A 69098-nucleotide genomic window follows, 5' to 3' on the forward strand; every position below is an offset into this window, starting at 1 on the left:
GAAGAAACCACTGTGGCCGACCATTGAGCTTCCCCGCAGTGGGAGTGGCCCACAGGACCTGAGGAGGGCCTGCCCACTTAGGATGTAAACCAGACAAAGGGTCCTGAAAGAGGATCCCCAGGCAAAACGAGGGGAGAAGCAAAGGGGCCTTGAGGCTGAAGGAGACTTGGAATTTCCAGAGTAAGTCCCTCCCTAGAAGGGATATGGGACAACGTGGGTAGGATTGGAGAGGAACACGGTAAAGGAAAGCTACCTGTTCTACATGGGATGGGACTGGTCTGTTCGTTGCAGAGCAAATAGGAAAGCCCTCTACACCTACCACCGAGATCTGGGAGAGAAAAGATGGGCTAGGACATTCAGGTAACACAGAATAACCGGCTCCCATATCCAAAAGAAAAGATACAAGTAAGTTAGCCTGCAACCTGACGAGATACCCTGGGCTCCTCCATTGTGATGTTTGTGGGATCCAGCTGCCCTGGGCACCATCAGTCTTCCCACACTAAGCGGAGATCTCGGATAAGTTGGGCTCCTCCTGGGGGGGGGGGTGGAGGGGCAGCTGGCCCACCCTGTAGAGACGAGGAGGGACAGTCGACTCCCCAGTGACCCCGTTGTTTACACTTCTGCAGGGTTCAAGTGGTGGTTGCGGGGCAAGCTCTTGCCCCAATCCCTTCCTTGCCACACGTAAAGCATGGTGGGGGGGGGGGGGGCGGCGTTGAGTATCTCTTCTTTTAGGAGCCCGGAGGGAAACCGCCAGGAGCTGGTACGTTTCCCTATCACGGGCAGCCTTATTGGCTTTTTTCTGTTCTTCCCGCTTGTTGAGCACCTTGAAGGCCCTGTTCTCCAGATCTCGATGTGGGGTTTAAGGAACACCCTCAGCCCTTTTCACCTTCTTTTAGTATCTTTATTATCGAGAGATGACTGGGAGATAAAATGGGCATCAAGGACCGCTGTTCCTCCCTTGAGTCTGGGGCCAGCTTAGGATACGACTGTAGTGCCACTGGGAGGCAGTGGAGAAACTCGGTGGGTTCAGCTTGGGGAGGAGGAGCAGAGTCCTCAATGGGGCGTATAGGGGCTCAGGCACACTTGAGGTTCGGGAAGAGGCTGCAGGCTCTGGGGTGATTTGGCAGGGTCGGGCTGCCCCCAGGTCTGGGGGAAAGGGGAAGTTGGGCAGGATTGGCAGAGAGAAGGACAAGCACGGAGAGCAAAGAAAGCCTGCACAGAAAGGACCTCCGGCCACTTCCCATTGTGCCCGCAGAAACTGTCCAACGCCTTGCGCGGCTGGGGGCTTGCTCTCTCCCTCTTTCAATAAACCCTCTGCTCCCGAACGGCATGGGAGTTTCCTTTCAGCAACCCTTCCAGAAACCAACGAATTCTCTAGAAAACGCTGCTTTTGCTTCGTGACGTATGGATTTCTGGCCTTACAGGTTGCAAACAATGCCATTTCCCGCCAGGAAATGGGTATTAGCAAATATGGGACTCTGAGAGAAAATAGCGCCGATAAGAATTTCATATTGCTTGGCACACACAAATGCCAGTGCTGAGGGTGCTCTCGACAGTCTCCAGAGAGAAGCTCCCCGTGGCCCTAGCTCTGCCTGGCTGTAGTTCTGAAAGCACCAGCGTGCCAATCCACAGCTGGCTTTTCCAATAGAAGTAAATGCTGGTCAAACAAAATGACATAGCTTAATGATGCTGGATAAGCGAATTGTTAAGCAACTTACACACTTCAAAGTAAGATTTTCCCCCAAGAAAGGAAAGGCAATATGTCTCTTGGCTTCGATTTTGACTATGTACCACCTCAGGGTACGGGGGTGGGGGGAGTGAGGGCTGGTGGAGGTAGGGGGAAGGACCCTGGGGAGCCCCCCCCCCACATAAACAGGCTAGCCTGATGAGTTCCAGACTCTGAAATAATGAGTTAATGAGTTTGGACATTCCCCCATGAATTTGTAGTCCTGAATTTGGTACCTTGTTTTTGCCAGGTTGTTGAGTGAAGATGTGTGGTCACTGTGGCGAAGTTGCTAGAACATAACTGAATTTATGTGATCCAGGCAGCCTTGCTTATTTTTTCCCCTCTTAGTATCTGCTTTTGCATTTGGTAAGCCATTCTTTCTGAAGTCTCACTCTTTTTCACTTTCTACAATTTGTATTCATCTTTTTCTTCTTTTTTTCTTCCTCCTCCTCTTCTTCCTCCTCCTCCTCCTTCTCCTCCTTCTCCTCTTTCTCTTTCTCCTCCTCCCCCCTCCTCCTTTTTTCCAATCTTGAGGCTTGAACTCAGGGCCTGAGCACTGTTCCTGAGCATCTCTTGCTCAAGGCTAGCACTCTGCCACCTGAGCCACAGCACCACTCTGGGCTTTTTCTGTTTATGTGGTGCTGAGGAATCAAACCCCGGGCTTCATGCATGCTAGGCAAGCACTCTACCACTAAGTCACATTCCCAGCCCAGCAATTTGTATTCTTTTTTTTTTGGCCAGTCCTGGGCCTTGGACTCACGGCCTGAGCACTGTCCCTGGCTTCTTCCCGCTCAAGGCTAGCACTCCGCCACCTGAGCCACAGTGCCCCTTCTGGCCGTTTTCCATATATGTGGTGCTGGGGAATCGAATCGAGAGCTTCATGTGTAGGAGGCAAGCACTCTTGCCACTAGGCCATATTCCCAGCCCCTGTATTCTTTACTATTGTGTGTTTGCCTGTACCAGGGCTTGAAATCAGGGCCTCGAGCTCTGGGCTTAGGCTTTTTCTGCTCAAGGCTGGTGCTCTACCAATTGAGCCACACTCCCATTTGCAGTTTTCTGCTGGTTAAGTGTAGGTAAGACTTTTACAGACTGCCAGAGGTTGGTCTCAAATCACAATCGTCGGATCTCAGCCTCTTGAATAGCTAGCATTACAGGTGTGAGCCACCAGTGCCTGGCCCACAATTGTTTTCTTGTCTAAATGTTTCTGCCTCCCCTTGAAATTTTTCCTAAGTACTTATTACCCATCAGAAACTGGCATGGACAGAAGCCAAAATCAAACCCACTTCCTAGCTTACTGACTCCCTAGTCTGGCTAATGAGGCAGATGTTAATAAACCTCCACATCCTTCCGTACTTGAGCTGGGCTAGAATGGCCCTCTCCAGGGGCTGCTTTTCCTTGCGACGAGGCACTTGCAAGATTCAATCAGAAGTGCCATGGGCCAGCTGTGTCAAGCTGTCTCTGAGGGAAGACGGTAGGAGATTGAGGAAAACACACACACACACACACACACACACACACACACACACACACACACACGGTAGATAAAGCTAGAACCAAGTGGGCTGTCAGCACCCAGAAATCTAAAGGGCTGAAGCAGCCCAAGTTCTGGTTCAGCGTATTTATTTATTTACACAAATATTTTTTTTTTAAATAAGGGAAGGGAAAGGACAGATCAAGATATTCAAAACAAGTTGCATTCAGCAGCAAAGGTTAGCTTTGGCAATACAGGAAACAGAAGGCCTGTGGTTAGAGACAGCTGAGCTCAAGGCCTAGCTTAAAGGTGGAGATGAGAAAAACATCCTCTTTCTGTGCCTGGTGGCCCATCAGCTATTGCCACTTGAAGCCACGGGCAGGGGTGACAGGCTCAGGACTATTGCCCCCAAGAGTGCGTGTCTCTGGAACCCAACACAGAGGGATGGGGATAAACTGGTCAAAGAAGGGCTAAGCTGGGTGGCATCACGGGGCGGCTTGCCTTGATACATGTTCTGAGCAGGTATGCTGGCTAGTGTCTGCTCCAAGCTGCCTTTTGGTGGTTTGTGCACCAAACAACCTAGGAAGATAGAAACAGTACTTACCTTATGAGCAAAAGACAGGTTGCGTGCTGCCCAGAGTAATAAAGACAAGGTCTCCCTCCAGGGTAGACAAAACCTTTGTTGCAAAAGGGCTGAGTTCCTTAACCTAGGGCAGCTCCGCCATCTCTCCTGTAAGGACGGGGCTCCTAGGAGACCTGCTCCAAATATAAAGTTCATGCTCCTTCATGTGCACAAAAGTCCTTATCGGACCGCATTCATGGAATTGTGGCTGCTCTCCTCTCAACAACTTGCTCGGAGCATAAATCTCAGACCCTTCTTAGTTGTTGAGAGTCAGGTAGCTGGCACACAGGGATTGGAAAGAAGACTGGCTAGAGCGGAGTAGAGGGAGGGAAGGGAAGTGATTCAAGATGAGGTGAAAGGTAGTCACCCATGGGTCGTCTGTTTGAGACAGAACCCAGAGGCGAACAATCTTGGCAATACGTTGTGACAATGCCACTATCCTATAGAATGTGTCGAGTTAATACACTGAGCTTAAGGGCTCACAGGACAAGAAGCCATGGCTCCCCAAGCCTATGAGATAAGTTTAACGAAGATGGAGATGAAAAGAGGAAGTGTTTCCTTCATATCCTCCATCCTGTTGGGAGAGTTTTTGCCTGCAGATGCTACTACACTGTATCTATCAGAGCTAGAAGTCCTCCTTGCAGTCATGCAATTAACAGGGGGAAAATTCTCATTGGCTGTTATTGCTGTCCATCATCTCAGGTACAAAAGAAGCCAATGACCTTAAAGAAAGAAGTGGGGACCTTTGGTTTGCACAAGATCTGACGCTGAAGGAATTGCTTGTAGTCTGTGCATCTTACAGTGAAGGGAGGGTCTGTTAGGGCTTTAGAGGAAAAGAAAGGGAGAGAGGCAGAGAGAAGTGGACCAGGAAGGACTCTCCAAAGAATCATCGGGTCACTTCCCAACGCTGTTGTAAAAACAAAGGGACTTGGTTGAGAAGCCCTTTTGGCTCATTCTGGTTCTTGGAGCTCTAAACATTTCGCTCACTGTCAATTAATTTACAGTATGCAAAGAATGGGGGGCTGGGAATATGGCCTAGTGGCAAGAGAGCTTGCCTCATATACATGAAGCCCCGGGTTCAATTCCCCAGTACCACATATATGGAAAATGGCCAGAAGTGGCACTGTGGCTCAAGTGGCAGAGTGCTAGCCTTGAGCAAAAAGAAGCCAGGGACAGTGCTCAGGCCCTGAGTCCAAGGCCCAGGACTGGAAAAAAAAAAAAAAGAATGGGGTTGTCCTGCATCTTTGGCCAAAACAATTTAAAAGGAGGAGGCAAAGGGGGAGGGGGAGGGGAAAGAAGAGGACAAGAAAAAGGAGGAAGAGAAGGACTCAGAAACAGGAGCCAAACCACGCAGAGCTTCCTTAAGACATGCTTTGTGTGGTTGGTTGTGGTTGTGGTTGTGCTTGTGGTACAGGGGATAGACAGACACCAGGGCCCCCAACAAGATGAAGGGCTCTTGCTCTTGCCATGGCCTGGGGAAGGGCTGCTTCCCATTCCTCCCTGATGGGGGCGCTCTGTACCCTGCTCCTGGTCCTAGTTTACTCCTGGGTTTAGTCTGTGGTACTTGACCGTGGTCCAGGCTTGGACCGATCCTCTCAGTCCTCTTAGCAGGCATTTTAGAAAAGAGGAGCAAGTACCAGGCCTCAAACATTCTCAGAAATTTCTCTCCCTGGCTTCTTTCCCACTTGGTAATCAGCACATACCTTGCTAAAAGGAAGAGAGGGGGTAGGTACATGCCCACTCAGCCCCTAGGTTCTCTGGCCCTAGACTGGACCGTGTAGAGACAGAGCGTGTAAGGGGAGGGCCAGCCAAGCAGGCACTATAATAGCAGCCTTGTTCCAGGGCTGTGGCTTACATAACTCCATTCTGCCCAGCATCAACCTGGCAACAGGCCTGGGAACACAGGTAGCCGCTGCCAGAGAAGCTGGGGAGCTACCGGAAAGACACAAGCAGCCAGGGAAGAAGGAGCAGGAAGAAGGCTTTGGAAATGTGGCCAAGGCATATCTGGGGACCCCCTATAATGTGACCGTGCCCCCCCCCCCGATTAGGCTGGGTGGCCATGCTGCTGGCAGGTGCTTTAGGAAGGCCTGGCCCAAAGTTTTCAAAACTCCAGACTTTCTCAATCCACCAGTGGACCACAGACTGCCTCCACCTCTGCTTGCCAGCCTGGGGGTTGGCACACAGCTCAGTTCCTGTAAAGGACCCGTGTGGGGCTATGGTTGGGGGGTGGGGTGGGGATTCGGGTGGGGTGGGATGATATAAAAAGGAAGTGCAGGGGCCCAGGGAAGAGGCCCTGTCTAGGCAGCAAGGTCCCGGAGCTTGCAGGCGCTAGGGGACACCAGGCATACAGCACAGCCAGGATGGGCCCCAGGGTGGCTTCCGCAGGTCTCTGGGCTGGTCAAGGCCAACGGGATGGGGCTGGGGTGGAGGGGGTGAAGGGTCCAGACAGCAGGCCGTGGGGAGGGGGGAGGGAGGGGGGAGGAGGGGGGAGGGAGGGGGAAGGAAGAGGCTAGTGTCCCTGGTATCAGGGGCTTTCTTGCCTGAGGAGGGGGCAGGAAGGATGGATGCACCTGCGTGGAGTTTGACCCTGGATTTCCCTTCAGGCTTTGCGGTCTTGGTGCTGCTCCAGTGCTGTAAGTACCCCACCCCCACCCCAGCTCCACATTCTGACTCCTGGAGTGGGCTGTGGGCTCAGGGCCACGGGGGAAGAGCTCTTGGCATAGAGGAACACGCTTCCAGTCCCTTCTATGACTCAAACGCTTGGAAATACTCGTACTCGTTAAACCAAGATGATGAGCACCCGGGAATTTATCTCATTACTCTTTACTCTTCATATTTGGATTTCTTTTTCGAAACAACAGACTTGCAAAGGCTCCCTTGCAGGGTAGGCCTTGGCTAGCCACCCGTGGGCCCCACTCCCAGGAGCTGTCCAGATCAACGATCAATCATTTTGGGGGCTGCAGGTGGGGCTTACTTGGTAGAGCACCAGCCAATGAGCACAAGTGTCAGGTACTGAGTTCTCATTTTGCTCACAACTCTGCCCATCACCCCCCTTCCTCCCAGTTCACCACCACACCCCACTGGTACTCAGCCAGGACTCCACCGGAGACCGGGGTCCCACCCTGATTTCTCCCTCAGGCGCTGCCTACAAGCTGGTTTGCTACTACACCAACTGGTCCCAGTACCGGGAAGGGGATGGGAGCTGCTTCCCAGATGCCATCGACCACCGCCTCTGCACCCACATCATCTACAGCTTCGCCAACATAAGCAACAATGAGATTGACATCTGGGAGTGGAATGACGTGACCCTCTACGGCATGCTCAACGCGCTCAAAACCAGGTCAGGCTGTGGGCTGGCCAGGACGGGAGGGCCCGCCCCAGGGGAGGGCAGCTCCGCCCTCCGGGTGGACAATGGGAGGCCTTGGGCTTAGGTGGGAGGAGGTGGTGAAGATGGGGGTCCCAGCAGTGTTGGGGTGATAAGAGGCAGGAGGCCCGTGGAGCTCCCAGGGCAAGGGGCATCTCTCTGTGATCCCGCCTTGCTCCTCACTGGCCCCTCCAACGGGGAGGCAGGACAGGCAGCTAAATTCTGAGGACCTGCCCAAAGCACTGCATCTGGAGATAGGAAGACACCAGAGCCAATCCCAGCCTCTCACCCCCAGCTGGAACCGGCCATGGCCTCCCTGACACATGCGCTCATTCCACCCCGGCCCTTCTTCCCTGCCCCACAGGAACCCCAATCTGAAGACTCTCCTGTCTGTCGGAGGATGGAACTTTGGCTCCCAAAGGTAGGACCCATTGCTGGAGCAGGGGACAATGACTCTAGACTGGCCAGACACAGGGGACTAAATACACTTCTGTATATTTGAGAAACCAGTGCCCAGAGAGGCAGAGGGACTTCCTGCGAGGCACACAGCCATCAACACGGGTCTTCTGTTGCCTGCCCATGTTCTTACATCTCAACCCTTAACACTAAGAATTTCCAGGGCTGTTGTCATAGAGCCAGAAAGAGTAGGGGAGAAAACATGGGGTCTGGGAGGACGCCTTGGGGTGGAGAGAGCTGACACAAGGTCTTGGAAGGAGGGCGGACATGCCATCATAAATCCTGCCTGCTGAGTGCTTGCCCTGTCCCACCGATTCCCCAGGTAATCCTCCCAACAGCCCTGTGCGGAATGACCTGACCCTACTTAGGGACAGCACTGAGTGACGTCAGAACCTGCCAGAAGTAGATGTGCAAATGGGGGCCATGTGGATTCCAGGCACACGGGGCTTCTTGTGTCTGGACTTTGGTGCTGTCCCAGTCAGGCCCACCAGAGCTGGAGGACTCAAAGCCCCTGCTCCCCAGGGCCGGGAAACCCCTCCGCTAGGCCAGGGCACCTGCATCTTCATGTTGAACACACTCCGGGTGATTTCTGTCCTAGGTTTTCCAGGATCGCTTCCAACACCCGGAGACGCAGGACATTCATCAGGTCTGTGCCCACGTTTCTGAGGGAGCATGGCTTTGATGGGCTGGACCTGGCCTGGCTCTACCCCGGACCGAAAGACAAGCAGCATTTTACCACCCTGATCAAGGTGCTGGGCAGCTCAAGAGGAGGCAGGGAGGAGGGTGGGCAGGTGTCAGGGTGTGGGGTGAGTTAGAAGCTGTGCGTGTGTGTGTGTGTGTGTGTGTGTGTGTGTGTAGGCTATGACTGCGCAGGTGCCCAACCCTCACTTCCCACTTGATGGAGCGTCCATTGTCTGCTGTTCAACCCCACTCTGTCCGTTCCCCCCTCCTCCTCCCCGCTACCCAGCATGCACTATGTGCAGGGGGGCTGGGCTGGATATGGGGACAGCCCAAGCATGGCCAGGTGCCAGGGGCCAAATGGACAGTTTAACCAACGGTGGACACCACCAGAATCAATCCCCTTTCCCCCTGGATTTCATGCACCAGGTAGAACAAAGCGCAGACAGAGCCGTGTTGGGAAACCACCTCATCAACCAGTCTTCTGAGAGCCCCTTCAGGCCAGGGGGAGCTGATGGGTGGCCATGAGGCTTGAGATGGGTTTGGTACAAACCCTATCTTCAGAAGAACATGGTGGAATCTTAGTTGGGAACCACTGAGCCTTAGGCAGGATGAGGTCAGAGCAAGCAGTGAAGGTCAGAGGCCTTGGCCTCTCTGCGAATCTCTCCCGTGTCGCCGCGGCCGTTTCTACTCACCTGCCTTTCTCCCACCCAGGAAATGAAGGCCGAGTTCACAAAGGAGGTCCAGCCGGGAAAGGAGCAGCTGTTGCTCAGCGCAGCGTTGTCCGCAGGCAAAGTCGTCATCGACAGTGGCTATAACATTGCCCAGATAGCTAAGTGAGTCCCCTGCCCCGGGGCTGCACCCCTCCTTCCTCCACCTTGCCCTAGCATCCGATGAAGATCCAGGAGACCAGACTTCTGTGTGTGAGTCTGTGCTGCCAATAGCCATGTGGGTCTTTCCAAGCGCATGGACAGGAAGGGAGAAACCCAGTGACATTTAGAACGCCAGGAGGGTATTCTTAAACGGATCGCATGGGTGCAGGGAGGCGGTTCGGATTTGTACCCCCCAATTAATGAAGCTTACCAGGTGCTGTCCCTTTGCCCCAATCACCTCCAGCCTTTGGTCCCGGTGCCTGCCCTGCTAGTGTGACTGTCCGTGCAGTTTTAAGTCTGTTTTCACCAAGACCAGCACGCGGGGAGTGGAGGGCTGAGGAGCGGTGGAGCCCGGCTTCGCCGAGCTGACGTGAGCTGGGGCCTCACTCAGCAGCTCATCGTGCCCCGAGGGTGCTCCTGGGACCCAGGGCCCCATCCCAGTGGAACTCAAGGGAGCTAGGCCAGCAGCCAGGACAGCAAGCACTGGACAACTGGCCTTTGGGTTCACGGCCTGTCCGCCAGCTGTCTGTACCCTGCTCACATCCTGCCGAGGGCCTTGGGTGTGAGGCCAAGGGCTTTTCTAATTTCCCCCAGACACCTGGATTTCATCAGCATCATGGCCTACGATTTCCACGGAGCCTGGCGTCAGACCGCAGGGCATCACAGCCCGCTGTTCCGGGGCCAGCAGGATGCCAGTCCTGACAGATTCAGCAATGTTGTGGGTACCTGGAAGACAGGAGCAGGGAGGGGAGCACAAAACCCGGTCACGTTGTCAGGCGTTGGAGGCTCACGCCTGTCATCCTAGCTACTCAGGAGGCTGAGAACTGAGGATCACAGTTTGAAGCCAGCCCAGGCAGGAAAGTCTATAGGACTCTTTTCCAGTTAACCGTGTGTGTGTGTGGGGGGGGGGGGCGTAGGTAGAAGTGGCGCTGTGGCTCAAGTGGTAGAGTGCTAACCTTGAGCATAAAAGCTCAAGGACAGTGTCCAGGCCCTGAGTTCAAGCCCCAGGACAGTCCTGCAAGGCAGGGAGGGGCCAGGAGTCCCATTTCACAGATGGGAAAATGGAGCCCGCCCCCCCCTCCCACCATTCTGCGTTCTCCACGGCTCGGGGAATGCGGCCTCCGGAGAGAACCCAGGGAAGGCAGCTGAGAGGTGGGAGTCTAGCCTCAGCCTACCTTTCCCTTGCCATGCATCCTGCGCCAGTCACTGGATTTCTGCATCTGTCACACAAGGACGACCCCTTCCTGTGCCCGAAAGGGGTTTGTCAAGAATGCAACTTAAGGGGCTGGGGATATAGCCTAGTGGCAAGAGTGCCTGCCTCGGATACACGAGGCCCTAGGTTCGATTCCCCAGCACCACATATACAGAAAACGGCCAGAAGCGGCGCTGTGGCTCAAGTGGCAGAGTGCTAGCCTTGAGCGGGAAGAAGCCAGGGACAGTGCTCAGGCCCTGAGTCCAAGGCCCAGGACTGGCCAAAAAAAAAAAAAAAAAATTGGGTTTGAAGCTGGCGTCTGGTTCCTAGAGGAGCCCAGGACGCCAGGTGCACGCGTGACTGTACCCACCCGGGCAGGCAGCGAGGCTCACGGGGAAGGTCATCTCCCCATTCCATTCACGCACCGCCTGCTCTGCTCACCGCTCCTCCTTGTTCCTGCCCCCCCCACCCCCAGGACTTTGCTGTGGGGTACATGTTGAGGCTGGGGGCCCCAGCCAACAAACTGGTGATGGGCATCCCCACCTTTGGGAAGAGCTTCACCCTGGTTTCTTCTGAGACCGGTATCGGGGCTCCAATCTCGGGGCCAGGAATAGCAGGCCGCTACACCCAGGAGGAAGGGACCCTCGCCTACTATGAGGTAATGGACCGGGGGTGGGAGGGTGGGGGGAGGGGGGGAGGTGCTAGGACTTCTCCAACGCCATCAGGAGCCACCAGTGAAGGGTAGCCTCGTATCCCACCTCCGCCGTTTCTCCTTTGGGAACACAACCATGTTCTGTCGGCTTACAATCCCTGAGGAAGATGAAAGGAGGTCAAAGTCTCCAGCAAGGCAGTAGCACCACCGAAGTTCCAGAATATTCCTCTAGCCACGGAGCTGGGGTCGATCTCCCTTTCAGCCTAGAAATGAGTAATGGCCAAGAGGCAAAGCGTGTGTTTGGGTCAGCCTCTGCCGTTCTGGCCTGGCTCAGCCCTCCCTGCCTGGGAGGGAGGTGGCAGTCAGGGCTCAGTGGTGCATGCCTGTAATCCTAGCTACGTGGGAAGCCGAGACCATAAGGACTGGAATTTGCCATCTCAGGCAAAAAAAAAAAAATTTCCGCCAATAAAAAGCTGAGCTCAGCGAACACCCTCCTGTCGTCTCCTATGGGGAGTGCAAATAGGAGGACTGTGGTCTGGGCTGGCTCAGCTACACAGTGAGACCCTATTCCAAAAACCAAGTACGATTAAGGAATAATTAAAAACCAACCAAAACTGTGGCCCAAGTGGTGGGATGCCTGCCTAGCCAGCACAAGGTCCCGAGTTCAAAACCCAGGACTCCCAGAAAGAAGTGTTGTTTTGGAGAAGGTAATCAGACGCCTTAAATCTTTCTGGCTACAACACCTGAACTCAGGGGGCATTTGCGTCTGGTTTTCGTAAGTTTGCACCAAGCCTGTATGTAGCCCGAGTGGAGGCCTACAGGCGGAAGCACGTGAAGGAGATTGGGGGAATGGCTTCTCCGGGTGGTCTGCCATATCCCCGTCCCCCCACCCACCCATGACCCCGGCTCTGTTCTCTGCTCAGGTCTGCGACTTCCTCCACGGGGCGACAGTTCACAGAGCCCTCGGCCAGCAGGTCCCCTACGCCACCAAAGGCAACCAGTGGGTGGGGTACGATGACATCCAGAGCATCAAGAGCAAGGTAGGCCTAGTCCAGGCCGCGCCCAGCGCGGAGGGGGAGGAGGCCCTGCTGCCGGCCGCCAGGTTCCATCCCAGGCTCCAGGGCTGGCTGCGGGGTCTCCGGTGGGAGCGCATTCCCCTCCACGCACCCTGCCCCAGAGAACCCAGTCCTCCCCCCGACCTGTCCCCCCCCCCCCCACCCAGGTGCAGTACCTGAAAAACAGGCATCTGGCAGGCGCCATGGTGTGGGCCCTCGATCTGGATGACTTCCGGGGCTCCTTCTGCGGCCAGAACCAACGCTTCCCGCTCACCCAGGCCGTCAAGGACGCGCTCGCTGCGGCCTAGCCGCTCCTCCCGCCGCACCGCGGAGGCCAAGGAGGCCCCACGTCCTCCGGCTCTGGCTGGCCAGGATCCAGATCACCTGCCCTGCTCTGTCCCCCAGCTGAGCCTCAGTTTCCCTCCCTTGGACACCATGCAGAGGGCCCCAGACGGCACTGAGCTTGGAGCTCAGCCCCGAGGGTCAGGGAGGCAGCCTGGGGTCTGTGGGGTCAGCCAGGGCCTCACGCACCCACCCGGTGTAGGACACAGGAGTGGGACGTTCCCCCCCCCCCCCCCCCCCGCAGGTGGCTGCCCAGCTCCTTCACCCCCCAGGGCTCCGATCAAAGGGCACCATCTGGCAAGCCGTGTCACCCTGCAGGCCGGCATCCCAGGAGAGGCGGTGGCCATACTAATTATACCCCCTGCAAAGCTCAACTTGAAACCTCCACTTGGGAACATAATCGCGCCTCCCATCCTGCTTCCCTTTCCTGATTCCACAGCTGCTCAATAAAGAACCCCGGCTCCACAGCAGGTGCCCCGTGCTTCTATTTCGGTGGGTACACTGGGCCTCTGGGCTCATTGCCCCCATCTTCTTACCTTTCTACTTTCTTTTTCTTTCTCCCTCCTTCCTTGTCTTTTTCTTCTCTCTACTGGTCTTGGGGTTTGAAGCTTTTGGTTGGTTTTTTTGTTTTGTTTTTTTCCTACCACTCGAGTCACAGCTCCACTTCTGGCTCTCTCCTGGTTAGCTAGGGATAAGAGCCTCACTGTCTGAGCCGGCTTTGAACTGTGATCCTCGCATGTCAGCCTCCTGAGTAGCTAGGATTACAGGCGTGAGCCATCAGGCCCCGGATTCTAGGCAAGCTCTCCAGCCACACCTTTTGCTTTTAGTTTTTCAAATAGGGTCCCTGCCATCTTTGCCTGGACCAGCCTCAGACAGCAATCCTCCTACCCCGCCCCCCCAGTGGCTAGGATGACAGGTGCGCAGCGCCATACCCACCCAGCTCCCCTGCCTTTGCTAGCTTCTCCTCTCTGAGGCCTGGGAGCCCTGAACTTTCAGGGACAGGGCCACCATGTCCTCTGCTGGGCCCCCAGGGAGCCCACACAGGAGCAGCGTCCTCTGAGTCGCCTGCCTCGAGCTTCCCCTGAGCGGGATCCGTGGTCTCAGAGACATTGAAGTCACTGCCAGGCGGATCTCCCAATCAAGTTTCTTGTTGAAATCAACTGCTTCCATTTCATGAGGGCCAGCAGCTTCCTCAATTCTAGCATGTCATGTCTTCTAGAAGGTGGTGGGAGCTGCCCCCCGGGGCTGGATTAGAGCACACTGAGCCCCCAATCCCGCCCCCCCCCCGTGCTGGAGGGTGGCCTTCTAGTGGCCCCCCGGAAGCCTGCCTCGTGGCGGAGATGCCCCCCGCCCCGCCCCCGCCCCAGCTGCTGAGACCTGCCAAGGGACCCAGGCACGACTTTAGCCAAACCAGCCCAGACGCGGATTCTAAAGAACTAAGTCCCCCCCGGGGCCGGGTGGATCTATGACCTGGGACCATCGTGAGCTGGTCTTAGGGGTGGGGACGCCAATGGTAACCTGCTGCCCTGCAATCTGAGCCCACTGGAGCTGGGCGCATGCAGCCGACGCCAAGGTCGCAGCTCCTTGCTGAAGGCAAGGAACCTGGCCAGCGCCTTCAGGGAGACCTGGCACGTCAAAGTCATGGCTGCCCACGGGGCCTGCCCACTGCCTGCCCCACCACGCAGGGGCCTCCAGAGCCAGGGCTGTGAGCCCCCACGGGCAGCGGGCCCCGTCCCGCACCCCACCCCCCCTGAGCTTGGGACAGGCTCTCCAGGCTGACTCAGGGTCCTGCCGAGTTAGTCACATTTGCTTATAGCTGCAGAGTCAGACACCAAGGATCATGTCCCCAGGGCCTGATCAGCAGGACACGAAGTCACCTGGCAGAGGCCACGGGCACCCAGGCCACGGTGCTGGCCCTCACCTGTCACTCCCCGCAGCACGATTCAGAGGGAACCTCTGCTCCCGAAGGGGCAAGTCCTGGATGCTGTTGGGAACCAGAAATAACTTACGTTTGCTGATTTTTTTTATTATTTGTTTGTGTCGGTGGTACTGGGATTTGAACTCAGGGCCTCAAACCTGCTAAGCAGGTAATCTTACCATTCAAGCCACATCCCCAACTCTCTTGCTTTAGCTGTTTCTATGATAGGCTCGGGTGACGGGTATGTAGCACCATGCCTGCCTTACTGATTGAGATGGAGTCTTGCACTTTTTTTTTTTTTTTTTAACCAGGGCTGGTTTCAAACAGCTTTTCTCCAGATCTCTTCTTGCTGAGTAGCCGGGATTATAGATGTGAGTCACAGAGCCTGGCAATATTTGTTTATTTTTAAGCTGTAGGATACACTATACGCTAAAGAGCCCATAAAATGTGTTTGTTATTATGGATGGAGGGCAGAAAATAAGCCCTTGGTGATCCCCCGGAAGCCTGTCCCTCCACCGGTGGTCACGTGCGGCCCTTTGTGCTGGCTGACCATGGCCTTGCTCTCCTTTGGGGGTTGCCCTCTGTGCACACTCTTTGCACTAGCCTGGGTTGGGGATGGGTGTGTTTTTCCACTTCCACTCAGCCATGCTGAACATAGCCAACACTTGCCATTTGCATCCACATTGTGTTCTGACATCGCCTGGACCTGCTGCAGGTGCTCACCTCCTTCCCCCCGCCCCGCAGCAACACCTCCACCCCCGGGGCTCACCCAGAGCGTTTCTGGGGAAGTCAGCGCTCCAATCCACACTCGCAGCGAGAGCTTTAGCACGGCCCCCTCCTCGCGGGATCTTAAGCTATTACCGATCTAAGCACTGTCTCCGTTTGTTTTGGGCAGTACTCGCATTTGACCTCGGAGCTTCCTGCTTACTAGGCGGGCGAGGGCCAGTGCCTCCTGTACACTTTCCCTCTCGTTACTCATTGTTACTTTTTTTTTTTTTTTAATAGTAAAGGCGATGTGATGAGGGGTTACAGTTACACAAGTCAGGTAATGAATACATTTCATTTTGAACAGTGTCACCTCTTCTCTCGTTTCCCCCCCCCACCCCAGGTTTTTCCCTCCCAACTCCCTTCCCCCAGCAAGTCAAACGGCTCATTTTTCAACATAGTGTCTAGTGAGGATCACTTATTTATTATTTTGGGGCCTGTACCGGGGCTTAAACTCAGGGCCTCACCCTTTGGCTCGCCTTTTCGCTCAAGGCTGGCACTCTACCGCTTGAACCACGCGTCTTCTTCCCGCTCCAGTTGGACAGGGTCTTGCTGTTTGCCTTGGCTAGCCTGGACTGTGGGCTAACCTGGACTGTGTTCTCCATTTCTGGTTCCCATGTAGCTGGGATGGCAGACGCACATACCATGCCCAGCTACTGGTTGATATAGGATCTAGAAAACTTTCCTTTGCTTAGGCTAGCCTCAAACTGCAATCCTCCCAAGCTCAGCCTCTCGAGTAGCTAGGACTACATTTGTAAGTCCCTAGTGCCCAGCCCAGTCCCAACCTTTTCCTGAATGAATGAACCAATGAGCAGGAATTTGGCCATACTTGCTTCATTCCCCACCCTGGGACAATCCGAGCCCACGACTATGGTAGGCCACCAAAAAGCTGGGAGTTACAGAGTGCTGCTTTCCAGGCTTTAAAGAGGTGGTTAGGCCAAGGGGCACTGTTCTCACGAATGGGTTAATGCCATTATCAGCGGAGTGGGTTCTTGTCTCCACAGTGGGTCCCTAAAGAAGAGTTATTCAGCCAGTTTCCTTCGGGTCTTGCTGGCCATGTTAGGACGCAGCACAAAGCTCCTTGCTGGATGTGGGCGCCATGTTCTTGGACTTTCCAATCTCCAGAACCATAAGCACATCCATCTTTATTGTTTATATTCACCCAAGCTATGATGCTCTGTCTCTACTTGGGGTACCCCAGTTCCTTCTCTAGGACCCTCAACCTCACACAGCCTAGGGAGAGTCCCCAGGGGCTGTGGGCATCAGGGCAATGGAGATTGTAAAGACAGAGCTGGGAGTGCCTAAAGGGACCCCCGGATCAGGCTCTCTGGGCCCCAGGCCCCCAGCCTGCGTAGCCCCAGGCCTTAGTGGCCTCGTGAAGCCCAGACTCATAGAGCTGACCGATGTCCTTCTCCAAGTGGCAGCTGTCTTCGTGGCCCCAACCCTGGCACAGGTCCTGGTCATGTCCCAGTCACCCATTGGTGCCCTCCCCGCCCCCCCGGGCAGCAGCACCCTGGCTGGGAGGGCAGCTCGGGGTGCTGGCGAGGAGCAAGCTCTTGAAGGGGCCTTTGCAGATCCTCCCCCAGAGCTATTCCTGGCCTGGGCACCTCCCCACCCTGTCCCCCTGCCTGACCTGACCCCACAGCTGGGAATGGTTTACTAGGGGTGGGGCCACCTCTGACTATATAAGCCAGGGCCTAGGTGCCCCGGGCACCCTGGAGGCCCAGCCCCTCCGCTACTGACCCCCCATACACTCTGGCCTGACCCCCCCAGCCAGCTGGGCAATGACAGGAAAAGCCGCCCCCGAGGCCCCCGTCCCCGGTCCACAGGAGACAGTGCCTGAACCAGCCAAGGAGCCTGCCACGGAGCTTCCTGGAGAAACAGCCGCCCCTGGGGAGCAGCAGCATCCGGAGCCCGGGGCAGCTGCCACCCCCTCGGCCCCCGGGCCTGCACCTCCCAGTGAAGGTGACTGGAGGCAGGGCAGGCGGGGCAGGGAGGAGGCAGGCATACGGGGAGGGACTCCCGGCCGTGAACGTCTTCCTCTCACCCTGGCCTCTCCCCAGATGTCCCCAGCGCCCCGCTGCAGCTGACCGTGGAGGATGTGAGCCACAACTCCGTGACCGTGAGCTGGGAGCCCCCCGAGAACCTGGGGCGGCTGGGGATCCAGGGCTATGTGCTGGAGTCCCCGCCGAGAGGGAGGTGAGCGTGTGGCTCAGCCCTGCACATGCCCAGCCCCGCCAGTGGGCTGAGAGGGGGAGCCGGGAGGGGCCCGGCCCCCGCAGATGGGCAGGGCACCCCGGAGATGCGGAGGGAACTGTATAGACGAGTCATTCCTCCATGGCCACCTCCCGATGTCCAGGAGCCCCAAGTCCACACCGCTCCTGTGAGCCTCTGGGTATCAGAAAGATGCGGGGGTGGGGGGGGGCAGGCGGGGGGGGGGGGGGAGAGACTGGGCACAGCCCTGATGGGAAGGGAAGGAAGGAGGTGCTGGATCTTGAGGGACCCTGCTTGGGTAGGGCAAAGCAAAAAGTGGGGAGCAGAGGCACTATAAGACCATACAGAAGGAGACAGTGAGGAAAAGTGGAAGGAAGGACCTGGCCCCGTGCCTGCTGCCCCTGTCCCCCTCCATGACAGGCAGTTGACCGCACTCTCTGTCTCCATTCCTACCTTGCTGTGTGACTTCATCAATGTGTCCAGTCCTCTCTGGGCTTAGGCGGTCCCTTCTCTGGCCACCATTCCATCACTCAAACTTCGGGTTATCCTTGATGACCTTTGACACTAAGAAGTCAGGGAAGAGGAGCCGAGGGTATCAAGGCCCAAGAGCGGGGCAGACTTGGTGAAGATGAACACTGGGGAGCAGGGGGCCCGGGCCACCACGCCCGGGTCTCATGCGCTCCCCACCCCCCTCAGCCTCCGAGTGGGTGCCCGTGAACGCCCGGCCCATGATGGTGACCCAGCAGACGGTGCGGAACCTGCCTCTCGGGGACAAGTTCTTCCTGCGTGTGGCCGCGGTGAGCTCCGCCGGGGCAGGGCCTCCAGCCGTCCTGGACCAGCCCGTCCACATCCGGGAGATCATCGGTAAATCCTCTCCTCAGCCCCACGCGCTGGGGAAGCCTCGGGGTGCAGAGTTGCTCCCCCACTCCACTCAGGGGCAGGAGCTGCGGGTCACGCGCCTTGCCTTCAGAAAGTCCCACGCTCCTTGGCACCACGGAGCCCCTGGAGACCGCGGACGCCTTTCCCAGAGGGCCTAGCGCCCAAGAACCAGGCCACACGCTTCCTGCAGCCAGAGGCAGAAGCTCAGCTTCCCTGCTCACCTGCCCCACGGTCCCCACGCTAAGAGGCCATCTGCTCTTCCTCTCCTTGTCTAGTCTTAATCCCTCCAGCTGCTGTGGGCGCTCACCTCTGCCCATTTGCTGGGGCTTGAAGGTTCTGGAAGGGAGTGAAGGCCCGCCTGCCACCTCTGTGTGCCATCACTCTAATGGGAACAAGAAGAGGGCCTAGAAGGCTTCTCATCCCCAACGGCCAGCACCTTTCAGGAGACCTGGGTGCCAGCTGCTGAGCCTATTGCTAATATTTCTATTTGCAGGGTGCATTAGCCTCTGTCCTACCCTCACACCACACCCCCCCCCCCAAGCTGGTCAGGTTTCAGTCTGTTAATGGCTGTGAGTCATTGGGTCTGATCTCAGGTCTCTGGGGACAACACAGCCCCCCCCCTCCCCCCCCCCCCCCCCCCCCCCCCCCCCCGGTGAAGAGAGACACAGGCTAGCAGGTGGCCTGAGGCCTCCTCCATCTTCCTTTTTGTTCCCACAGTAGGGAGTCAGGCCCTGCCCCCCACAGTTCTGAACAAGGCACCCAGAAGGAGAGGGTACCATGGCCCCCAGAGGGGGCAAGCTTGGCGTCAAGGAGCCGCTCACCCTGAGCGTCACGAGGCTCTAGAACCTCATGTCTTGGCAGGGAAGAGCAGATCCTCAAGGGCCCAGGGCCACCCTTGAGGTCACTTGGTCTTTCAGTGATGGTCCCCGACTCTGATGGCCACCCAAGACTCTTCCTGCCGCCTAGGCTGCAGAATGCGGGCTCTGGAGGTTTGCAAAAGCCCAGCCCGATATAAAACTACAGGATGGCTGTGTTGGTTCTGGCTGCTTGGGAGCAGCCAGGACCTTCTCCCCCAGAGCCCCGTGAGCCCAGCGGAGGAGCCAGCCCTGCTCGGCACCCTCTGCTCCATTAAAATTCCTCTGGCAGGAGAGAAGGGGATTTCCTGGAGAGAAAAGGGAGGGGGGGAGGCTGTAAATAAGTGGGGAATAGTCAGACTCCTGGGCAGGGCAGGGCAGGGCAGGGGCCCGATCCAGGCTCCTCAGCTGTCCTTCCTGGGCCACCTGGAGCTGCCAGGCATTCCTGACCTCCGGCAGCTGCCCCGGGGGCATTCCACGCTTGCCGCTCCCCCTGCCAAGTGCCTGCTCAGCTAATCCTCGGAGACACAGTGTTCCTTCTCACTGTCTCCTCCTTCTCCTCCTCCACCCTGCGTGCCACTGACCAACTGCCGCCACCTGTTCGCCACCAAGGAGGCTCCATCCTGGCCCCAGCAGCCCCTTCCCCCGGGGACAGCGGCCCGCAGCCACTTCGGTAGCGCTGTCCACAGACACCTGGTTAGGTGACGTGATGATGGTCAGGAAGATGGCTCCCACCCCCTCAGGTGGCCGGCAGCAGGACTTCAAGAAGGACTTGTCCGCTGTGAAAGGGACGGGGGGAGTAGGGGTGCACCTGCTCTGGCCTCGATTAGGCAGGCTGAGGCTCTGCGCTGGGGGATGGGGGGGCAAGGAGGGTTGACAGGGACGGGATGGGTTCGCTGGAAGCCCCATTGCTCCCTCCTCTCCTTCAGGCGGACAGGTGCAGCATCCCCCTCCCTCCGGGGGAGCCAGAGAGCCAGCAGGCCCATCTGGAGCTTGAGAATGCCCGGGTGTCAGGGCAAATCCCAGCCTGGCAAGGCTGAGGTGCCAAGGGAGTGCCCGACATGCCTACCAGTTCACACCACGGAGGTCCTGACCTCCCCGGAGCCTCTTGCCTCTCAGCTCCCCGGGGGGCCTTAAGGGATTTGGGGCCCTCGGCCATAGCACCGAGAGCCTTAGGCTGACCAAACGCACCCAGGGGCCCTCCCGCCTGGTCTGCAGCCCTCCTCGGCCTCAGAAGCCCTCACCGGGCTGTCCTACGCCTCCGCTAAGCCTGGGCTTTCACGCTCGTTCATGCAGAACACCCCAAGATCCGTGTCCCCCGCCACCTCCGTCAGACCTACATCCGCCACGTGGGAGAGGCAGTCAATCTGCAGATCCCCTTCCAGGTGGGCTTGCCTGCACCCAGCTGGGAGCCTGTGTGGGTCACCACCTACCAGTCTCAGGGGCGTCAGGAGAACCCCAGAAATGCCATGGGGACCCTGACCGGGGCCACTTAGTAGGATCACCACTTGTGGCTTCAGCCCCGCTGACATCCCTGGGTGTTGGGAGGGCACGGGGGGCCGGCACCTGCTGGTGTATTCACCCCAATCATCCCGCCCCCAGGGGAGGCCCAAGCCTCAGGCCTCCTGGACCCACAACGGCAATGCCCTGGACAGCCAGCGGGTGAATGTGCGCAGCGGGGACCAGGACTCCATCCTCTTCATCCGCTCTGCCCAGCGCTCCGACTCCGGCCGCTATGAGCTCACCGTGCGGCTGGAAGGCCTGGAGGCCAAGGCCGCCATCGACATCCTGGTGATCGGTACGGGGCCCAGGGGCCACCAGGCTGCCTCACCAGGAGCTCCTGGCTGACAGGATTGGGATGGGGACTGGGGGCGCACAGCAGAGGTCAGCTCCGTGTGGGGACCATGCCACACGCGGGCCTCCCTTTCCACTCCGGTCCTCAGAGAAGCCCGGGCCCCCCAGCAGTATCAAGATCCTGGATGTGTGGGGCTGCAACGCTAACATCGAGTGGACGCCTCCCCAGGACACAGGCAACACGGAGCTCCTGGGCTACACGGTGCAGAAGGCGGACAAGAAGTCAGGGGTAAGGCGGGCAGGGGCCGGGGGCTGGGAGGAAGTGTCCAGAGAGGCCGGAAGGCCTGTCTCGCTCAGCGCTGTGTGGACCTGGGCAAGACTCTTGAAGGCTGATGCCCCCGTTTCCTTCTGAAGCCTACAAGGAGGACTTTGAGCTCTGGAGTTGTTTCTGGATTTTTTTCTTCTTCTTTTTTGGCTAGTACTGGGATTTTGCACTCAGGTCTTCGTGCTTGCTCTGCTTACTTGTCCAGCCCGTGCTCTTAGCACGTGAGCCATGCCTCCTGTCCAGCATTTTACTAGTTAACTGGAGATGAGAGTCTCATAGACTCTTCTGCCCAGGCTGGCTTGGAACTGTGATCCTCAGATCTCAGTCTCCCGAGTAGCTAGGGTTACGGGGAGTCTTAATCCGTATATAATCAATGCAGGTTCTGATTCAGGGGGCTCTGTGGGCAATGAGCACCCGAGAGCTCATCTGAGTGGCCCGGGAGCTGCTCCTCCCACTTCCACGCCCCTTGGGCCCCACGCTAGGTGGTTCTGGTCTAGCTGGGGAAGCAGGGAGGGGAGGCCGGGGTGAGCGTGGAGGGTGACAGGCCGGGATCCCCACAGCAATGGTTCACGGTGCTGGAGCGCTACCACCCCACCAGCTGCACCATCTCCGACCTCATCGTCGGCAACTCCTACTCCTTCCGGGTCTTCTCAGAAAACCTGTGTGGCCTCAGCGACTCGGCCGCCACCACCAAGGAGCTGGCCCACATCCGGAAGGCAGGTGGGTTCCGGCTCCGTTGGGAAACCGGGCCAGGGATGGAGTCTCACCTGGTGTCCACGTCTTCTTCGTCGGTGTCCGCACAAGCCTCCCTCTGGGCTTCGCCTGGAACATTTGCCACCCTCCTCTCCTGCACGGCCGTGTGCACACGCACGCATACGCACACACTCACAGTGTGGAAGGTAACACACGCGGCTGATGGCGGCGTGAGCTGCGGCTCTTGGGAGGCTGTGCCCTCATTCTAAACACGCGTGTGGATGCGACATCAGCACCGTCCTCGAGTCTCAGGTGCGGTGTCCCTGGAGACCAGCCTGAGGGGCAAAAGCCCCTCAGTGTGCAAAAGCACAAACCTCCCGGCGCACGAGACAAGACCACACAGAGATGGGGAGGGAGAGTTGGTATTTAATGCCTCCAACAGGTGCCTGGTCCTTTTGGATCGATGTTAAGTTCTACGCCTTCTCTCCACTACCCTATAATAGATCTAGGCTCTCCAGCTCTGAAAGCTGCACTCTTTGTTCATTTGTTTTGTTTTGTTTTTTTTTGCCAGTCCTGGGCCTTGGACTCAGGGCCTGAGCACTGTCCCTGGCTTCTTTTTGCTCAAAACTAGCACTCTGCCACTTGAGCCACAGCACCACTTCCGGCTTTTTCTATATATGTGATGCTGGGGAATCGAACCCAGGGCTTCATGTATACGAGGCGAGCACTTTACCACTAGGCCATATTCCCAGCCCCGAAGCTGCACTCTTGAACACCACAGGATTTGGAAGATATTTTTGTTTGAAACAATAATAATAATAAAGGAAGGCAGTCAAATAAATGAAACAAATGTGGCGGAGGCTGCTCTGCTCTCCGTCCGCCAGCCCACACTGCCCTCTGCTCATACCCCCTCCCCCCCCCACCACCTCTGCTCCCCTCGGCTTTCCTCGGCTTCTTTGACGTTCTTAGTAACCACAGCGACGGTGCCTGTCTTCTCTACCCCTGTAACCTCGCATTTCTCCCTGAACCCAGATATCGCTGCCAAGCCTCAAGGGTTTGTTGAACGAGACTTCTCGGAAGCCCCCTCGTTCACCCAGCCGCTGGCTGACCACACCTCCACGCCTGGCTACAGCACACAGCTCTTCTGTAGCGTCCGCGCCTCACCCAAGGTGAGGAGGGGCCCGCCCTGGGCTGGCGGGCCGGCTGGGGCAGGAGCGTTGATAGATCCCCAGAGAGTGGCCCGTGGGAGCCAGGTCCCTGTCTACCCGCGCCCGCATCACCTGTACCTCTTCTGACCGCACTTCCAGCCCAAGATCATCTGGATGAAAAATAAGATGAACATTGAGGGTGACCCCAAGTACCGTGCCCTCTCTGACCAAGGCATCTGCACCTTGACCATCCGGAGACCCAGCCCCTTTGATTCCGGGGTGTACACCTGCAAGGCCATCAATGTGTTGGGGGAAGCATCGGTGGATTGCCGGCTGGAGGTCAAGGGTGAGAGAAGAGTCACTCTCCAGGGGGGCCACTTCCCCACCCCACGGCACCCCACCTTCACCCCCACCTTCACCCTCCTGGGAGCTAGACAAGGCATAGCAGAATGTTAAAAATGTAAAGCAGCTGGGTGCTGGTGTCTCACGCCTGTAACCCTAGCTACTCAAGAGGCTGCAATCTGAGGATCGAGGTTCAAAGCCAGCCCTGGCAGGAAAGTCCGTGAGACTCTTATCTCCAGTTAACCAATAAAAAATCTGAAGTGGAGCTGTGGCTCAAAATGGCAGAGCACTAGCCTTGAGCAAAAGAGCTCAGGGACAGCGCCCAGGTCCTGAGGCCAACCCCCCTACCACCACCAACAAAAGGTAAAGCAGGAAGGAAGAGGTCATAAGGAGAGCGGTCAACCTGAGTGAATAACTTTCCAAGTAAGAGGGTGGTCCATGGGGGCAGGGGAGGGGGCTGACTGTGACCTTGAACCTTGACCCTCCTGTCTCCTCCTATCTTCCCCAAGCTCTAACCTGTGGGATCTCTTCCAGCCTCAGCCACACACTGAAGAGCCAGGACAGAAGAAGGCGAGGATGAGCAGACAGTAAGTGGCTAGATCCTCTGCTACGGCCAGGGGCAGCACGGGAGAGACTGGGAACAGGGGTGGGGTGGAAATGGGAAGGCAGGAGGCAATGGCTACAATCTGCCCTCACAGACAACTAGCATGCATTCGATGCAGGGCGGAGTGATGCGGGTGAGGTCCGGAAGGGGTGGCCCAGCCAGCAGTCCCAGCAGAGGCTTTAGTCCTTGCTCTGGGTGACCCCAAGCATGAGTCTGCCTCCTCACCAGCAAAGTGGGAACAAGGCCCTCCTCCCCGCGCTTGGTGGTCCTAAAGCTCCAGATGAGGAAGTGTCTGGAACTGTGAAGGACACAGCTCTGAGGGAGGGTGGTCTAGGAAGGGAAGAGGGACCCCCTGGCTGTTTCTTGGGTCATGTGCCTGAGCTCGCGAATGTTCTCTCCAGATCCTGCCGGCCTGAGGGTCGCCTCCCATGGCTGAAAATGAAGCCCTACAGATGCCAAGAGCTCCATAGCCACGTCAGACGCTTGCAGGCTCCTGGTACCCGCTAGCCTCCCTCTGCCAGAAGCTGGAGTCCAGAACCCCAGGAGTGTGCCTGGCAGGCCCCAGGCTAGGCCTCGTGGGGTCCAAGGAAGTCCCCAGAGGACAGGGATTGGAGCACCCTGCAGAGTTGCGTGCCGGGGGAGAAGTACTGGAATAAAGGTGTGTGGTGTTACAGCCTGGGGCCTCTGTGGCAGTGTCATCGTGAAAGGGGTGGCACTGTGTCCCCATGAGGGGGCCTCTGAATGTGCCACCACTGGGAGGGGCCAGTGGGAGGTGGGGGGGGTGTCTCAAGATGCCCTGGGGCATTTCTTGGACATGTGCACGGCCTGGCTTCAGATTCGGGGTTGCTACCCCAAGTGGGTAGCTATGACAATAGTTATCTTGCTCTGACTGCCTCCACCCGGCCCCTCCCCAGCTTCTCCCCACCCCCCACCACTGCATCTCCTCGGCTGAGGCTCTCTGTTACCTCCGGCCAGCGATGGGGGTAGATGCCAGGGGTCTGCTCACCATGAGGGTTCACAGTCTTTTATTAGTCACATGGGGCTCCCTTGAGAGCCAGGGACACCCCATCCCGGACAGAGGGCAGGGCCTGGAATCTGGGCCTAGAGTAATTATTCACACTCTGGACCTGTCAGTATAACAATCCCCTCCCTCCCCTGCCCGCCTTGACAGGGGATGAGGCGGTCCTAGCCCAGACCCCCAAAGACCTAAGCAGAGTCTGCGGCAGAGCTTCCAGAGCCCTTGAAAACTGAGCTAAATACCAGGGGCATTTAGAATATTGAACTTTAGGCCAGCAAGACTCTCTCCACACCATCGGGAGGTGATCTCCTCTGGCCTGCTCCCACCAGCCATACTGAGTCCAGGAGCTCAGAGGGCTCCCAAGAGTTGGGGTGACTCGGGTTCTCTCTATCTGACCCAGTAGCAGCAGAGACCATGTCACGGAGGAGCATGCAGGCCCGTCACTAAGGGCTGGTGGAGCTAGGTGGCCCAGGTGACAGGAAGTGACACCAGAGCCTACTTGCAAGGCCCACAAGGGGGGGGACTCGGTGCTGCCCCCTAGCGACGGAGGTCAGCACTTACCATACCACACTCATTGCCCAGGGGCTCAGAAGCTCTGCTTCTGCCCAAGGGCAGATGTGAGAAATTACCTCCGGGCCCCGCTCGCTGCCTCTCCCAAGCGTAAAGTCTGGGCTGCTCAGAGCAAGGTGTGCACCGGCATGGCGGCGGGTTCCTTGCGGGTGGGAACTGAGCCTCCTTGCTTGCTGACCCTTTGCTGCTCCAGGAGAGAAAGCAAAGCCAGGACCTCCCCCAGTCTCCCTCATTCCTTCACCTCAGAAGCAATCCTCAACTCAAGATCGATCCCTGGGTGATCGGCATCTACCAAGCGTGACCCCCCCGTGGAAACCCCCTCATCCTCTCCATCCCAAGGGCGCCGCCACGGACAGGCACCCAGGGCCCGCTGCCGGGCTGCTCTTGAGAGGGTCAGGCAGAGGGCAGGGCGGCGCTTTCCTCACGGCCTGCCCTCCCACACCTCCCCGCGGCCCCCCGGGGTGCAGGGGGTGGGGGTCGCTCCCTGTGGAGGGGAGCTCAACATCCTCCCCGGAGCCCACCCAGCACAGCCCCCAGCTGGGGAGAGGCTCGGGGGAGAGCCGTGGGCCCGTGGGGACGGGAGGGCTGGGCTGCTGGGGTGCCGAGGGCGGTCTAGTCATCGGCTTTCTCTGGAGGGAGGTCATCGTCGTCGATGGGCGGTTCCGGCCGGCAGCGGAAGTGGTCGTTCCAGATCTTCAGGAAGGTGACTCGGAACTTGTGGATGCGGAAGGCATAGACGATGGGGTTCATGGCCGAGTTGCCGTGCGTGAGGAAGATGGCGATGTAGATGAGGATGCTGGGCTTCTGACAGGTGGGGCAGAAGAGGGTGATGCAGTTCAAGATGTGCAGCGGCAGCCAGCTGAGGGCAAAGAGGAAGAGGATGAGGGCCAGCGACTTGGCGATCTTCAGCTCCTTGCCATAGTACTTCTGGGGGTCGCCCGAGGAGGCGGACACCTTCTTGTTGAGCTGCTTGCGGATCAGGTAGAAGACCTCCAGGTAGATGAGAACCATGAGGAGCAGCGGCGGCAGCACCCACACGAAGAAGTTGAAGTAGACCATGTACTCCATGCTGATGACCTTCTCAAACTCACACTTGATCACCGGCTCCCCTGCACTGCCATTGTCCGCCCAGGTCCGCTCCACCTCGCTCAAGTTGTTCCAGCCGAACATAGGGGTCAGGCCCACCAGGAGGGAGAGAATCCAGCAGCCGGCGATGGCCACGGCTGCTCTCCGTGGGGTCACCACCGTCTTGTACCTGCGGGAGAGAACGGCAGGGTGGTGGGAGCTGCCTTTCATTGCCTTAAGGCCTCCCCCACCCCCCCAAAAAGGAGGCTGCTTCCCGATCCAGGGCCCAGAGAACGTGTGTGTGTGTGTGTGTGTGTGTGTGTGCAGAGTCTTAGGACCTAAGATTATTTAGGGCGGAGCTTGTAATGTCCCGGTGCAGCTCTCCAGAAGAAGGGAATTTGGAATAACAATAATAATAATAATTAATAAATATTAATAATAAAAGGCCTCCTTTAGAACTTTTAAGAAAATAACCAGGGCTGAAGTTGTGGCTCCCAGGGTAGAGACCTTTTGCCTAGCAACTGCAAGGTTTTGAGTTCAAGTATCATAGCCCGTAGTCCTAGTTACTTGGGAGGCAGAGGCAGGAGGATTTCATTCTGAGGCCAGTCCTGGCAAAAGTACAAAACTCTATGTGATAAACAAAACGGAAAAGCAAAAGGACAAGGGAGCATGGGAGTGGTAGAGTGCTTATCTAGCAAGGGAAGACCCTGAGTTCAATTCCAGGTAAAAAGAAAGAGAGAGGGAGGGAGGGAGGGAAAGGAAGAGAGAAAAAGTAACCAAAGTACCATTGCTTAGCACATCCTATTGGTTATCTCATTGCTCACGGCAGCCCTGGTGGGCTGGGCAGGCACCAGCAGCTGACAGCTGAGGAAACATCTGGACATGGCCTGGACACGTGCCCAAGTTGGCAGCACTATCCTGGCTTCCACAACAGCCAGGTGATTAACAAACGCCTTTCATGGGGATGCTGTCAACACTGCCATCAGCAACCTTCCCTCCCGCCCCTTCTTCTGGGCCTGTCCCATGCTTCCTGCTAGTACCCCATCTCCTACCTCCCCCCATCCTCCCGTACTCCCTCCAGTCCCCGCAGTGCCCTTCTCCTAAGGGGTTGGCCCCAGCAACCCTGAACTCCCTACAGGAATGACTCTCCAGAGACTAAGCTGGTATTCATAAGCACCTACTCAGCGCTAGATATGTGCACCCATTTCACTCACGCGTGTGTGGGTGCATTATCAGCAAGCATTTATTTAGTGCTCTGTGTGTGTGTGTGTGTGTGTGTGTGTGTGTGTGTGTGTGTGTGTGTGTACTAGGGCTTGAACTCTGGGCCTGTACCTGTTCCTTAGCTTTTTAGCTCAGATCTCAGGCTCCTGAGTAGCTACCCACAATGATAGGCGTGAGCCACTGGTGCCTGGCATACGCAGTGTGTTCTGTGCCAGGCACTGCTACTGAGCTGAGAATGAGATAAAAGATCTCTAGCCAGCCCCTGCACAGCTCACATCTTCAGTGCAGAGATCCAGGACAGAAGAGCAAGGAAATAAGACAACCATACGTCACCATAGGACTCTTGAAGGGAACAAGCAGGTTAACATCAAGGACCAAGATCCGGAACTTTTTCTTCTTCCCAGTACTGGGGCCCGCACTATACCACTTGAACTACACCTTCAGCCCCTTTTTTGAACTCGTTATTTTTTGAGGTAGACGCATGCTTCATGCCTGGGAACCCCTGGTCTGCAATCCTCCTATTTATGCTTCCCCATGTCATGGTGGGGGGGGGGGGAGATGGCAGGCACACACTACCACCTTGCTTCCCCTGCAGCAGAGACAGCAGGCATGCGTCACCCTGCCCACCTCCTGGTGGCGATGGAGTCTCACAGTGTTTCATGCTTGGGCTGGCTTCGCATGGTGAGCCCCAACTCCACTTCCCAAGTGGCTTGCATCACAGACTTGAGCCACTGTGCCTGGTTCTTCCGACTTTTCTTTCTTTCTTTCTTTCTTTTTTTTTTTTTAATATCAAGGCATCCACAGAAGGCATAAAACATGGCTGACACAGAACACGAGGCTGTCCCGCCTCCCGCTCTCTGAGAGTTGAGGGTTTTCGTCGTATCTCAGAGACTTCCCACTTCCCATGAAAGCAACCCAGCCGGCAGCCAGCCATCATGCCCTCCTCAGCCCACACGCTGGCCTTGGCGCGAGTACCCGGGGCCGCGTCCTGCCCAGCGCGGTGCTGAGGGCTGGCAGAGCAGCTAGAGCTTGCCCAGTTGTTATTTTCCAGTGCAGCTTCTGAGAGAGATGGAGGACTCTTCTGAGCAGCAAACAGCTCCAGGGCCCGTGGGGCGGGTACAGGGGGCGGGGAGGGGGCTGGGCCTGGGAATCTGCAGCCTTCTCCTCAGTGATGACTCTGAAGGGCCTTTGCACCCTGGGAAGACAGCCTTCTAGACCCCTTTACAGCCCATCCAAACCTACCTGCTGCTTACAGGCGACGGGAACTGAAGGAGGGCAGGAGGGCGATCTAACTAGAAGAGAAGAACTAAAGGCTGGGGGCGTGGCTCAGCAGCAGAGCGCCAGCCTGAAATAGACCTTTGGGACCACAGACACAGTCTCTTCACCGTTTCCATGGAGAAACTGAGGTCTCGAAACCTTTGGAAAACTGCCTCTTCCCTGTCTCCTGCTGCGGGGGGGTGTGGGGGGGTGGGGGCCAGTCCCTCGCCTCCTGTCCTCGGAGGAAGTCCAGGCTGCTGTATCTGCTGAAAGCCACAAGACCCAAAGGTGGGACCCAGGTCTGCAGTGTGCTAACTCGGTGGTTCCTCCTGTGTCAAAGCTCTGCCTCCGAGGGTGAGGATGAAGGGAGACATAAGGGTGCAAACGCTCTGTAGACACCCACCCATCTTCCGTAACAGCTCTCAGCCCTCCAGCTCCCACACAAACAGCGCTTGGCATAACCCAGTAACCCCAGGGGTTCAGCAAGCCCAGCCTGCACACTGCGGAGATCCCTGGCTAGAGGCTGGCTCCTGATGACCTCAGGCTCCTCCTCCTGCTGTCCTGCAGGAGACAAGGAAAGTTCTGCGCATGCATCCAAGGAGAAGACCCAGGGACGCGTTCCGCTGGACATGGTCATGACTGTCCCCGGGAGGACCATGGGAACGCGTCCCCAGGGTAGGCCTCCGCAGAAGCAAAGGGGGCCGAGGCTGTAGCAGGAAGCGTCGGGTCGGGCCAGGTGCTCTGTCCCTACCACTGTGTGTGGAGCACAACTTTAGTTTGTATCCCGTTAATGGTTTGCAAAGCCCTTTCCCAGCCAAGTCTCAGGTGATCCCCTCTCCCCGCCCCCTCCAGGAAGCACAGTCGATAGCAGGTTAGGAACTGCGCTTGCTCACGTCGCCTGACTCCAAGCCCTGATCTCCATCCAGATCAGGGCCCATTTGGATTATCGCCCTTGCCTAAAAGCTTTCAAATGGGAACCCCAGGCCAGGCACTGGCGGCTCACCCCTGGATTCCTAGCTACTCCGGAGCCTGGGAGCTGAGGACCAGGCAACTCTGTGAGACTCTCATCTCCAATAAAATGGCAAAAAAAAAAAAAAAAGCCAGAAGTGAAGCTGTAGTTCAAGTCGTAGAACACACTAGCCTTGAGGATTAAAAACTAAAGGATAGTGCCTAGGTCCTGAGTTCAAGCCCCAGTACAGGCACAAAATAGAAATAAATGAATAAATAAAACAGGAACCTCTGCTCTCTGCCCAAGGACGTTACCACCCAGCGACACAGGGAGACAAGGAGACGGCTACGGCAGCCGCCCAACAGCCTGGGAACCGAGGGTCTAGCCCGGGCAGGCGCGTGTCACGCCTAGAGCAGGACCGGGTGGACACAGACGGTGTCCTGGGTGGGAGAGAGAGAGGAAGCCACTGGTCGCCAGAAAGGTACCTCCCTCCTCCTCCCCTCCCCCCACCCATCCCTCCCTCTCCCAACAGCCCAGAGCCCCCGGGGTTAAAGCTTTCCTGGGGCTCCTCCAGGGCCGGGCCTCAAGGTGACCTGCAGCACAGGGTATCAGCCTTCATCTGTTTTCCTTGCTATTTTCTCCTTGGTGGGAAAGGCTGGGCGCAGGCCCGCACGGGAGCACGTGGGAAAGGAAGGTGGACGGACGCACCCACAGGATGGGGGCACAGAACGCACGCTCACCGCCTGGAGAGCTCGCTCCCAAGTCGGGGCCCAAGCCCTCACTCCCCCCGCCCCACCAGAAGCCGTGCTGGGAATAATAAGCCCAGGCTCACACAGTGGGGGCATGAACCCCAACCGTACGCACCTCCACAGACAAGCAGGAAAGGGAGTACCTGTTAGAAAGCTGTGACGGAGGGTCTCCCACCAGGTCTGGTAGCGCGTACCTGTGATCAACCACGTGGGAGACCGAGGTAGGAGGGAAGCCAGCGTGGACCATATAGAAAACCCCTGTCTTACAGAAAAAGCCCAAAAGATAAAGCTGAAGGAATCGGGGCAGTCTCCGGGAACTCCTTCATGGTGGAGAGAATCCACCAGCGAGACATTCCTTTGGGTTGAGTTGTTCTCTCTGTGTAGTACTCTCCAAAGCCAAGAGATAAACACTAACTCCGTAGTATGAGTTAGTGGGCATCTTCTTACTGACGGTGACACCTTGGAAAGACTTGGTATCTGAAGCAGTAGCAAGGCAGAGACACTGATGGAGACAGAGATTTTAAGACTGAGGTGAGTTCACGTCCCAAGCCCATGCTGGACGTGGCTGGCTCTGGGGCTGAGAGGTGGAGAAGGAGGGACGGCATGTCCTGAGCAGAGGATGGAGCTACACAGAGCAGGAGTTCTGCCCACAAGCGGTCACACTGGTCTGTTCAGTGCACTTGCTGAGGGCAGTTAATGGCCGCCAGGAAGTTCAAGGTAAAGTGCTTGCCCATCATGCATGAGGCCCTGAGTGCCATAGTTAGAACCACAAAAATACACAAATAAACCTAAAAGCCTTGGTCGATGGCCGCGTGTTCCCACTGGGAATCAGCGGGCTGAGGGGCTCTCCTTTCCATTCATTAAGGAGATACTCCTGGAGTGTGTATCTGGCCCAGCAACCAGGCTCGGATTTGGTAACACTGACAGAACAGGCTCACATGAAGGATCTGCTCCGAGGCAGGCAACAGAGTCACAAACCAATTTGCCAGAACCTTCCAGAATGCACAGACCTATGTCTGGAGTGTTCCAGAGCCACAGGAGAGCCAGTGATGGCCGGGATGCATCGCTCACACAGAGCTAACGGCTAAGTGGTTGTCAGTTGGCCGGCCAGCCAGGCAAAGGTCTGGGGCAGAGCCTGGCAGGCGCTGCACAGAAGGCATGGACCACGCTGAGCCTGGCAGATCTGAGGAGCAAAGCAAGACCACCATGGAGGACCTGCCCCCGAGAGGCCGCCGAGTCAAAGGCCTGGGCAGGGCAGGTCACCCAGGACAGACAGGACCACGGCAGCGGCGCCGGGGTTTATTCTACCCAGAGGAACCTCATTTCTAGCCAAGGACTAATACGATTCAATCTCTGCTTTCAAAAGACAACTCAAGGAGCTGTGTGGAGGCCACGTGGCAGCAGAAATGAGGAGGAGAAGTAAGAATGTCGACGGGGGCCTAGTTCAGCCTTGCAGGCCACGGAGGCCGGGGCCTCACAGGGGCGTGGGGAGACGGGAACGGACTTGGGAACGGGAGCGACAAGACCCGCTGCTGCGAGTGGGTATCTGGGCAAGGGAAAGAATCGAGATGATGGTCAGGAGTTTATCCTCACCAGAGTGGGGTCAGGACCATCGTCCCTCAAGTCTCTCCCCGTTTGCATGGAACCTGATCTGCTCACCCGGGAACTCCACACCACGTGCACAGATACCCCCCTCCCCCCCATTATGTGCATACCTGGGGCACCCTCTGACCTCAGGACCTTCGCACTTCACACTTACCTCCTAAGAGGTCTGGGAGACTCGTTCTCTACTTCCCTTCCCTTCAGGTCTCAGCCCCGATGTCTCCTCTCCTCAGAGGAAATTCCAGATCACTTGTAAAAATGGTCTGTGTCACCATGTAAGTTGTGGCTGTGTTGCGTCTGTGTCTGTTTCTCTCCAGTCAGATGTAAAACTCATTTAAAGCAGAGCCTCTAATTTGTAAGCTCACCACTGCACCCCCAACACTTAATGCTCAACGACAAGCTGTGGAGTGAATGAATAAACACTTGTGGGAATGGATGGATGAATCTGGGCATCTATTTACTCAGCCAGGACTGGCTGAGGAACCACTGAGCGATGAATCCAGGGAGCCAGAGACAAGACTGAGTGGTCAATGTTGGGCTAGAGGCAGTCAGTTGGGAGGGCAGTTCCAGCCCAGGAGGAGATCACAGGGCTAGGTGAGGGGCTTCGTTGCCTGGCCCATCCCCGCTGTGCTGGGAGCTGCAGGGAATCTGCTGTTGAGTCACAGCTTCTGGCTTAGGTTCTGCGTAGAAGATCTTGGTGCCTGGGAAGCCAGGACCACCAGGCCACGAGCCAGCCAACAGCTCCCAGCAGCTCCAACCTATAAAGCTACTTAGATACTGCAAAGGTAATTCATTTTTGGTGGTGGTGGTGGTGGTTGCCATGGGGCTTGAGCTCCAGCCCTAGGCCCTGTCCCTGAGCTCTATGGCTACAGGCTCTACCACTTGGAGCCACAGCTCCACTTCTGTTTTCTGGTGGTTCATTGGAGATGAGAGTCTCATGGACTTTGTTGCCTGTCTGGCTTCAAACCAGTAGAAGCCAGCCCCAAGGAAAGGGTCAGTTGAGCCTGGAAGGACAGACTCCAGACAGCAATGGCTTCCTTACTGTGGCCAGACTGTTCCCCTCAAGTGATGACAGTGATAAGAGCACAAGAGTGACAGGAGCACAAGATCCCTGTCCCCCCACACACACACCCTGCAACCTGGACTGTTTAATAATGATGCACACCTCTCTCCCACTGTCGTCTATTTAACCTAAAGCTCAAGTGGTAGAGGGCCTGCCTAACTCCAACCAAGCCTCCTTTCCCCGCCCTAACCACTACTTGCCTCCTTCTTTGGTGTGTTGGGTTGGACAAACCCAACATGGGGAACCCTAGAGTTGGGCCCTGGCCTAGAACTCCAATTACAGGCCCTGCATTGTCCTTCGCGAGTGAGACACCGGCTGAGCCCCCCAGCCTCTGGGCTGCCACCCCAGACCCTGCCACATTTCAGCAGCAGAGAGCACCCTGTGACAGCCCCCTCAGTGGAGGAGGTCACATCCAGGGGGAGGCCAACTGTGTACAGAAGCTGGCCCTCCTGGCCACCGCAGGGGCCTGACAGAGTCAGCCTGAGGCTGGCCGCGCTCTGTGAGCTATTGGATGACAAACACATCCCAAGCAAGACCCAGGCAGGCAAAGAAACGAGAAGGGTGGAGGGGGCTTGAAGAGCCCCCTGGCGTTCTTGTCAGCGCCCTGAGAAGTCACAGCCCGAGGAGGGTGAGAGGAAGCATTCTGTCACCGCAGGAAGACTGGAGCACACTTGTCCTCGAGCTGTCTGTCGCTGGCTTTCTCCGGCTCCGCGTCACCGAGGGGCTGAGCTCCGCAGGCTGCGTTGCCCGAGTCCCCGTGCCAACTGTGCGTCTGGGAAGCACTGATGCGCTGGAAAGCCGCCCCTCCCTCTGCCCCAGCCTGTCTCAGGCAGTGGCTTCATCTCTTCCTTGGCTCCACCTCCCCTCGGCCAATTTCCAGGAGCCACCTGCAGCCCTCAGCCTCCAGGACACCTCCCTTCCACTTTGCCTGTTCACCTGGGGTCGGCTTTGCATTCTTTCTCATCTGGTTAACCTCACCTTTTCACTGGGGTCTCGACTGCCGCGTCACTGGGACAATGAGCCCCTGGTGTCAAAGGCCTACCGCTTACAATGAGCTGTGGCAGGAAGGTTTGAACCCAGCCAGCCCAAGGAACTGGCTGCCAGAGGGGTGGGCGAGCCGCGGGAGTGCCGGCCAGCCTGTCACGGGCTCAGAGGAGCGAGAGGCTGGATGTGGGGGGCAGAAAGGGTGAATGTGGAATGTCTCTCAGTGCCCGGTCAATTGGTAACACCGGAGCGGGGTCCTTAGATCTGCCCACCTGTGCTCCTCACCCAGGCATCAGACCTGGGGACCTTTGCTGCAAGCCTGCAGACTGGGTAGTCAGACACACACTGGGTCCACATCTTCCGGTCCTTGCCTCGGCTTACGGGGAACAGCAGCCTTCCATATTTCCGAGTTCTGGTCCCCTCCCTCCCGCCTCCCTTCTTATCGAGGATCTATCTCAGCCACTTGTAACTGGAAACTTGGACCTCAAGACCAGGAGAAGTAAGGCTTTCAGACTATTAAACTACTTCCTGCAGAGAAATTCTTCCTCCCAGAGGAGAACAGGAAACCAGATACAATCAGAGGCACTGGCCATACCTCAGGGACCAAATATTTAATAGTAACATTGCCCAGGGGAGTCTGGCTGAGGGGGGACCGTAGGGAGCAAGGAGTGGGACCAGATGTCCTGCTCACTTGGGCCCTGTGACGCCTCCCATCACCTCAAACATCAGTGTCCACGGATCCCTAAAAGAATGGTCAGGTTGACAGCCCCAGGGCTGCCGAGAAGAGGGGTGCTATGAGCTCCTTGAATGGAGGGGGAAAAAGCTGGATAAACTGATTAGGTCATTAGCATAATGGGCCTGGTCACTTGCTGAGGACAAGTAACTCCACAGCCTGGTGGGGAAAACAATTAAGTTCACGCACATGATTCCTAGCAGAGTCTATTATGAGCAGCCCCTCCCGCCCCATCGCTCGGGTTCAGCGCACTGGTAGCTGAAAAGAGGAACTCAGTCTGGAAGGAGACAGCAGCATGCGCTAAAAATGGCAAGGCTCGGGTCCCCAGCAGCGCTGGAGCCGTCCAGCTCAAAGCTGGCGCAGGTCACTCTCTGATGCTCGCGTTCTGATGCCGCAGCGTCAAGAGCCCCCCAGTTCTGTTCCCAGCTCTGCCAGGACTGAGGCACTGCCTGTATTTCAGCGTCCCTGTGCTCACAGAGCTTGAGGGACTGGAAGAGACATCTGCATGCTCCCACAGGCCATGGTTCCTTTCTTCTGGAAAGATCAGCTCCCCCCCCACACACACACTCCCCTACAAGAGCTGAGCTTAGTCCCAGCAGATGGAGGAGTTGCACTGAGACACGCCTCTCACCACTGGAAGTTTCTGCCTGCTCCCAAAAAGGCCGCCCCCCTCCACACACACTAAAAATTCTATGTGTCCCACAAAGAGAAAGATAGGGAAATGGAAAAGAAAAACAAAAGAGGGGCTGGGAATGTGGCTCAAGTGGTAGAGTGCTAGCCTTGAGCAAAAAGAAGCCAGGGGCAGTGCTCAGGCCAGGACTGGCAAAAAAAAAAAAAATGGAAAAGGGAAAAGAAATGAACGTCTGTCCAGTGTTCCAACAAAGCTAGAGATGCATGACTGAGGGAGGGGCGCGGCGGTGTAAGATCCAAGTGCAAACTGTGCTCCCCCTCCCCCATGAGCAGCTGGTGGCCTTGAGCAAGTAGCAGCTCTCAGGCCTGGGTTTGTCCCAGGCACAACGAGAACAGAAGAGGAGGTGAGGGCGCTGTTAGCTTATCTCTGCATTCAGCAAACAGCACTGGGTGGCCAGGCTATCACCCCCTGAACGTTGGACTGCTGCCCCGGCCTGTGTGGGAAGAGATACAAAACTGGGTGCAGGGACACAGATGAACAAAGTCACTTCTGTTCTACTTTGGAAGGCCAGCCACAGGGCTTTGTTTCTGTGCTACAGCCAAGTCTCCTGCCCAACTCGACCTTGCTTACACAATCAGCCCACGTCCCCGATCTGTCTAACTGAGGTGCCTGAGTTGGCGTGGCCGAGGGCCGGGCAGAGGAGCTCGCTCACCCGGCACTCGGTCTCCATAGCATTCTAGAGCTGCCAGGGCCTTTGGGACAGTGGCCAGCATGGGGGCTGGAGGCGGGAAGCAGACTTGGGAGAGCCATGCACTGAGCATCTATCTCTCTGCCTTTCTGGAACCATGGGGGTGCGGGGCATCTGCTGAAAAATCTGTTTCTACCATGGGAGTGTCATCTGCCCACGCCCCCTTCCCCTAGGAGAGACGATGCAGGCTCTAGATGGGCCTGAAGCCAGCACGGGCACGGCCACACCAGGGGCAGGGCGGATGAAGGATCAGCCCTCAGCTCTGAGGAGGTAACCGCTCGCGCTGCCTTGGCGTGTCAGGGCTCACTACAGCTCACAGCACCCAGCCCTGTGCTCTGGAAAAGAGGTGACATATGGCAGGGTGTGGGAGGAGGACAGAGAGGATAGGGAGAGCTCTCCACCTTGCAAATCATTCCAGAGGAGGAACGCATGCCCCTTCCGGAGTCCAGATCCAATCCCTCCCTTCCACCGAATGAAAACCCAATGAGACACAGCTGTGGAACCCGGAAGAATGGCAGCCTCCCAAGGCTCCGACCTTTCTCCTCACCTTGCATCCAAGCCAGTGGTGGGATTTACAGACCAAATAGCAGCAATGGGGACCCCAGGACTCAGTCATCCCCATTGTCTCTCCAGGCATGGCGTCCTACTGGTGTTCTTTGGGATGCAGTAAGTGAAGGAAGAGCCCTAGGCACTCAGGTGCAGTGGAAGGTGGGAGACACCCTGGCCTGCCCAGGTGGGTACAGGGAGTTTATAGCACTCCCTTCCAGAGCAGTCTGCAACAGAAGGTGGATGGCAGCTCCCTGCATGTGGAGATAGAAGGATTCCCTTGTAGGAAGGACCCTTCAAAATTTGTTTTCTTCCCTCAGTTCACAACTGCCAGTCCCCAAGGACAGGGACAAAGGCCAGTTCAGTGTGGCCTACCTGGCCCTACCACAGGATCCAGCACACGGCACGTATCTGATAATCTATGAGGAAGGACATGGAGCCATTTAGAAAATGCTTACTCTATACCAGAGTGGCAGAAAAAGGAGGAGAAAAAAAAAGAAGCAAAGGACAAATGCAATAAATTTAAAACAATTACAAGCCAGGTGCCCATGGGGAACAGCCCTCGCTGATGAGGGATAGTTCATCAGGAAGAATTGCTACAGCATTCTCAGGACTCCCACTCAAAGGCCTGCCTCCATCACCCCAGCCCCGGTATCTCAAGCCACTTTGGATCACCGGGTCCACCAAGAGTCCAACCACACTTTCTCCTGCTTCTAGACCAGCTCGTCATCACTGCCAGGCCTGGGGAGAGGTGGAGAGTGGCCTGCTCTCCTGCTCTGTGGGGCACAGAAAATGGAGCAGGGCCCTGCAAGACAGCCTCTCTGAGGGTAGATCAATAAATTCATTTTCAGCCACTTCTTTCATGCTGCCAAGGCCTATCAATCGCATACATGTGCCCTAACCCTGGCGAGTGAAATCTCATGTTATGATAGGAGGCAGGGGAGAGGACAAAGCTTATTAAATTAAAGTCTTTTTTTTTTTTCCCCATCTGCCATTCATGAAAACTTCAAAGTGCCATATTCAGAGCTGGAAAAAGAAAAGGCAGAAGAGAGCCGGCAGTAATGGGCCTTGGGGAACTCACCAGGCAAGGCTCCGGGGTGGGCAGACACACGAGCGTGGCAGAGGGCATTTGGGATGGCTTGCTTTCCCGGCTGGTATAAACACCAGCAGTCTGCACCATCTGGAAGGCCCTCACGTTCGGTCCTTCAAAGGCCTGAACGCCTGGACTCACCTCCCCCCCCCCCCCCCCCCCCCCCCGCGCAGCTGGTACCCATGTCTCCAACACAGCGCCCTGGCTTTCCAAGGAAGCAAAGCTCAGGTGACAAACAGAACTCTGCCACAGGCCTTCGACAGGCTTGGGTGTGAACCTCATCACCTCTCAGAACCTCAGTTTCCTCATTTATAAAGTAAGCTGCTTGCTACCTGCTCGGCCAAATTCCCTGTGACTTTGCGCTTGCTGTCTGGCCTCTCCTCTGCTCCTTCCACCCCTGGCTTTAGGGAGGTGCCCATTCCACAGATGCCCAGGCCACCTGCCCAAGCTCATGCTCCTAGCGGCCAGAATGGGAACTGCAGCTCCCATCAGCTATGGTCAAAGCAGGTGATTGCTTAGTTTCATTGCAGTCTTTTTCTCATTAATTTAATTTATTCATTCATTCATCCATCCACTTGTTTGTTTGTTTGTTTTTCATGCCAATACTGGGTCTTGGACTCAGAGTTTCATGCTCTCACTTGGCTTTTCTGCTCAAGGTTGGCATATTCTACCACTTGGAGCAACATCTCCACTTCTGGCTTTACGTTGGTTAATTAGAGATCAGAGACTCTTGGATTTGTCTGCTCAGACTGGCTTTGAACTGAGATCCTCAGATCGCAGCCTCCTGAGTAGCTAGGGTTGGTTGCAGGCATGAGTTGATTGCGGTGCCTGGCTTACATTATTTTATTGACAAATAATAACTGCATATGTTCATAGGACACATACTGTTGCTTCTATCTAGGTACATATATGCATTCTGCAAGGGGCGAGTCTTGGCTTTCAAAGTTGCTCAAGAGTGGTTTTGACAGCCAGGGCTGTGTTTCCTGCATTGCTCCCAGGAGGCAGGACTGTGGTCTTAGTTTCCCCAGTACCCCTGCCAGGTCTGAGCAGCCCAAGCTGTAAGGTGGAGATGAATCACCTGGGGTCTTCTTTAAAATGCAGATTATAAGCCAGCAAGTGTGGGGTGGGGCTGGGATGCTGCATTTCCAACAAGCTCCTGGGGCATTGCCAAGGCTGCTGGTCCCTCGCCACACTCGCACAAGCAAGGCCTGATGGCACTCGGCCCAATATCTGGCACAACCTGGTTTGGGGAGGGAGGTGATGGAGGAAGCACAGAAAAAGAACGTCATTGTCTCAGGTCATGCAGGAAATAGCCATCCCAGCCTGTGGCCTGTTTCTCTCAATGGAAAAACACCTCCCGGCATGGGGTAGGAGAGGCTGGGAGCTAGGATAGCAGAAGGAAGAGTGGCAAGAGGCTGACGGTGCCAAGCCACCATGGTGCCAGATGCCCTGAGCGTGCAAGGTTCTGTTGCTGCTTTTACCATCAGAAGAGCCGAAGCCAGGGAGGTGCGGTGCAGTGCGAACCCTGACTTGGCTGGTGTTTGAGCTGAGACAGAGCCCTGTCGCCTTTGCCTGGGCCCGTTCTCTTGGCAGGAAGTCCTCTCCTGAAGAGAGGGGGGAGGGGGTCACTGGGACCCTCAGCGCTCCACCCCAATAGACAGCCAGGCCCTGCTCGGCTGCCCACCTCCCCCCCGCCCCTGCCACGTGGACCTCGTGGGATTGCTTCTGCAGTGTGGTGCTAGCAACACCTCCCGATTTAGCTCCCCTGCCCTCGTGATCCAGGTAGCTGTGGGAATGAGCACATGCAGGTTCTGGGGCTAGAGAGGAAGCCGGCGGAGCCTCAAGGAAACCAGGCAGCAGGCCAAGCCAGCCCGAGCCCCACAGCGGTCGGACTCCACCTCAGAAACGTCAGGCTTGTAGCCTAGCAGCACTGACTTCTCTGGCAGGACACGGCCATACCTCCCAGGCCTTGGCACGCTGTAAAGGAATTCCTCCAACTGCTCTGTCTATTCCAACCACATAACAGACATCCACATACGGCTATCCATCTACCCATCTTCCGCCCTACCACTGAACAGCAAGAAGAAAAGGGAGGAAGAAAGAGGAAGGAGGAGGAAGAGGGAGGAAAGAGGCCTCTGAGAATGGAGGGAGATGTTGGGTTATACATTTGTTTCCAGCAAGTAATCACTAGGATTCCCATTGCACAGATGTGAAAACTGAGGCTCTAAGAGAAGGATCAAGGAGTCCCAGATCCAGGCCCAGGAGATCTGCTGAGCCAACCTGACTCCAAAGGCCATGCTGTCCCCTACCACATGTCAGGTGCACGCTGGACTCCAGGCCTGCCAGCGTCCCTTCCTTTCTATGAGACCCCGCACTCACCACGTATCGGATGCTTACAGAAGCAGCCCCGAGAAGTCAACGAGGCCGTGAGGCCGTTTGCAATGAGGGTTCAGGTGCAGGTTCAGGTCCAGGGTAGGGAAGTGACCCGTCCCAGTGGACACAATCACCCTCCAGAGTCCAGGCCTCCTGGTTCACCAGCCCCATCCCCCCTCCCTGGTCTCTGCCAGGCAGGCTGCAGATCACATCTCCCCCAGCCCCTCTCCCCAATGTGGGAGAGGGCTCCCCGTCCTTGAGTCTCCTCATGGAACGTTTGTTCCTTTGGACTTTGAGGTAAACTGAGGTCAGACCTGGCCTGTGTAGAGAAGGGCATGTGGGAGGAGACGGGGGCACATGCTCCCCCCTGTGCAGAGTTCTGGAACAACCTGGGCCCTGAAAGGTTAAAGCCCAGCACCGATGGCAAGTGGAACCCCCGTGGGTTCCCTCTGTGCCCCTGGCACGCCTCCCATGCCTTGCGGTTTGGTTTTGGTCAATTGCTGGGTTGCTGGTTAAGTCGGGACCTCCCTTTGGGTGGTGATGGGGCAAACCACTCCCCTCACCACAGCTGGGAGCTGTCCACAACGGCAGCAGGTGGCAGACAGCAGGGCCTGGAACCCCCAGAGGGAAGAGGCGCTCTCTCAACAGCGGCCCCAGGGCCCAGCGTGCGGCACTACCCACTTCCGGAGCTGCCTCACTTGTCAGCACAGGGCCTGGGTGTCTCTGCACCCCACACGCGTGCCCAGCCCTGCAGCCGGCATCAGTTTCTCTGCCTCTCAGCGCCCCGCCATTGGGCCAGCCCTTGAGTCATGCATGAGCTGCAGGCCAGGATCAGACTGAAGGGACTGGGCACCCCCCCCCACCCCCCACACACACCCGGAGCCAATTCAGCGCCCCACAATGAAGCTTTTCTTTCCCATTCTGAGAGCGCTGTCCGAATCAGGCCCATTCTGTAATCCTGGACACTGAGATCCAAAGAGGAACCTAATCTACCCAAGATCACCCACCAGGAAGTGGTGAAGTCCAGGCTCCCATGCAGATCTTTTCACCCATCCATTCACTTTACCCATTCAAAAATTCTGGTCACACCTAGCAGCCATGTGACTGTTTAGCAAGTCATTTAATCCCTCTGAGCTCAGCAACTGAGAGTGGAGATGGGGGCAGGTGACACAACTGGTATAAAGCATTAATACTGGTGTCTCTTCCTAAACGTGTGCAAGCATTTAAACAAGTCAGCACACGGCCTCGCGAATGTCAGGTCTTAACGTTCATCCCGTGACTACTCGGTAATTCACTGGATACCAAAGGCGGCCTGACATTGCACACCGCATCGTAGGTGCAGGATGGGCTCAGACTCCGCCGCCCTCCAGTGGCTCCCAGGCCAGTGGGATTTGAGAGGCCTTGCGGTTAAAGGGGAGCCCAGGAAGCTTGGGAACCAACCGGAAGACAAAACAAAGAGAAAACTCCCTGCACCCAAGAATAAAGAGGAGTTAGGTAAGAACGAAATAGCTTTTCCCTGGGCCCCCAATTACGTATGAAGGGGTGGGGTCTGGGAGTGAGGAAGCCACAGCCTTGAAGTCAAATCCCTTCCTCTCACCCCCAAGGTCTGGAAAGGTTAAGAAGCAACTGGCGTGGAAAGGAAAATCGAGCCTGGATGGCGAGATGGGGGGGGAGAGGGCGGGGCGGGGCTGGGAGTGACCTTGGCTGGCGTGACCAGGCCGCTCAGGCCTCCTGCCAATGTGGCAAGTGGGACATGTGTCCGTCTCCCTACTACACCGTGAGCCCGTGTCCTTGAGGACAGGACTGGGGTTGTCAGGAGCCACCGGGTGGCTGGATCGCCGTCACTCCAGGGTCCCTCCATTAGGGAGGGGCACTGAGGAGGAGAGGCAGGCCAGGAGGAATGGATGGAAAGGGGGCTGGGACTCTTGTCGGGACCCTGGAGAAGCAAGGGTTGCACCGAGGTGAGCTGGCAGAGTTGAACAAAAGGTCTGGAAGCCTAGAACATTACTCTTTGACTTAGAAACAGCTGCCACCCCCTGACACACACACACACACACACACACACACACACACACAGCACCTAAGTGTGCCGTGTGAACGCGCAGCCTCCAATGGGAGGTGGTGTGCGGGTGCGGCTTCATGCCTTCACACCCCTTGCTCCCTGGCTGTCATCAGTCCCTGGGGCGGATGCAGGCTCTCTGCGCGCTGTCTTCACAATGTCATCCGTGAGCTCCATCCCAGCCTGCAACATAACGGGGTGTCATGTTTCCTTCCAGAGGACAAGGCGCTGTGGCAGGTGTGCGTGTGCTGAGCACCGGAAGGCTCCAAGCACACCCAATAGCTTCCTGCCCACAGATAACTCAGGGGCGCCAGCCCCCAGGGGAGCCCTTGTTTTATTGAGCCCCTCTAGAGGCCGGCACCCCAGAGGAGCTGCCAGGAACAAGGCCTTGGGGAAGACAGGAGTAGGAAAAGGCCGTTTACACCCTGGAAGCAGAAGATGTCAAAACTCTTCCCCTCACATCGACAGGCAGTTGAGGAAGGGGGCTGAACCGGGAAGCCAGGAACCCAGGATCCCTGCCCTCTACCTCATGGGTGGGCCTGGAAGAGCCCCTTCACCTCTACGCCCCACCCACTGACCTGGGGGATGGTTTCCTTAACTAATTCTCATCCTCTGACCTTTGCCCTGCATGAGGTCATCTCAACCTTCCTGCTGGCATCTTCCTCCCTGGCCACTCTTTCCGGTCACGAAGCATCGTCTCATTCCTGAACTCCACACCCATGAGGTAAACCACCTGGTAAGCGCCACCAGGAGCGGGGTGGAGGGTGGCACAGGCCCGGGGGCACATCCAACTTCTGCCATCCAATGCCCCAGGCATCCAGAGCCCCAGGGCAGTCATGGAAGTCACATAGCACCAAGCAAGTGGTCAATGAAAACCAAGCTTTGGATGATGTAACACTAGTAACAGCCCTTGTTACTGAGTGCCGACTAGACATCAGCCCCTTAACACACGCTACAGCTATGCCAGACCTCAAGAAGTCTGTTTTACAGAAGAAGGAATAGAAGGTGGATACTTGACGCAACCTATTCGAGACCACACAACTCTAAGTACCTGAAGAAGGATTGTACACAGGTCCCTTGGCCTGGGGAGACTGCTCTTACCCATTATGTTACTAATGCATCTCAGGAAAACAGGGAAGGGGGAGGGGGGAAAACACTGCTCTAAAAAGCAAGTCATTAAAAACATTTATAGTAGAGGAACTTTCATAAATAGAACTTTCCCACTCCTGTCCCCAGGAGAATCGCCGGTGACTTATGGTTCCTACCAGCCTTGCTGTCTGTCACGGGTATGCATCAGAGCACTTGGCTCCGTGGGAGAGAAAAGAGGTGGAGAAGCAGCTCTCCCTACGAGGCCGAAGCCGCCTCTGTCCTGCTCCCGGGGCGCTGAGAATGGAAGACTGGAGGGAGCTCAGCCCCCTCGCCAATGCAGCCTTGTGACATGCATTCTGCTCCCCAAGGCAAAAGACTGTGCTTCTGTGGGGAAGGAAGGACTGCTGTAAATAAGCAGGCCCAGGTGATGGGAACACAGAGTGTCCCCCCCCCCCACCATGCCAGCCTTGCGACTCCCCCAACCAGTCTGCTCTGCCATCAGGGCAGGGCTAGAGCTGGCACTCGAACTGCCTGCTTCTCGACTGGCCATCCTCTCTGTTGTATGAGCTGCAGCTGGGCCATTCAGTGCCCTGCAGCAGCTGGGGGAGGACCCTGGTTGATGGGGGGGGGGGCTTGTACAGGAAGGACACAGGCCATGGTGCAAACCACTGAGTCTGTTCAAGAAATGTAGGGGTTGTGGGAGGTGGGGGGGTGAGGAATCCCTTCCACCCTGGACCCCTCGGAGATTTCTGAGGATGGACGGGCTTGACACCTGGTGGGGACCCAACTCCTGACGTCATTCTGAATGGATCCTGCTAGAGAGCAAGTCCCCCACTGCACTGCCTCCTGGAGGAAGCCAGTGACCTGGGGAGTGGGGCGGGAAGTGAACAGACGTGAGGTACCCAGGAAGCTCGCGAGGAGTGAGGGCCCCATCCCTGAGGCTGTGGCCCCTCACACAGAGATGGAAGCCAGCAAGAAGGCCCCTGCCGGGTCTGCCTTCGCGTTCCCTCCACTGGATACCTGTGGGGAGCCAAATCTCCTACTGATTTCTTCCTCTGTCTCCACTCCCAGCAATGGGACCACCCTCTCCCCAGGGCCTCAGCCATAAAGCACAGGGTAGCGTTTGATTCTCGTGCCTGCTCTTCAGCCAGTTCATTCTTGGCTGGCTCTCACAGGCCAGCCATCCTTGCAGCTCTCTCCATCTCCACTCCCTGCCAGTCCCCAGCCCCACCCTATCTGGTCTCCTCTGTCATCTGCACCCCCCACACACACACACTTGCCCACCACACAGCAGACAGACTGACCTTCCCAGATGAACCCCAGGAATTACACACTGATTGAGGTCTTTCAAATGCTAAACAGCCTTTGCTTCTGTGGAGTAAACCATTCGGGTGGTAGTAAATCATCTTTATATCACAGGATTTGATTTGCTAATATTTTGTTCAGGACTTTTGCCCTTTTAAAATGCAACTTAAATTGGGTCATTCCCTGCTTTAGCCATCCAGGGCTTCACAAAGCACTTAGAATAAAATATGAAGTCTTGGTGATGAACCACAAAGGCCTTATCTAGGTGCTCAGGCCCTTGCAGATCTCTCTGGATGTCAACACGGGACTTTGGAGAATCCCAGCCAGGGCCTCACAGTCTTCTCAAATTGCAATTTTAAGCTGGGCGCTGGTGGCTCACACCTGTAATCCCAGCTACTCGGGAGACTGAGATCTGAGAATCCTCATTCAAAGCCAGACTGGGCAGAAAAGTCCATGACCCTCTTATCTCCAATGAACCAAGAATGTGCTGGAAGTACAGCCAACCTTGAGCAAACATTCCAAGCCAGAGCATGAGGCCCCGAGTTCAAGCCGCATTATCAGCACCAAAAGAAAAAAGAACAGAATTCAAATCATAATTGTACCCCCCCACCACCACCACCACCTGATTACAGGTCTACTGGCTTTCTCTCAGCTAGCCTCGAAGTCCCCTGAAGGCAGCAGGGGTCAGAGCCAAGCTCTGACCACAAGACATTCTTATCTTATCATAAATTTAGTAAATCTGAGTTAACAAAAGAATGAATTGAGTATAGTTGAACCAGGCTGGTGGTTTAAAAAAAAAAAAAGCAAACAACAAAAAACCCCACTTAGAATGCCTTTAAACTCACCCCTGGGAGTTTGGAGGGAGGGGGTCCTCAATGATGCTACACCCCAATTATACTTGACCTCCTGAGTCTAGTCACTTGCTAGAGAATAATGTTTCACACTTGTACACCACAACACCTCCTGCTACATCCCTGCTCTCGGCTGCTGTCCTTGTTCTCCACTTTCCAGAGAAAACTAAAGCCATCAGAAGACAACCCACCAGGCGGCTTCTGCAGGCAGACCTGGCCTGACCCACGGGAGAGGCTCCGGAGTCTTGTACAAGCCAGGCCCTCCAGCCTCCCTAGACCGAGCCCAGTGGCCTACCCACGAAACCCTCCCGCGGCTCCTTACTGCTGGGTCGTTCCGGTCAGCACACAACTCGGCTCACGGCCCTCCAGGCCCACAGCCTTGAGTTCCCGCCTCTCCTGACCACAACTGCCCCTGTCACCAGGCTCTCTTTAGAACAAAATTCCTCAAAAGAGTAATCTGTGTGAAACAGCCTTAGCTCCATTCGTTCTTCTCCCCTCCGAAGCCTCCGCTCATCAGGCTTTCTGCCCCCAACCACTCCACAAACACTGCCCTGGTCCAGGCTGCCTGGTCTAGCTACATCCAGCATCAATTCTCAGTCTTACCTCTCACATCATCTACTGGCAGTTTTAGAAGGAGCCCCCCCCCCTTTTTTTTTTTGCTGCTCCTGGATATCCCCCTTCCACACCTCGCTTCTAGGATACCACATGTTGGGTTCTGGGTTTTTGTCCACATCTGAGCTCTCCTTTCGTCTCCCTTGCGGGTGTTTCCTCCCTATCTCAACTCCTTGGGGCTCTCCTTGGCCCTCTTCCTTCTCCTCGGCTGGAACCTCAGATTTCAAACCCGTCTGCGTGCCAGTGGCTCTGCACGTAGGTTTCTGAACTCAGTTCTGCTATATCTGACTGCCAGCTCAACACTCGACTGAAGGCTCTGTCAGACACTCCACACTCCATGTGTCTAAATCCACACTTCTTCTATGGCTTCCCAAACCCGTACCACCTGCTCAGCCTCGCTCAGCTTAGAGGAGGCCCGCCCAGCCTCCAAGTTGTTTAGGACTCGAAGCAGCAACTCTTCTTTCTCACATTCAATCTATAGCTAAATTCTCACATCCAATCCACAAGCAAATCTTTTGACTCTTTGAACAAATCATACTGTAGTCACTCAGTGAAATTCTAACAAGAGCAAGGGGGAAAAACATTGTTTCACACAGATCTATGGATGAATCATAGCTATAACTTTCTAGGGCTTCAGAAGCCAGACACAAAAGGTTACATCCTGCTGGATTCCATCTATAAAAGCTTAAGAACACGCGAAATCAATGTAGGAGGATAAAATTCAGACACAAAGGGCCCTTCTGGAATGTTTTAAACATCGATTTGGGTGGTGGTTATTTAGGCATAAATTATATATCATAAAAATATTTATCAAAGGCTGGGAATGTGGCTTAGTGGTAGAGTGCTTGCCTTGCATGCATGAAGCCCTGGGTCTGACTCCTCAGTACCACATGAACAGAAAAGGCTGGAAGTGACACTGTGGCTCAATTGGTAGAGCGCTAGCCTTGAGCAAAAGAAGCTCAGGGACAGTGCCCAGGCCGAGTTCAAGCCCCAGGACTGGCAAAAAAGTAAAATTATCAAGCTATTATTGTGCCAGTAGCTCATGCCTGTAACCCTAGCTACTCAGGAGGCTGAGGTCTGAGGATCATCGTTCAAAGCCAGTGCGAGCAGACAAATCCAAGATGTTCTTATTTCTAATTCACCAGCAAAAGCCAGAAATAGAGATGTGGCTCAGATACTAGAGCACTGCCTTGAGCAAAAAAACCAAAAGGACAGTGCTCAGGCCCTATAAAACTATCTGCCCAAGATGTCACTTGGATGTGTGAAAATTCTGTCTCAAGAAAAAGAAAACAAAAACCCAGAAAAGAGGTAAATGTTATTCCAGCACTCGGGAGGCTGAGGCAGGAGGACTGGGTTCCACAGTGAGACTCTGTCTCAGACACTCACAACATAAAGGTAACATTCCGGAATGCACAAGCTGCAGTTCCAGCTCCTACCGTCTCCAGCGTGCAGCCCTAGCCTGAAACTGCATGGCCAGCACGGCAGCCTCCGAGACCCTTTGAAATCGGGGGTCAGAGAGGCCCCTTCTCCGCTCTTAGGCCGGCACTGATTCTCCCATTTCCCTCAGAATAAAACCTAAGTCCTTTCAGAGGCCTCGAAAGCCACGCGTGGGACCCTGGTTCACTATCTCCGCGCTCAGTCTACCGTCCAGCCCGGCCACGCAGGCCTCCCAGCTAACGCTTCAAGTACATTCCTGCCCTCGGGCCTTTGTTCTGTGATTTCCCGGCACGTTCTCCGCTTGGCATCTGTGTGGCTGTTCCCTGGCCTTCTGCTTACGCTCATGGTGGTGTCCCCACCACGAAGCTCTGTGTCCGCCCCATTATAGGTTGTAGCCTTCATCCCAACCCCAACCCGGCATTCCCAGTGGCATTGTCCTGGCAATGTTGCAACTGCACATTCACCTTCTAACATTCTACATCATTTCAGCATTGTGCTTATTATTTGGGATCTGGCCTCCTGCCCATTAGAGTCCAGTCTCCACCAGGATCTGTTTTGTTCATGAACAGATCCTAAGTATCTGCAAAGTTGCCGGGTGCGCGCGTGGCCCTCCGTGAGTATTTGTGGAGTAAAGAAACAAAATAGCAAATAGATCTGTCTGCACGAGGGTCCCACGTGAGGACAAGCAGCCGGTCCCAACGCCCATCTTTCCCAGAGGGCAGAGAAGTTCTGGGAGCAGGTGGCAGGAAGACAACCTGGGGGCCTCTTGGGCATATCCTGGGGTTCGGAGGTCAAGAGTGGAGTAGGGTCCAGCTGCACTGCCCAGTGGTGCCCGCAACCTCTCAGGTACCCGCCTCCTGGCCCCCCTGCTCCCACCCTGAGCAGCTCAGGAATCTCTCCTTGGCAACCTGGGCCTGCAGAAATCTGTCATCTCAAGAACAGCTAAGAGCTCCAGAGAGAGGAAGAGGCTGGAGTGGGCCATGCATCTGTCTCCGGGCATACAGCAGGTGCTCAGAGCATGCTTATGGAGTTACTAAGTGGATGCCTCTGGCCCCCGCCCCCACACCTCTGTGATCCAGCTAAGGGAACAACACTGGCAGGGTAAGGATCCGGGCAAGAGAAGGCACCCCAATGTCTTCTTCCTTGGGGGGGGGGGGCCAGGGAAGCCCCCTGGGACTTCTCCTATCTCCTTTCCCACCCTCACGTTCATATTTTGAAGAAGGCATGAAGCTGGTGGCTCCCGCCTGTCATCCTAGCTATTCGAGAGCTGAGCTCTGAGGCTCTAGGTTTGAAGCCAGCCCAGGCAGACAAATCTAGGAGACTGCTATCTCCAATTAACTAGAGAAAGAAGTCAGTAGGAAAGACATAGCTCACACGGTGGAGTGTCAGCTATGAGAAAGAAAGACGATAAAAGGCTGAGTGACAGGAAGAGGCCCCACGTTCAAGTCCCATGACTAGCGCACAGATAACAAATGGGAGGTGACAAGAATGCCAAGTCTACCCAAGTACCACCCTTCCTTCTCTATCCCTACATGCCAGTGTGCAACTTGGACCCTCTGTGGGGCTCAAGTAAAGAAGGCTGAAGTTGAAGGCGTGATTCACACAGCCGAGGGCAGCGCGGATCAGCCTCCTTCCTTCTGCCCGGTGCATCCGCGCCTGCCTGATAATGAGACCCACAGAGAGGCGCCATGCTCCAAGGCCCCCACCCTCCACCCAGCTCGCCACACCTGAGGCCAGGAAATGCAAAGGTTAGTCCTCAGGGAATGGAAACAGATGATAAGGACTGGCTTCCAGACCCGGACCTAGCCTAGCCCTAGCCAGGAGTGCAAATGGGCGAGGGAATGCCTAACGGCCCGTTGGAGATTTACAGTGTGGGTGAAATGGGAAAGGGTTGGAGGGAGATGGGGAAGAATGGAAGGAGCTGGGAACTATGTGGCCTCATAAAAAAGAAAATCTTAAAGCTGGAAGCCCAACCCTGAGTTCTTGATCTAGACTCTGACCCTAGGAACAATGGGCACCATCGAGGGCGGGTTTTGTTTGTTTGCTTGTTTGTTTGCTTGGTAATCACAAAAGATTGGATTGGGTGTGATAGCTCACGCTGTAATCCCAGCTACTTCTGGGCAAAAGCTCTAGACCCTATCTGCAAAACAATGCACAAAGACTTGGAAGCTTCCAGTTCAACCCCTTGTCCTTCTGAGAAGGGAAAGAAGGAAGCTCAGCAACCATCTATGCAGCCACCGGTGAATAAATAGGATATTCAAATGTTCATTTACTCCAAAAATGTTTACAGACGGTGCACTTGTGCCAGACCTGGGGGAAGCTTGGGAATATAAGCAAACGTGATCCTGGCTCTTCGGAGCTTACCAAGCCCAGAACGCGAAACATGAATAGAAAATGCGTGGGCAATGAGTAACAAGGAATAAACCCAATCCGAACAACTAATAAAACAATTTTTTTTTTTTAAGAAAGAAGAAGCTGGCCTGGGGATACGTTGGGAGGGAGAGTTCTCTGAGGAGAGGCTATTTTAGCTGAGACCTGAAAGATGAGTAATAATACAACCCAATATTATACCATCATAAAAGTCCTTACGAAATAATTTTGGGTGACACACAGAATTGCCAGCATATAATGTTTAAGCCGATAAAATGGGACATAAAACCAGATATAGATGCTCTCCATATGCAAAAATAATATATCTATATATACACACAAGTGTGGAGACTGTTTCTGGAGCACTAAAATGTTCCCAGGAGTGGGTGATTTCAGCACCCTCCTTCTTTCTACATTTCCCACAATTGGACCTGGATTACTTTTCTGCTCCGAAATAAACACCACGTGTTAGGACACAGCAGCCTTCCAGGGCCCTAAGACTGAACGAGGTTCCTCATAAGGCCCAGGTCCGTCATCCCCTGCTTCCAAAGCGCTCACGTCTGGCCGGGTTGTCCCTCAGGCACGCTGAGGCTTCCTTGAAGCCATCCCCACATCGGGGTGCAGCTCTCACCTCTGAAATGAACCCACACACCTCTGCTCCCAAAGCCCACACGCCTAGGCTCAGCCTGCCCCAGGCCCCACACATGATGCCCCGATTCAAACGGAAAAGAGGCCTTTTCATTCCAGCATGCCCTCCATCCCAGCCCTTCCAACTGCAGCGATTTGCTGACTGAACCATCTGAGATCGAGTTTTCCTTTGCTGAGCCTCCAGCAGTTGGAAGTGGCTCTTCCTGCTCCAGCCTTTGGCTTTAGAGTCTGCACTGGGAGGAGCAAAGAGCTCCCAGACACATGACGTGCCTTTGAGCAAGCTCCCAGCCTCCTGAGCCTCAGTTTCCTCACCAGTTTTCAAGCAGGAGGGGTTGGCCCAGGGCTTCCTCTTGCTGCTCTTCTGCCTCAACTCAGGCACCCTTAGACAGAGGCTCTGGAGCAGAGCAGAGCAACTGATCCTGGACCCAGCGACCACACAAGACACTTTGATTGTCACAAAAAGCCCAGCATGGACAGAGGTACAGTGGCCTAAAAGCAAACACCTAGCCAAGCTACACTCCTCAGGAGACTGAGATCTAAGAATGGTAGTTCAAAGCAAGCCTGAGTGAGAAAATCTGTGAAACCCTTATGTCCACTTAATCAGTGAAAAGCTAGAAGTGGAGCTATGGCTCAAGTAGTAAAGTGCCAGGCTTAAGCAAAATGCTAAGGGACAGCACCCAAGCCCCGAGTTTGAGCCCCAGTACTGGCACAATAGATAGATAGATAGATAGATAGATAGATAGATAGATAGATAGACAGACAGATAGGCAATCAAACACCCTAATCTAATTTACCCTATTGATTTCCCTGCCCTCGCTCAGCCCAGCACATTAGGCCTTCCCCATCCCATGCCATGCCTCTCTGGGTCAGCAGCCTGGTTGGGCAGGGTTTCAGCTGTGGGCAGAGGCAGGGCCCGCCAGGGGGTAGGCTGCCCACTGGAGTGAAGGTGGGGAGGAGGTGCTAAGCGTGGGCTGAGCAGATGGCAGAGGCCACTGACAGCTTTAGGGAAACTCTTACAGCAATCCTACAGCTGCCTGGGTTGATGCAAGTCTCACCAGGGCATATAAATTAAAGGTGTCTGGTTGCAGGTCCTGGATTCAAACCTGAGTGCTCTGGACAAGTGAATTGTCTGGGTGAATTACTAAACTTCTGAGCCTCAGACCCGAGTTTAAAGAATTATCTATACAGTGGGAATAATAAACTCTGCTACCAAGAGATGCACATTTAATGAGATAAAATAACCTGGCAGGTGGCTCATACCTGAAATCCAAGCGACTCGGGAGGTTGAAATCTGAGGATCACAGTTCAAAGTTGGGAAGAAAGTCTGTAAGACTCTTATCTCTAACCAGCAAAAAGCCAGAAGTGGAGCTGTGACTCAAGTGGTAGAGTGCCAGCCTTGAGAGAAAAAGCTAAGGGACAACACTTAGGCCCTGAGGTCAGGCCTCACCAGCCCCCCACCCCCCACAGACATAAAAGACAAAATACACATTGTTCTAAAGTAGCATCACATCAGCACAGGATCACTCAAAGCTGAGAAACATAATACAAAACCCCCGCCACGATCCAAAGACAGCACTGGCAGGAATCAAGGAAGTGCTACAAAGCATTTAGAGCCAAAAGGAACCTTCACAACTTACACTCCAACTCCTTCCCATGTGGCGGGGTGTGTGTGTGTGTGTGTATGTGTGTGTGTGTGTGTGTGTGTGTGTGTGTGTGTGTGAAAGGCTCAGGGAGGTTGAATAACTAGCCAGGGTTGCGCGGCTATCTAGTCATATGGTGAGTTCCAAACTCAAACCTGACTAATTCCCAAACACCCACCACACCTTCACTTCACTCCAACCCGTCTTGGCCATGAGCAGTCCTTGCTGGGGTCCCTTTTCTACAGAGAAGTTTTGGACAAAGAGCTCCCTAGAGTGGGCCACCAAATTACCAAAGACTGCCACCAAGAAAGCCCTGGTGAGGAGATGAGTGAGTGTGTGTGTGTGTGTGTGTGTGTGTGTGTGTGTGTGCGAGAGAGAGCGAGAGCGAGAGCGAGAGCGAGAGAGAGAGAGAGAGAGAGAGAGAGCTGAGGAGTCCAAAGGAGTGAGGGGAATAAGGTTACAGTTACCAAGCATGGGGAGGGGGGTATGTAAATGGCATGTAAACTATATGTAAATGTAACTCCTGATGAATCACGCATTTAAACCATTTTTTTAAAGTTTATAAATGGATTGCACTTACATGATATGAATCTCTTTCTTTCCTTGGCTTCCTGCCAGGTAGAAGCAAATAAAATCTGTGGTTGACTGACCAACCCATACCTCCATACCTGGTTTGGCAAGGACCCAGGTGACCCCTGTGTCCAGCTGCCCCGGCATGTTTCCCCAATGCCTAGTGGGTTTTCCCTGAGCCCAGGACCACACTGATCCTTGACTCCTTTATCAGGGCAGGGAGCCAGCAGCCTGTGGGTCACAGACCCAGCCTACCACTGACTCCAGATGTGTGTGGGGGGAGGTAGAGCATGCTGTTCCTCCTACAGGGTTCCCGGGCAGTGACAGGCCAGGGCCTTGAGTGGCCAGGATTCCTGCTAGAGGAGCTAGGCCCCTAACTGAGGAGCAAAGCTCCTTCCCACAGGGTGAGGCGCTGGCGGGCACCCTGGTAAAAGAGCCACAGTGCACTGCAAGGGTCCCTGTGGACAGGGGCTTGCGGTGGAAGGAAGGACAGATCTAGTCAACGGCAGAAGGCTGGAGGCCGGACACTTGACTCACCTGAGGACGCTAAAACAACAACTTCCAACAACATGTACTGAGTGGCAGGGTTAGATGGACACAGGAAAAGCACCAACAGTCCACCAGGGGAGAAGAAGCATGTACAGGTGGACTTCCCAGGGCTTTGACACTTTCTTATAATGTGCTGTGTGTGTGTGTGTGTGCGCGCGCGCACACGCATGTGTGTGTATGTCCATAGAAGAGTGTAAGAGTTTGGATCAGAGGGAAACAGGGCTTGCCTATCCCTTCCTACTTTGAGACATATATTAATCATCATCATAATAAAATGACTAACATAAACCTACCTCTTAAGGCCTGCATAAAATATATATCAGTATAATGCTAAGTGCCTTGTATATATGAGTTCATTATGTTTTTCCAGTAACCCCAGACAGTTGTGTTATTAGTAATGTCCTCTTTTTATAGATAAGGAAATGAAAGTTTAAAGAGGTTAAATAAGAAATTGGTAGCAAGGATTCAAGCAAGGACTCAACCTGAGTCCCTGCCTTGGCCCTCAAAGACACCCCCCGCCCCTCCCCCAAGATCCCCAAACTCCAAAAGAATTGCCTCCTGGAGGAGGGAGCCTGTAGTTCTTCCCAACACAGCCGTTTCTGTCCCCATCCCCTAGGGCACCGAGGGTGCATTCTGCATCTATGACCCCTGTCACTTTGGGACAGGGCCTCTGGTTCTCTTTGGCACTCACTCAGCAGACAGAATTTCTCGAGAAGCATTCTTCCATCTGCCCCTCCTCCTATGTTCCCAGTGTGGCTATGCTTGTAATGGTGGCGCTCCGAAGCCCAGCCCTTCTAACGAACGGACAGAGACCACGTCAACAGCGGGGCCAAGCAAGCCTGGGACTACAGGCAGGTGAAGGGGAAAGAGGCACCAAGAGAGGCTGGGAAAAGTTATACATGCACACATGTGACCGAAGGAAGGACGGGAGCACCTAGGCCTGCGGGGGGGGGGGGGGGGGCAAGCTGCCAAGTGAGACCAGAGGCACCACATCCCAGATACCAAGGCCGGGACACTACTGGGACCAGACGGCAGGTGCTGGAGATGGCCAGGGCTCCCCACTAGAGGAAGACTCTACTAGGGACAAGAATGTAAAGAGAAGGCAAGCACTCTCACGGGAGTGTCCCACAGCAGGGCCAGTTCCTGGCAGTGTGCCCAGGCATTTGCTGGCACTTTAGCGGCCCAGGCACTGCCTGGTGACGAGATTATGGCCTGCCAGGCCCAGGCAGGGAGCCCCAGTAAAGAGGGACACCCACGCTGAAAAGTGCCACCATCAGGCCTCCCACCCCAAGACTGCCTAGAGAGACCCTAGCTCCTCTGCTGTGGCCAGTGGAGACACAGGTTTGCACCGTCATTTTCCCTCCTGCTGGTAACCCAGATCACCTAGGGGGGAGCTGGGCAGCGGTAATCAGCATGCTGGGCTCTGCAGGACGGCCTCAGAGGGTGGAGCTGGCTAGCAGAGACACCCGGGGAACAAGGGAGCTAAAAAGTGTCTGCCTGGTCTGGTTGAAAACACGGCAGCCCCTTGGCCCCGGTGTGCCATCCTCGCCCCTCCCCAACATCATAGCCTAGCCACTGATAGAGAGCAACGTGATCCCACCCAGTCCTCACTACCACCCTGCCCTGGTGGCTCCTCCCACCCTCCACCTTCACTCCAAGCCCAGCAGGCAGCACCCGTGTCCTGGCCGCAGCAGCTTCCCTGCTGGGCTCCTGGACACTGTCAAGGAACAGTTCTGTGGCCACCCAGCCCCCTTCTGCTTCTCCCGAAGCAGCTCAGACTGGCACCAGGGCCCAGAGCCAAAGAGGCAGAGCGAGGCTGAGGTACGATGACCCTATGTGTGTGTGTGTGTGTGTGTACACACACGCACGTGTGTATGTCCAGAGAGGAGCGTGCCTCGGTTCTGATGGTCTACCTTTCATCCTCTCTCTTGCACCAGCCAGTAGGGTCACTGGCAGGTACCTGCTGCTGTAGCCTCACCTGAGCGGGATCTTGACGCGGAGGTAGCGGTCCACAGCGATGGCCAGCAGGGCCAGGATGGAGCTCTGGGTGAGGATGAGGACCGGGCAGGCCACCATGAGGCAGGTGTAGAAGTAGGTCTGTGGCCCAATGTTGATGAGGATGGCCAGCGGGATGACCAGCGCCCCCACGGCCACGTCCGCCACCGCCAGGGACACAATGAAGCAGAAGGTGGCATCCCGCAGAGCCTGGTTCACCTTGACGGCCCAGATCACCAGCACGTTGCCGGGCACGGAGACCAGAGCGATGAGCACCTCAATGCCAATGTAGGCAGCCTGGAAGGCCGAGATGGTGGACGGCATGGTGGGTGTGGGCCGGGCACATCAGCAGAAGGGAGCCGGGGGGCTCATGGCCAGCACCTGGGAGGAGGAAGCCGGAGGTGGGGAGGCCAGCCGGGCCGGGGGAGGGGGGGGGCGGTGAGAGGGGGGACCCAGGCTGCCCTGCAGAGATGTGTTCCTCTTGGAACATCCAGTGCCCGCCCAGGCTGGCCAGGACACACCGCCCCAAGCCTCCTCCCGACCTCTGTCCCCCTCCCCTCGACACCCCCGGAGGTTTCCATTCAGTAACTTTAAATAGCAACGCCCACTCCCCCACCCCACCCCCCACCCGTGGCTTTTCTATCAGGTGTGTGTGTGTGTGTGTGTGTGTGTGGCGGCTCCCAGCACACACCCACACTGCGCCCGGGTCCCCCCCCCCCCCGCCCCGTGCCCAGCTCTGCCCACCCTTGTCCACAGGACGCTCACCATCCTGCCTGTCGGGTGGCACGGGGTCCCAGAGGCCGTGCCCCAAGTTCCCGGTGCGAGGTGGCGCCCGGAGTTCCGGGGCCGCGCCGCCGCCGCCGCCCCCGCCGCCCCCGCCGCCGCCGCCGGGCAGGGCTGGGCTCCTCCGGGCATCGTCCTCCCGGCTCCCGCCGCAGCGCTCCCTGCCCGGCCTTTCAAAGCAATCACATGGTGCGGCGGCGGAGGCTCAGCCCCGGACGCTTTTAAAGAGGTAGCGCCCCGGTTTCGCACCTGGGACTCGGGCAGCAGGCGTGGGTTTGGGGGACCCAGCCCGGCCGGCGGGTTCCCACTCCCGAGCCGCAGCAGCGCGCGCACGCCGGGCGCCCAGCCGCCTCCCGGTCCCGCTCCGGCCCGGCGGGGGCTCCCGGCCCCACCGCCTGCCCACCCCCAGACCGGAGGGCACCCCAATCGCGTCAGCACCCCCACCCCCCGTCCCCGGAGCGCCGGGCCCGGCGGGGACACCGACTTACCCAAGGTCACACGCCGCGGGCAGCCCTCCTGCCCCGTCCGAGCGCCCCCCGCCGCCCCTCGACGCCCAGCAGCCGCAACCCCGGCGGGGATGCCTGGAAAATCCAGGTCGGGGTTGGAACGCTGGCGGGGTCCCCGCCCGGGCGCGCGTGCCTCCGTCGCCCCCGGTGCGGGAGGGAGCGGAGTGACACGCGGGCTCCCCGCGCCGCCGGGAGGGGCGGGGGCGGCGGCGGCGCTGGCACCCGCGGGCCCCTCCCTCCCTCCTCGCCCTCCGTCTCTCTCCTCCCTCCCCACCCCTCCTCTAAACAAAGGAAGTGATTCTGGGCGAGGAGAGCTGGGGAGCCCCGAGCTTCGGGAAGGGTCTCATGGGCGACTCCGGACCCCGGGACAGTGCCGGGGTGGCGCAGCGTCCTGGAGTCGCCTCCCCCCCTTCTCCGTGCGCGCGCGCGGGGAGTCCGGGTCTGGTCCCCAGCGCAGCATCCCACCTGCGGGACCCCGGAGGGTCCCCTGCCTGGCTTCCCCCAGCCATGGGCTGATGGTGGGCCTTCCCCCCCCTCCACCCCACAACCTCCCCCCTGACCCCAAAACCGGCTCCTGCAGCCTCCAGCATGCATTACTCCGCAGGCTGTATTCTGAGTCATTAGATTCCTTCCTCATCCATCTTTCAGAACAGCCTTTTAGTCTATTAGCGATTTCCATTCTGCAGATGAGGACACCGAGGCTGAGGCTCGGGAGTGTCTCAGCAACTCAAGATCACCCTGCGGGTTTCACACCCAGGGGCCCCATTACTGTTCTTCTTCTCCTTCTTCTGCCTTCTCCTCCTCCTCCTCCTCACAGCACCTAAACCTTAAGGTATCTAGTCCAACCCTGTACTGTATTCCAGAGAAAGAGACAGGCTCAAGAATGAAAAGGACTTCCACAAGATCACTCAAATTCTTAAGCAACCCAACCCCACAAGGAGCGCTTCCCACTCTGCTCCCAGCCTACTCCTGGTCACTTCCTGCCATTGCCTGCCAGTGGGCACTTATGCCCACTGGAGACAAACCCCCATGGTCCCTGAGAAGATCCCAACCTGAGAGTGCTGTGGATATGGAAGAAAAGCCCCCCCCAGGGGCGGGGGGGGGGCGGGCATGAGTCAGGCTAGGGGCTTCAGTGCCCTATTGTACCCTGGTTGGATCCCAGGATACCTAGAGAGAGCTTCCACCCACAGAAAGGTGAGAAACTCCACCCCCTGGGCGTTTTCTGGGACCTGGGTATGTGGCAGGAAAAAAGTGGAAGGAAAGACAGCTCCCACTTCTGGCTTCAGGGGGAACATGGACTCTACATCAAACAACAAAACTGCAGACCTGCCTTAGGACAGACTAGAAAGGGCTGAGTCCTCCTTCCTTCCCCTCTGCTTCTCTGGCGGACTTACTTCCTCCCCAGCTAGTCCCTAAGGCACACCAAGTGACATTCTGCCAGCTCTCCACATCCCACACCCTTTGCATCCCTCTCTCTGCCTCTCAGCCCTTTCCTTGGCAGAAGCCCTATGTGACTCAAGACTCCACTCTGCAGTTCTACTGGATTTGCTAACGGCCCTCCATCTAGCGGGGCAGGCCCAGCTGGGGGCAGGGAGCAGGTGGCTGGGGCCTCAGCTCTAAAGGGTACCCGAGGCCCATCCCACCCTCCCCCACCCACCTCCCTTTCTGCCACATCCACTCCCGCCCTAAAATCTTCTTACCAAGGATCGTCGAGGTGTAGTTGGTTCATTTGCGTGTACCGGTTAGGTAATTTGTGTGCTCCGCAGATTTGAGCAAAATAAGCTGAAACTCTCTTCTTTATCCCTTTCTCCTTCCACCCTTGCCAGTTCCCCAGTGAGAGGAGGTGGGGGGAGTGCTGGGGGGGGGCGTTGTTAAAGCAGCCTGTTTGAAAGCCTAGCTGATAAGACGGGGTCCTTTCCCAGAGGGCAGCTCTGGGACAGGTGCAGCATTTCCTTTGAGGGTGGAGGGGTTGTTCTCTTGGGGCCAAGATCACAGAGTCATTAGGTGTGGTAGAAAGAACACTTGGCAGAGCTGAAGAGGTAAAAATTGGTTCTCGGCCCTGCTCTGCCATTCGCTCACTGGCTGTGCAGTCTCCAGTGAGTCACTGTTCGTTACCTAGCCTCAGTTTACCCATCAGTCAAGAGCCTCTATCATCTATTCCAAGAGGGGAGAGCTGAGCTGAGATAGAGACAAGGAGCTGAGTCTTTCCCCCTGGGGCCCCTTGGACGCTGGCTACGCAGTGGTTGGAGGTGGTGGCCAGCATGGGCCTACCCTATGGAGAGGATGAGGCGTGGGGGGGGGAGGGGTAGAGGCAGATCAGGCGGGGCTGAGGTGTCTGAGGTTGATGATGAACCTTAACCTCTATGGCTTTCATGTCCAGGGCCTCCTGGAGTGACCCATTCTCCCATTCCCTGAAGTCATAGGACCCTGCCCACTTAGGGAAGGGTCTGATGGGCGGCTTTTCCTCAGGTGTACTGTCAGCAGGGTGTAGCATGTCCTGGAAAAGGATGAGCACTTGTTAGTGGGTTTAGGGAGAGTGTCTAGCACAGATTCCTTCTCAAAAAGGCAAGTATAGCCATGTACTGGTGGCCAGCTACTCTGGAGGCTAAGATCTGACAATCACAGTTCAAAGCCAACCCAGGCAGGAAAGCTCATGAGACTCTCATTGTTGCATGGGAATTCAGTCTCAAGAAACAGAGAAGCCACTTTTTTTTTCACAACCAGGAAAAATTCAACTTTACTGAAAGTCATGGATGACTGAAGAGGCCCCATTTTGAGGGGTCAAATTGGGAGTCTGTATTTGAGAGTCAGCACTGCAGGTAGACTCCAGTCTCAAAGAACCTGTGGCCCAGAATGGAGCTTTTAAAGACAAAAACCACATGTTTGGGGTGGAGGCCCAAACGCTAAAGAAGCAGACCATCTAGGGAAAGACTCAGGTGCACACAAAACTTTCCTGGAGCTATACAGGATGACATCTGCAGTTCCTAGAATGGCCTGTCTCACCTCCAGGCTCCTCAGAGCCGGCTGGAAAGCACCCACCACCCAGCAATGTACCTGGAGGTCTGTGCGGGCAAGGCAGGTTACTTAGACCAGTGTCCTTCTTTCATAATCTCCAATGAATCACAGAAAAAGCCAGAAGTGGAGGGATGGCTCAAGTGGTAGAGTGCTAGCCTTGAACAAAAGAAGCTCAAAGACAGCTTCCAGGCCCAGAGTTCAAGCTCTAGACCAGCCCCCGCCCCAAGGCAAGTACAGGCCAGGTCCAGGATGATTACAGTCCAATACCAGCTCAGGTAGACAAATCTGAGAGACTCCTACCTCCAAGTAATCAGCAAAAAGCCGAAAGTGAAGGTCTTGCTCAAGTGGCAGAGCACTAGCCTTGAGCAAAAAAGCCAAGCAAGAACTTGAGGCCCTGAGTTCAAGCCCCAGTACCAGCACATACACACACACACACACACACACACACACACACACACACACACACACCCCAGCACAGGAGCCTCAAGGAGGGAGGTGAGGAATGCAAGAGGCTTTAAGAGCTTTCTCAGTGGCTGACTACTGGCCAGGCTTCCGAGAGGTCCTGGGTTCTAGACCCAACACCGACCCCCGACTCCTCAAAAAAAGTGACTTGGTTTTGGGTTTTGTTTTCCGCTTCTGTCTTTTCCTAGCAGGTAGGAAAACAGTCTGGTCCCTTTCTTGTTTTTTTGTTGTTTTTTTGTTTTTAATTTTCTCCAACATCGTTCTGGGCAGGTTGTGTTGGGTAAGAACCAGCGGCTGAAAGCGCAGGCGTTGGAGTAGCGGGGACGCCTGGCCTTCCCAGCAGCGCTGCTGTGGCCCCCCCCACTTCCCCCTCCCCCCACATCTGCAGTCTAGGTCTCGGCACCTCCTCCTTTCTCTTCCTACTGTCCAGCTGCCACCCCCAGGTCAAAGAGCCTGCAGGGGAAAGAACCAGAACATCCACAGCCCGAGTGTCCCTGGGTTTTATGCGTGTGAGTGGGAGGGGAGGAGGCCTGGGATCCGTGGATCCAGTGAGTTCCACTCCTTCCCGACTGCACGAACTGCTCCCAGATCCTGAGGCAAGGGTGTCGCTCTCTTCTTCGGTCCTCCCCTCCCCCTCCCACACCTCATCCTCATTCACTCAACTCAGCCCACACTGACTAAACCCCCTGCGTGGATCAGAATGGGCTGAGCACTGCCTACAGACAGAGACAGGAGAGCCATGGACTCCCCAGGGGAGCTGACAGTCAGGTAGGGGACACACGCGAAAACGAGCCCCAACAGCTCTGACTGCTAGCTAGCCTCCGTCTCTCCCACCTCCTCCAGGAATGTGCCCTCCCACTGAACTTGAGCACGCACACAGCCCTCACACTCGGGGAGTAGGTACACCCAGGAAGCCCAAGAGCTTTGGAGAGTCAGGTCTTGGGGACCTAGAGCCCCCCTTTTCTGCTTTATACAGCGCGCTCTTCTTAGGTTTATTTTGCGTAGGTATAGCTTCCTTGATATAAGACTTGGTTTGAACATGGGTTTCATTATCTTAGCTGGCTTTCAAAACCAACCTTGACAATCGGAGCTTTACGCCCACCTGTCTGTGTATAGATCAAAGAAACAAAACCCAGAAAGGGGATAAACTTGTCCAACCCACTCACAAGTTAGGGCCACGGGGAGACTGGAACGTGAGCTGGACTTGTGCTCTGGGCCTCACTCCTCCAGTACCTGGGGAAATCCCTCCAGCCTCAACCCTTTGAACCGAGACATCGTTAACAGAGGGTTCTCGGCTCCCCCAGGTCTCCGTCTCACAGGGGAAGGAGCCAGCATCAGGTAGATACATGCCGATACAGCAATTAAGACCCTCCCAGATGCCCAGCCGCGGAGGGCTTATAAGGACATTTCCAGACAGTCTTCCTTGAATGCTCACGGCACACCTCGGTGGTTGCAGAGCGGGTGGAAATCACACCGATGAGGAAGCTGAGGCCGGGTCAGGCTGAAGCGGGGGAGTCCTGTGGCTCGCTGAGGCTGGATCACAGACGCCCGCTGCCCATGTGCCCTGGGTGTGCCAGACGCTGGAAGAAGCTGCATCTCGGAGCCAAGGGTAGGCAGATTCCTCCTGGAGGAGGGCAACGCCACGCAGCCGCCACCCACTCGCGCCTTCATCCACTGGGGCTGAGCGCCACCAAGACGGAGAGTTCAAAGCTCGGAAGCAGCCAGAGCTCGAAGCCGCGTGTCACGGGTACTGCAGGCAGAGCAGAGAGCCCTCGCCTCGCTGGGCCCGGGTGGGAGGTTTCTGAAGAAAACCACCCTGAGCCTGGGCCTTGAGGAAGAGCAGCCTCCTCTGCGTTTGTGAAGAGAAGCAGGTGGCATGTGGACGGCTTTGTGGGCAGCCAGAGAGAACAAACAAAGGAGTTAGGAAACTGCCCGCTAGCGCGTGGGCAAGGTGGAGGGCTGGGCTGGGGGCAGGGGCCTGAGTCTGGGCAGCAGGGGAACATGGAGGGGCCGCGAGGCTGGAGCCCGGGAGATGTGAAGAGGACCCCGGGAGTGAAGCGCCCAGCGGGAGGCTGAAGGCCTCAGCCCCAGTCTGGGCTTCCCCCTTGCAGCACGAGGCACACCTGACAACTCACCCTATTCTCCTGAGTCGAGTTCACGTAGCCGTGAAAGAGGAACAAGTGTTGCCTATTTACTTGAAAGGCTCCTCTGGGGTGGGAATCACTAGATCCGTACCATGTTCTCCATGTTCTAATGGTCGTTGGAAGGTTTGGGGGCCTGAAGGGTCTGAGGATGTGAATGTTCAAAGACAGAGAGACTGGAGGAGGGGCGGGGGAGGCCGGAGACTGGTCAGGAGCAACAGCAGGTTTGGTCAGCGAATGTGGTAAGCAGCACTGAAGAGGAAGCAGTGGGAACAGAGGATGGACAGCAGAAACGGTGCTCAGAGGACCCGGGCTCAAGAGCCAGCCTAGTACAGCAGCTACAGAGAATGAGGGGCAAAGAAGTGGCTGGGGGAGTGTTAGGGGCCAGTGTCAATGAAACTGGTTGGGGGGACATAGTGTACAAGCCGAGTGAACCCCTGAACAGGTCCCTTGGAATGGGGGGGAGGCCTCAGTGGGCTTCTGGAAATGACCAAGGCGGGACAGGACCTGGAGTTATGACAGCCCTGGGGTAGTGAAGGCCTGGGAGGAACAAGACCACTTGGGGATGGGGGAGGCATCAGGATGAAGCAGATTTTAGAGACTGAGCTGTGTCCCTGAGCACCCAGAAGGGAGCCGGGGGGTCTTTCAGGGAAAGGGGTGCTGAGTGGTTTGGGAGAGAAGTGGTGGGAATTGATGACAGGAAGAGAATGGAGACCTTGAAGACGGAGGTGAGCGTCTGATCGCCTCCTAGGGAGCAATGCCTTTGCAGGGGAAAAGAACAAAAGATAGGTGGTTAGCTGCAGTAGAAGGGGGTCAAAAGAGGGTGGTTTTAGACAGGGAGATCTGAGCATGCTCACAGCCCAAGTGAGTCAGAGAACGAGGCAAAGCTGAGAACACCCCCTCCCCCTTTGTCAAGGACCTGAGCAGTTACTGACAGCTGGCTAGACTCAGAGCCCTGTAGCCTCTCGGACTTGTACGTCTCTGCCCCCTCCTTAAACTCCTACCCCTCCCGACGGGGTCCAGCACAGAGGCTTCCTCTGCTGAACCTTGCACATCACACCTCCATTAAAGTTCCAGCCTTCCTGAGCACCCGTCCCTGTTCACGGAGGGCATGGGCCAGCCCCCACCCCCACCAGGACCGAGTAGCCCCCAGGGCACCAGCCAGGAGTTTGTTGGCTTCTTGTGCCCTGTCTGTAGCCCAAAACGTGCCTCTGAGCCATGTGCATGCCACTCTCCCGGGCCCGGAAAACACTAGACAGTTCTACCATGTGATGGCCACAAAGCTCACCCCACCCTGGCCAGCACATACGCCCCACCCTCCCGAGCTCCCCAACCCCACCACAGGGAGGGCAAGTGCTCCTCTGCTTCCCCGCCCCTCACTGGGTAGTGGAGAAGGGGAAATCGAGGCAGGGGAGATTAGGTGACTTCGGCTGGGGGCTAGGCAGGCTGGCTTCCAGCCTCTCTCTCTGTCCACCTCAGTCCTTCCCACCTCCCAGGCAGGGCCCTCAGCCCTTGAGAAAGAGACATCCTCTACCTCCTGCATGCTCCAAGAGGCAGGCTCTCAGGACTGGGGGAAAGAAGGGAGGAAAGAAGGAAGACAGGACGGACGCAAGTTCACAGCCGCGTTATTCACAATAGCCTAAAAGTAGAAACAACCCAAATGTTCACCAAGCCGAGTTGCCAGATTAAATTCAAGACACCCAGTGAACACATTTTAACAGCTTTATTGAGATATAATTTACATATCTTAAAGTTCACATTTCAAGTGTGCAGTCTCAATGGTTTTGAGTACTATATTTACGGAATTGTGCAACTATCACCAGAACTTCATCTTAGAACATTTTCAACACCTCCCTCCCCCCCAAAATCTTACACCCATTAACACTCACTCCCCAAACCCTCCCTTCCCAGACCTAGGCAGCCACCCAACTACTTCCCATCTCCAAGGATTTGCCTGTTCGGGACACGTCATATCAATGGAATCAGACAATTTATGGCCCTGTAGCTGGCTTCTTGAACCTAGACTAATGCTTTCAAGACTTATCTGAGTTAGAGCATGTGTCTGTACTTCATTCTTTTTTTTTTATGGCCAAGTAATACTCCACCCTGTGGACATATCGCATTTTATTTAGCCTTTCTTCGGTTGAAAGATATTTGGGTTCTTTTAACTTTTAGACTGTTTATGAGCACAGCTGCTCTGAAGTCATAAAATGTTTGTGTGGACATACGTTTTCATTATTAGGGGGATACAGGCCTGTCCCTTTCCCTTAGTCACACCGCGTGTTTGGAATCCCCATCCTCTTTAAACAGATTGCAAGGCGAGTCTCCGCAGGAGGCCCAAGACCACGGAGTGCTGAGCTGAGGCCAGAGCTCAGGCCTCTCTACTCGGGGCCCAAGTGAGGCTCAGAGGGAGGCCAAGGCCCCCGGGTGCTGGACGTGAGGAGAGCCTAGGTTCTTCCAAGGCAGCACGAGGGGCCCCTTTCAGACTTCACAGTCTACCAGGAGAACGGAATAGAAAAGGCTGGAAAAGCAATGGGCTCTATATTCACCAGCAGCTCCCTCCGCAGAGGCCTAAACTTAGGAGCCCTGGGGGCCTGAGGTTTGGCCCCTCTGGGTAGAAAGCGGAGATGGGGCAGAGCAACCTCCCTCTCCTTGGCTGTCAGAAGCTTACCACACACACCCTTTCACAGCCCTCTCCAGCGGAAGACAGGCACACACACACACACACACACACACACACACACACACACACAGAAGAGTTCAAACCAGTCACACAGGCAGCTCACTCCTCCAGCCCATTTTTACCCCGGCCCTCTTTCCCTGACCTCACCAGTGGGTCTCAATTGGACACTGGACACTGGAGTTTCTCCCTTCAGATGCACCTCACCTCGCCAGCCCCGGCGGGCCCGGAGAGCCCTGGGCGTGCAGAAAGAATCTGCGTGTTCCAGGGGACACCATCATGGCTCACACCTGCAATCCCCAGCCACTCGGGAGGCTGAGAGCTGAGCATTGTGGTTCGAAGCCAGCCTGGGAAGACCAATCTGTGAGACTTGTCATCTCAGGTCTGCTAGCAAAAAAAGCCAGGACTGGAGGTGCGGCTCAAGGACTAGAGGACCAGCCTAGGATGGAAAGGGCTACGTCCGCCAGGGCACCGCACGCCTCCTCCCCGGACCCGCATTTCCGCCCACCGCACCCACCCGCCAGCCCAGGCCAGCCAGCTCCGGGCTCCGGGCTCCGGGCTCCGGGCTGCGGGCTCCGGGCTGCGGACTGCGGACTGCGGGCAGCGCGCGGAGGTTCCCGGTCGGGACGGTGCTCCCGCCCCACCGCCGCCGCCAACCAGAACCGCCGGGCCGGGCTGCTGGAGCCCGCGTGCGGCCGGGCTTCCACGGCGTCGAGGCCGGAGCCGCCCCCCGCCCGGCCCCGCGCGCTGCCCGGAGCTCGGGGTCCCCCTGCCGGCCGCGGAGCGCGGAGCGCGGCGCCCGGCGCCCGGACGCGCGGTGCGTCCCCGCCCGGCCCGGCCCGGCCCGGCTCCCCGGCGGGGTCCCCATGGCGCGGGGCAGAGACGCCCGGTGCGGGGTCGGGGCCAAGGCCGGCGCCGGGCAGCGCCCAGCCCAGCGGGCACCACGATGGCCTCCGGGTCTCCAGTCTCAAATCCTCCCCTCCCGACGGCGCTGGGAGCTGCGCTGTCCTCCAGGGCTACGGGGTGGGGCCCCGGGGACCGGCGAATTTGGCACCCCTCCACCACCCCTTCCTAGCCTAGCGTGTGACAGGGAGGACCTTAGGCAGCCAAGAAGCCGGTCCTCTCGAAAATGCGAATCCTGGGGGCTGGGGATATGGCCTAGTGGCAAGAGCACTTGCCTCGTATGCGAGAAGCCCTCGGTTCGATTCCCCAGCACCACATATACAGAAAATGGCCAGAAGTGACACTGCATCTCAAGTGGCAGAGTGCTAGCCTTGAGCAAAAAGAAGCCAGGGACAGTGCTCAGGCCCTGAGTCCAAGGCCCAGGACTGGCATAAAAGAAAAAGAAAAAGAAAAAGCGAATCCTATTTTCCTAATGGTGGTGATCTAAAATCACAGCCCTGGAGGGCTCCTCCATGCTCCGGGTCGTTATTCCTGGCCCGGCTCGCGGGGGCCCCCGCCCCTCTGATCCGAGCCACTCAGGAAGCTGAGAGCTGAGGATTGTGGTGGGAAGCCAGCCTGGACAGGAAAGTCCACGAGACTCTTGACTTCCGAGTCACAACCAAAAAGCCAGAAGTGGAGCTGCATGCGGCTCAAGTGGTAGAGCAGCAGCAGCCGCGGGTGAAAAGCCCAGGCCTTGCCTTCAAGCGCCCAATACCAGCACCCTAAACAATAACATTACTGCCGTTCTCATAATCCTTCCGCCTTTCCCACTCTACCACATCACAACTGAAGAGAACTAGGGTCAGTGGACAGGCGATCTGGACGGGGAAAGGGTGGCCCGCCCCTACCATGTGCTCCTGATGTCCCCAACCTGGGCACCTGCTGGGGCTCCTACAAGGAGGAGGGGCCGGCAGCTGCTCCCTTCCACTGCCCATGGCCTGACCCAGCCACAGGCTTGCCGCACAGCTGCTGGAGTGGCCTAAATGCCTGGGGTTTAGGTAGGTAGAAGACAGCTGGCCTGGAGGGGAGGGGGGGGAGCCGTGTTGGGCATCTTCTCCCTCCATATGCGCACTTACCCCGCAGCCTTCTAAGCCTTTCTGGGCAGCCTGGGGTGTCTGCCCTGCTCTGCCCACAGCTGCAAAAGGGAGGAGTTGCCGGCTCTTTCCTCCCTCAGGCCTCTGCCCCCCCAGGGCCTCGGTGCTCTCGTGGCTGGCCGGCGGCTGGCCGGCCCCCTCCCTTCCCCTGCTCCCTCGGCCGCCCAGGCCCAGCTGTCACTGCCCCTGCGCTGGGCACCGGGCCCGCCCGCAGCCCTCATGAATCGCCAGTATTCACACCGTGACCCCGGAGCCTCCACCTGTTCGCCTCGGTCTGCGTCTCGGGGCTGTGTGGCCTCTCTCATCTGTCGCCCTGCTGGGCGAGGCTGGGGAGGCCCAGCTTCGGGGCAGGGTCTGACTGGGGGGTCCTCACAGCCCTTCTCCCTGATTCAGGCCCGCCCGCCTCCAGCAACCCACATTCCAGCCTGAACTGAGCCAAAAGCCCACTGTGTCTTTCCAAAGGAAGCTTTGCCGAGTCGACAGCCTTCCCCGTGTTCCTGGGCGTTCAGCCGTGGTCAGCCTCCGTTCAACCGTGGGCGGACTCCGCGCCAAGCTGTAAACAGAAAGACACAGCAGTGGGAAAGTTGGTTTTCATTGACTTTATTGTCATTTTAGCGGTGATATACCGCGGGGTTACATTTACCTATGTCAGGTAGTGAGGACAGTTCCCTTTGTGCCCTGTCAACGGTTCCCTCCTTCTCCATCCCTCCCTCCCATCTCCACCCATGAGCTGCAGAGTTCCCTTTCACCAATGTCCAGTGCGCTCCACGGCTGCACTTTTTCACCCTTTTCCCTCGGATTCTGTGCCCTCCCTCCACCCTCAACGGTGGGAACATTTTAAATTAATTCTTTATTATAGGAGTGATATGTGAGTACACTTGGTGCGTGTGTTTGTGTGTGTGTGTGCGTGCGCACGCATGCACTCGGCATACATGTGCAGGTACCAGAACCTGAACTCAGAGCCTCACTTTTTTATGTGTTCCTACTGGAGCCTGAACTGAGGACCTCTCTCGCTTACTTGACTCTTTAGCTCAAGGCTGGAGCTCTACCACTTAAGCCACATCTCCAGCCTGGCTTTTTGCTGGCTAATTGAAGGTGGAATCTCATAGACTTTCCTGCCCAGGGTGGCTTTGCACCTCCATCCTCGGAGCTCAGCTTCTGGAGTAGCTAGGATTGCAGGCAAGAGCCACCGGCAGCCGGTGATCATTTTGTTTTGTTTTGTTTTGCTGCCAGGACTAGGCTTGAATTCAGCACCTACCACTAGTGTTGTTGTTGTTGTTGTTGTTTTGGGGGGAGGGTGACAACAGCAACTAAAAAAAAAAGCTACAGGTCAGGCTCAAATTCCCTTTGATAACTCCCCAAAAGCTAGACTCTGTCTCCTAGACACACAGGTGACCATTGGTACCAACTTGATATGGAAATTTCCAGACATTATACAATATAAACACATGTTTGCATAATAGAAATATGTGCAATTTATGTATCATATACTTGATCTGCAGTCCTATTATTATTATGTGAGTCTAGGTTTTGTTGTTTCATGTGGATTGTAAGCTACAAATATTCCACAGCTAAGCTCACTAAATAAGTCCTATCCAAGTCGGTACACAGATCTTTGTGATCTCTGAAATGCTACATCACATTCCTGTCATGAACACCGCTGGCTTATTCAGCCATGTCCCCATTCCTGTCATTTCTCCCATTATAAACACTGTACTTCTGTCTCAACTTCGAGCCATCTCCAATCTGGCCTACGTGGTTCCGTCTTGTCCTGAGCTCTTAGTG

At 56.2% G+C, this 69098-nt stretch overlaps 3 protein-coding genes across 4 annotated transcripts; 2 read left to right on the forward strand and 1 right to left on the reverse strand.

Annotated features, from left to right (window-relative positions):
* Positions 1 to 6115: 6115 nt before the first annotated feature.
* Positions 6116 to 12900, forward strand: Chi3l1 (chitinase 3 like 1). Its single transcript, XM_048357748.1, has 11 exons — positions 6116 to 6204; positions 6423 to 6452; positions 6958 to 7159; positions 7548 to 7604; positions 8238 to 8388; positions 9032 to 9153; positions 9784 to 9907; positions 10857 to 11039; positions 11957 to 12073; positions 12256 to 12399; positions 12437 to 12900. The coding sequence occupies exons 1-10, from the start codon at positions 6180 to 6182 to the stop codon at positions 12394 to 12396; spliced, it is 1152 nt and encodes a 383-aa protein (XP_048213705.1). The 5' UTR covers positions 6116 to 6179; the 3' UTR covers positions 12397 to 12399; positions 12437 to 12900.
* A 3937-nt stretch (positions 12901 to 16837) lies between these two features.
* On the forward strand, positions 16838 to 24644 carry Mybph (myosin binding protein H). The gene is given in 12 exon segments (XM_048357817.1): positions 16838 to 17078; positions 17177 to 17298; positions 17300 to 17312; positions 18024 to 18191; positions 20357 to 20445; positions 20663 to 20858; positions 21004 to 21143; positions 21740 to 21899; positions 22905 to 23041; positions 23180 to 23366; positions 23897 to 23949; positions 24368 to 24644. Coding segments are annotated over 11 exon segments (1410 nt in total). The 5' UTR covers positions 16838 to 16897; the 3' UTR covers positions 23914 to 23949; positions 24368 to 24644.
* Positions 24645 to 24974: 330 nt separating this feature from the next.
* Positions 24975 to 56983, reverse strand: Adora1 (adenosine A1 receptor). Of its 2 annotated transcripts, none has more exons than XM_048357478.1 (3): positions 56962 to 56983; positions 55674 to 56071; positions 24975 to 26809 (listed from the first exon to the last, which is right to left on the reverse strand). In XM_048357478.1, exons 2-3 carry the CDS (start codon positions 56012 to 56014, stop codon positions 26167 to 26169), a joined length of 984 nt encoding a protein of 327 aa, XP_048213435.1. In that variant the 5' UTR covers positions 56015 to 56071; positions 56962 to 56983; the 3' UTR covers positions 24975 to 26166. The 2 variants fall into 2 exon arrangements, with proteins under 2 accessions (XP_048213435.1, XP_048213434.1); XM_048357477.1 differs by lacking the exon at positions 56962 to 56983 and adding an exon at positions 56456 to 56607.
* Positions 56984 to 69098: the final 12115 nt, after the last annotated feature.

This window comes from Perognathus longimembris, chromosome 11 (genome assembly GCF_023159225.1).
Source record: "Perognathus longimembris pacificus isolate PPM17 chromosome 11, ASM2315922v1, whole genome shotgun sequence".
Classification (NCBI taxonomy): Eukaryota; Metazoa; Chordata; class Mammalia; order Rodentia; family Heteromyidae; genus Perognathus; species Perognathus longimembris.

Bases quoted from the DNA above. Each gene is read 5' to 3' on its own strand.
- Chi3l1 (XM_048357748.1), top strand. From the start codon at position 6,180: ATGGGCCCCAGGGTGGCTTCCGCAG. The intron at 7,160-7,547 runs GTCAGGCTGTGG...CCTGCCCCACAG, and splicing joins CTCAACGCGCTCAAAACCAG to GAACCCCAATCTGAAGACTC. The intron at 8,389-9,031 runs GTGCTGGGCAGC...TCTCCCACCCAG, and splicing joins ATTTTACCACCCTGATCAAG to GAAATGAAGGCCGAGTTCAC.
- Adora1 (XM_048357478.1), bottom strand. From the start codon at position 56,014: ATGCCGTCCACCATCTCGGCCTTCCAGGCTGCCTACATTGGCATTGAG. The intron at 26,810-55,673 runs GTGAGGCTACAG...TCTCTCCCGCAG, and splicing joins CGCGTCAAGATCCCGCTCAG to GTACAAGACGGTGGTGACCC.